At 46.9% G+C, this 69,851-nt stretch overlaps 3 protein-coding genes and 1 pseudogene across 7 annotated transcripts; 2 read left to right on the forward strand and 2 right to left on the reverse strand.

Moving 5' to 3' along the window:
- Positions 1-2,314: 2,314 nt before the first annotated feature.
- ATP6V1G1 (ATPase H+ transporting V1 subunit G1) lies at positions 2,315-9,584 on the forward strand. The gene is made up of 3 exons (XM_028514292.2): positions 2,315-2,549; positions 6,048-6,148; positions 8,780-9,584. Exons 1-3 carry the CDS (start codon positions 2,468-2,470, stop codon positions 8,951-8,953), a joined length of 357 nt encoding a protein of 118 aa, XP_028370093.1. The 5' UTR covers positions 2,315-2,467; the 3' UTR covers positions 8,954-9,584.
- Positions 9,585-16,645: 7,061 nt separating this feature from the next.
- Positions 16,646-44,215, forward strand: TMEM268 (transmembrane protein 268). 5 transcript variants are annotated; one of them, XM_036022122.1, is made up of 10 exons: positions 16,646-16,859; positions 19,952-20,000; positions 21,274-21,454; positions 28,194-28,303; positions 30,073-30,180; positions 31,224-31,373; positions 36,863-36,973; positions 38,975-39,055; positions 39,911-40,099; positions 43,080-44,215. In XM_036022122.1, the coding sequence occupies exons 3-10, from the start codon at positions 21,346-21,348 to the stop codon at positions 43,257-43,259; spliced, it is 1,038 nt and encodes a 345-aa protein (XP_035878015.1). In that variant the 5' UTR covers positions 16,646-16,859; positions 19,952-20,000; positions 21,274-21,345; the 3' UTR covers positions 43,260-44,215. The 5 variants fall into 5 exon arrangements, with proteins under 5 accessions (XP_035878015.1, XP_035878018.1, XP_028370057.1 ...); XM_036022126.1 differs by lacking the exon at positions 16,646-16,859 and adding an exon at positions 16,932-17,041 and having other exon boundaries at positions 19,952-20,135; XM_036022124.1 differs by lacking the exon at positions 16,646-16,859 and adding an exon at positions 16,932-17,041.
- LOC114503617 lies at positions 21,486-27,428 on the reverse strand (annotated as a pseudogene).
- Positions 44,216-58,097: 13,882 nt separating the features above from the next.
- Positions 58,098-62,527, reverse strand: TEX48 (testis expressed 48). The gene is made up of 3 exons (XM_036020129.1): positions 62,370-62,527; positions 60,051-60,277; positions 58,098-58,842 (listed from the first exon to the last, which is right to left on the reverse strand). The coding sequence occupies exons 1-3, from the start codon at positions 62,525-62,527 to the stop codon at positions 58,739-58,741; spliced, it is 489 nt and encodes a 162-aa protein (XP_035876022.1). The 3' UTR covers positions 58,098-58,738.
- Positions 62,528-69,851: the final 7,324 nt, after the last annotated feature.

The following is a 69,851-nucleotide window of genomic DNA, read 5'->3' on the forward strand; positions in this document are numbered from 1 at the left end:
ATTTTTCAATTACTGTTTACTTTCAATATTATTTTATATTAGTTCCAGGGGTATGGCATAGTGATCACGCTTATGACAATATTATTGACTATGTTCTCTATGCTATAATTTAAACCCCTATGACTATTTTGTAACTGCCAATCTGCACTTCTTTTCATCCTTTCACCTCTTTCACCCAATCCTCCCAAATCCCCTCCCCTCTGGCAACCACCAATCTGCTCTCTGTGTCTATAAGTCTGTCCCAATTTTATTTGTTTTTTTTATCCTGTCCTTTAAATTTCACATATAAGTGAAATCATATACCCTATCTCTTTTAATCCTCATCCCACCCATAGAAGTGTATATTACTCCCCATTGACTGATTTTGTAAATTATGTTTTCTTCGAGCACCAAAGATGATAAATCGTCCCAAGAAATCATTGACTGGACTTAAAAATCCCGGAGACCAGTCAAGTGTTGATTCTCATATCAGGAAGAGATAGTGTAACTGAGTAGAAACTTCATTTCTTTAATATGACCTTTTCTCCTTTCTTTTTTCCTTTTTTGATTCAAACTGGCCTCATCCAGCACCCTGACTCATCTCCCTCTTTCTCCCTTGCATGTCCACTCCCTTAACCATGAAGTCCTCAGGACAATGAGGTTCTGATCAGTATCAAATAATCTTAAGAACAAAGCCAGAGTCCATTAACCACAGAGACAGTGCTTCGGTAAAACTGGAGATAATATCTAGGCCTAAGCTGTGTTTCACCAGAAAAGTGGCAATTAAGTGGCGCCATGGCTGACGTCAGGACCAGATGTAATCAATGATCAACTACTTCCTACCCTAGCAGTGACCAATCAGTAGAGACCACAATCCTTAGTTACCATGATTAATGTTTCTTCCCATATATAACCCATCCCATGGAAGCCATCAAGAAGCCAGGTCTTTGAGCATTAGCTCACCTGTGACTCCAAGCAAGGGGCACTTCCTAAAAATAAGCCCTCATCTTCTTTGCTGCAAGCTCCTGTCTCTTTGGGCTTTAATGCCCGCGGACAAATGGACCTCTTTAGTCCCTTAACTATAGGAGTTGTAATTTTAGCCTCCTTTCCAACCCCATCCTCAACCTCAACCAAATGGAAACGTCCTGAGCCGTGAATCCAGCTCCTCCTTAAGGGCAGAGATATTTCCATGAAGAAAAGTTCTGGCATAGCTTATGTTCTCAGCAGTTGGAGGACTCGAAGAGTTCATCTGGTCCTTTCCACAGTCCACAGGATTCTAGCAGGAGAGTAAGATGGGTCAGATGTTTCACTCTCCAACCCTGGGTAGATGCTGATATTCTGGTGGTTAATAAGGATCTACCTTTGGGCAAGTTACTTAGCCTCTCTGAGCTTCAGTTTGGTCACTGCTAAGATTAATAAGACTACTTCAAAGCCGCTGTCCGGAGTAAGTTAAGTGTTTAGGACAGTGCCTGTCATGTTGTAAATCAACCATTGGCTTCCTTTGTTTCTCCTCCTGGTAGGGGATGGCGCTGTGCCAGGTTGCCACCCTCCAATCCACACATGCTGGTCCCTATCTCCCTGATTACCTTAGGTTTCCCCCTCGCACCCCTACTGCCGCCACACTCTATTCTTTCCTGGCTAACTTCTCATTCTTCCGATTCCACTTTAAATTCCACTTCCTTGGGAAGGCCTTCGAAGACAGGACCACATCCCTCTCTCCTTAGTCCTTCTTAAAGCACCCTGCATTTTTTCTTTATTACTCAGCACAATTTGTCATTTTAATTTTTTTTTACCATAAACTGTGTGCCCACTTTGTCTTGCTCCCTGCTGTATCCTCCGCACATAACAGTGTCCTAGGATCATAGCAGGCGTTCACGAAATATTATACTTACGGATATAGTTCTGAACTCGGGTTCAGAAAAAGAAAATGCCCTCCTCCAAATCACACAGGTTAGTGGCTGACTTGAGCCCGTCTCCCTCTCCATTACCAGTCCAACTCCTCCCAAAGCCTGGCAAGAATATTCCCCATCTGTCCCCTAATACAGTTGAGTCCCAGTGGAAATTCCAGAAAGGGGGGAAAACAAAGGAGTGTGCAGAGAAGGGTCAAGTGGCTTGGTTTGCCCTCCTCCTCTCGGACCTTACTGTGAGCATACTGTAAAATGAGGAATTATGGCAACAATGACGTGGCAGGGCGGGGACAATGACAGGACCAGGTGAGGGAGAGAAAGCCTAGCTTAGGCAGGGAGACCAGAAGTGTGGATAAATTCCGCGCAGGCGCAGTCGAGACGCAACCCAATTCCCTCCTCCGCCCCGCCCCTTTCCGCCTAGTCACACGACACAAAGGGCAGTCAGCTGATTTGGCGCTGCGGGGGTCACGTGGAGATCGGCGTAGGGCGCAGGCGCAGATCTTGGGCCGTTGGGCCGTCTGACCTGTGGGGCCATCGAGGAGGTTTAGGCCGCGCTCCTAGGCCTTCGAGCCGCCGACTCCATGGCGAGTCAGTCGCAGGGTATCCAGCAGCTGCTGCAGGCCGAGAAGCGGGCCGCGGAGAAGGTGTCGGAGGCCCGCAAGCGTGAGTGTTGGGGCGCGGCGCCGGGCCCGGGAGCGCGGCCAGGCCGCGGGCAGTGGTAGATGGGTGAGGCCCGCAACACTGCGGGGTGGAGGGGTGGTTGCAGTCGCGTAAGCTGCGGGTCTCGAAGCTCTCTGGATCTGAGACTCTGGAAGGCTTCTAGGCCGACTGGAAGTTGCGGTGTGGGATAATAGGTCGGGCATGGACAGCAATGGGTGGGCGTCTTCCCTGGTGTCTGGGAGGCGAGTAAAATGGGTTATCCAAGTAGAATTCATGGTCTTTCCCTCTCTCACTTGCTTTTTTGGGTCCTCCCTCTCCGTGAAGGGAGCCTCCATCTACGTGGTTGGTCAGTCTAGAAACAGAGTCGTCTTTGCCACGTCGTTCGCCACTTTTAGTCAGCCAGCGAGGCTTATATATCTGTTCATGTCTTAGCATCTTATACCGCCAGCATCTTAACCCAGGTCATCAAGTTCTCTAAGGCTCCTATTGCAGGCTAATTCGTTGAGATCCTAAATGGTTTTTTTTTTTTTTTTTTTAAATGTGGCTAATAGGTGCCAAGCGCGTTGCCTGATGTGTCTGTGGTCTCCATCGTCCTGGTAGCTAGAATCCCAGTGAAGGAAGCAGATATGGCATAGGCTAGTTGCAGATGAGGTGAGCTGGAATTGAGAAATACGAGGTTGCTCAAGAATTTAACAGGTAGATCTAATCTAGATTGGTGAGTGGAAGAAGTTTCCTCTTTTCAAGTCCATTCTTACTGCCTGTAGTCATCCATCTAAAATGTGAAGATGACTTTCCCACCGTCTTTACAGCCAACAAACGTTTAGTGCCTGCGGAATAAAGCCCACATTCCTTAGTAGGGCCGTGGAGGCACGTTTGGATCCGTGTCTTGCTCTCTTCCCTGATGGCACGGGGTGGTCCTCTCCTCCGGGTTGTGGGACCACTCTTTGTTGATTTCCTTGTAAGCCTGTGCATAGCTGTTTGCTCTGATTCCAGAGGTTTTTCCCATTTTCCTCTGTTTGTTCTCTAACCCCTAATCTTCCTTCAAATCTCAAAACTGAGGCAGAAGATCTAAAAATTCTTCCTGGATTTGACCTTCTCCCCTCAGACTAGGCCAGGAGTCCTTCCCAGGTGCTCATTTCTGTCATCACAGTGCAATAACCTGTGTCACTCAACTAAACTTCTGGAGATCAGGGACTGTGTCTAATTTATGTGTTCAGTTTCCCATCTGGTGAGATATTTCTATACCCATTTTACAGATGGGAAACATAAGGCACAGGGAGAAATGATTTGACCATATCCTGGGAAGCAGTGTAGCTAGGTTTTGGAGGCCCCCTTTCTTGTGCAAGGATAAAATACTAAGAAATACTTGTCTGAGTAATTCCTCAGTGTTCCTCTCAGTCTAACTAAGCCTTACACTCTTACACCCAAGTACATGGCTCTTGTACTTTCAATTAGGGGTTGTGTGATACTCTATATTTCATAGGAAAAGCTTTCTTTGAGGGACCTGCGGGTGGGAACAAGCCTTTTAGTCTTGCCATGGCGGGCTGGAAAGTTCTGTGTTGTTCACAGAATATTTCTGATCATGCCCTTGATACAGTATTTCCAGAATGACTTCTGATGCTTAGTCCTGCGGTGGCTCATCAGTAACAAGTTTTATCTGTTGGAAAGCATGTGAGAGTATTTGGGGGAAGTGGAGGAATAATTCTGAGTGCCTTGGAGCAACGGGTCATGTTTTACCCCTTTCTCCCATCAAACCTGGCGCAGGCACTTGTTTATCGCAATAGCTTCATCTTCACTGAATTAATTTATTTTAAAGGAGTTTATGGCTAATATACATCTCAGGATTTGCAATAACTAGGAGTAGAAGTACTATAATAACTTGGAAGAGCTAGTTAATGATAATTGGGAAGAACTACAATTTGAAAACAGGTATTGCCTTTCTTGATCTGTAATTATAATTGACTTGCCCAGTTAGGAATTGGGAAGGGGCAATACATGATGTGGTAAAATGCTTCAGCCCAAATTTTTCATGAAATCATTGCTTTGAGCCATAATTTAAAAAAAAAAAAAAGCTACAGTTTATTTCATTGGAGTGAAACCTAACACTGGTTCCCATATGTAAGGCCCTTGAAAAACAAGATTGGAAAGAAGTATAATTCCTTGTTCAAACATTTTTCAGAGAAGCCTATCAAACTTGAACATTGAAGATGTTTGCTGAGAGGCGAGAATGTATTATCTCTTAAGGGATTAATTCAGGGAGCTGTGGGAGTTGGGAGCGGTCAGGAGAGAGGTATTGTGAAATTGGGTGGAGCTACTGCATAATGTTGAGGCCATAAATGTTATTTGTAGATTGTTGGCTTGGAAAAGATCTTTGGCTTTGAAATAAGGCTTTGAGTATTTCTGATGAGGAGGATAGCACGGGGACCCCTGGGGTGCAGGCTGGTCTGAGTGGGGACAGCAGTAGGCCCTAAGGAGCACTGAACTGAACCCACACTTGGCACAAGTAGCGTCGGGTGCCTAGAGACTGATCTGTTGCTTGGTACAGACTTGCCTCATGGACTGTCGATGTCCTGAGGTCGTTAGGGTCCAAGATTCTTAATCAGGAGGCGGAAGGTTAAATTTAATTTCATTCATCCACATGGGCTGAATGGGATTTGGACAGTTGATACACAATGTTATACAATAAAGCTTAGTTTCAGATGCAGGGTGTTTTTTGCTCTGAATTAAAGAAATGCTCCAATTGATCACCTAGGACCTTCTTTCTTCCTTCTGTTTTGGGTATCTGAAAAGTTTGATTAATAGTGAATTATCTCTGTTGGTTGGTTGTGGGTGGTTTTTATACAGGTTTCAATAGAACCTAGAGAATTTTGCCACCTGTGTATCAAAATAGTCTCTAGAAATCAGCCCACTTGTGTCTCCTTGAGTCTTAGATGCTTGTGTAGCCTTGCTGTCTGTTGCTGTCCATTCAGGACTCCTTCCCAACACCTCTTTCATTGCTTAGATCCTTGTGCACAGGCGTGGCTTTTCGTTTCCAATATTACATCATCTCTCATGAGTTAGGGTTTGGGTTGATGTCCCTTGGGAGCATATTAGTCTCCTTGCTAATCTGCTAAGCTGAGCTCCGGTTGTAATCAACATAATTAGGTGTTTACTTCTTGGGAAGAGGAAGAGTTCCTTAGATGGCTAATGTTACCCAATTGATATTGGTTCTTAGTAGTTGAGATTGCAAGAATATTCTGACACATTCCAAAATTTCCATCATTTTTACAGTCTGTAGTTATGGAAGGCAGTCCTTTTTAACTAGTCACTTTCTAGTTCAATAAAGCTCGTAGGAGGCATGACCCTATAATATTACTCAGCTTTGAATTCCCTCTCTCCTGTGCATGTCTCTTGGGAATGTGTCTTAAAACTTTTAACTTACATTAGAATTTACCATCTTAGTCTCTGCTTCCTCTTCTTGTCTTTTAACCACTTCCTGATGTGGCTTTCTTTTGAAAACAGGAAAGCACCGGAGGCTGAAGCAGGCCAAAGAAGAGGCACAGGCTGAAATTGAGCAGTACCGCCTGCAGAGGGAGAAGGAGTTCAAGGCCAAGGAAGCCGCGGTGGGCCCCATTTTCATTACCGCTTTAGTTTCTTGAGGCTTCCCTCTTCTCTTCTTCCCTCCAGGCCCTCTAAGTACCCAGTGTAGCTTGGTAATTCTCATGCTGGTTGAATTTTTAAGTTTTGGTTATTTTATGGTGGGGTTTTTGTTTTGTTTTGTTTTGTGTTGGATACTCAGGCCAAATCTCTTTGGGTGATCAATTTTTAACTAACATTGGGTCCTAGTCTTCAATTATTCAGTCATTTAACAAATGTCTGTTGAACAGTTAACATGGGCCAGATCCTGGGCCAGATGCTAAGGGGTGAGCTGTAAACAGAAATAGCCGTGGTCCTTGCCCATGTGGGGCTTAGTTTACAGGCTGGTGGTCAAGGAGACTCAGTCACGAAATACAAGTCAGTGTAAACCTGCAGCTGTGAAAAGTATGGTGGCAGAGACACACAAATCACACGGAGCGCCACTTCAGAGTAGATAAAGACATATACCAGTAGCATAGGCTAGTTGACCGTGCATGAGGTATGTACAGTTATAGCATGAAAACACATTGCTGGGAGTACAAAGGAAGCAAGGAAAATTTTGGAAAGGGGCAAGGATGGAGAAGGGCTTCACAGAGAAAAGAACCTCTTATCGGGACTCTTGGGTCTAAGTAACTAAAAAGCAATTCAAACTGGTTCAAACAAAATGGAATTAATTAAAACCCCAGATGAAAGGCTAACTTGATTTTGATCCAGAAGCTTACAGTAATCTGAGGGTGCTGTTTTCACCTTTGCCTTTGGCTTTGTGGGCTTCATTCTCAGCTTCTATGTTGTGGCCTCTGCTAGTTCCAGGGGCACGGCCAAAAGTTTCACTCGTCTTCGCATTGGGCGATGGCAATGTTATTAAAACTTAGAATGTTTCTCTGATTCTTAAACTGGGGCAGGGTGGTGCTGTGAGTTGCAGACTGCCCACAGAATGGTGTAGAAACACTCTGGTTGGGGCAGCCATCTCATCCTGTTTTTACGTCTCTGCTGCAGTTTCTCATCAGGGCAGTATTGATGCCGTGCTATAAGCACGAGCTCTCAGTTTTTCTAGCAGGGTGTCACTGTACCTTCTTCAGTTTTGAGTAGGGAGGCTTAGCATATAGTTCATGCTCACAGAATAGAGCTGGTGGGGTCCCCCCCCCTTTTGAGTAGGGCTTACAGACTTTTAAAAAATGCAGTTTAGCAACTGAGCTGACCATTATGAAATGCCTCAGGGTATTCCTATAAAATGAAAATGATAGTATGGGTAAAGAGTCCTAGGTTTGAATCTTAACATGTTCACCCTGGCCTCTTTGAGCCTTGGTTTCCTCATCTGTGGAAAAGGGAGTGATGGCCTCCCCGTAGGTTATGGGGGATAGGTGGCATGCGAGGGAATGCTTTATAAACTGTGTAACACATATAGGAAGGGGTATACTCGTTAACATAGGTAGTGAGGTGAGAACACGTTAGGCAATATAAACAGACTCAAAAAAGTTAGTCTTCAAGAACCTGATAGATCATGTTCTAATAACGTAGGTACAGCAGTTAATAAAAAGCTGGCCACGCCCAGCTGGTCTTGGTTGGTTGGAGTGTCAACCCATAAATCGAAAGGTGGCTGTTTTCAGTTCCTGGTCAAGGCACAAGCCTAGGTTGTGGGCTCAGTCCCTTCTCTCTAAAATCAATGAGAAAATGTCCTCAGGTGAGGATTAAAAAGGAAAAAAAAAATTAGCCATATTGTGAAGGCAGTAGAAGGTAAGAGAAACTTGAGCAATCAGTGTGTGTTAAATTGTGAATGGAGACTAAGGGGTAAGACAGTAAAACATTTAAGCAGTTAAATGGGGCAGTGATGAGAAGTTGGTCTCTTTCCTACTCGGACATGTAGTTCTCCGAGACAGTCAGCGTGAATGGTATCTTGTGTATTCTAGAGTGTTTATATTTGAAAGAACCGATGTTACGTATTCATAATACAGGTGAATTTACTGCTGAACTTAATAGCTAAAACATTAATCAGTAGTGGTGAAACTATATATTCCTCCTAAATTGCATCCGTCTTATGCCTTTGTTAAACACAAAAATAATAAACTCATTTTTTTAAGAACTTATTTTAAAAAAATACACAAGGAAACTCATATACAGACCACACTAATACCACTCTGTACCTTGTACTTTGCCCCTTAAAATGCATATTTTACAGTTCATTCCGTCTTACCTTATCCCTCTAAATGGCTGACGAGTGTTCTTTAGTATAGCTGCACCGTCAATGTTTAACAAGTCTCCAGTCCTTGGGCTTTCAGGTTTCTTCCAGTCATTGGTTAAAGCTGTGCATTCGACTCTAGAGAGATGTGAGTGTGTCACTCTTTGGGATCATTTCCTAGCTGTGGAAATGCTGTGTCATTTACTTTTTGATGGTGTAAGGTTGGCCACCAAGGGACTGCATCAGTTTTTGCCCTGTTAACTTGGGGAATGCCAACTTCGCAGAGGCTCTTCAGTCACGGGGCTCCATTGCCTACTGCTGCCTGTTTATTCATCGATGAGATTGGGTTTTACCAAAAGTACCAAAGTTGCTTACCAAATGTTCCTGGCTGACCAGAGTGTCATCCTGACATTCCCTGTGTATCATTACTCCCCGACTTCAGGCTCTGGGATCCCACGGCAGTTGCAGCACTGAAGTGGAGAAGGAGACCCAGGAGAAGATGACCATCCTCCAGGCCTACTTCCGGCAGAACAGGGACGAAGTCCTGGATAACCTGTTGACCCTTGTCTGTGACATCCAGCCAGAAATCCATGAAAACTACCGTGTGAATGGATAGAAGAAGAAAGAGCACCCGTTCCATGGGTTGGCACTTCAGATACCGCCATGGAATAAGATGGTTTTGCAAAGCTTGAGTTACACTCTTGTGGAAAGGCATTAAATTATTTCTGTATGTTATATAGTAGTAGGTCCTTTTACTTTTTGAGATCAGCAAATCTCATTTCTTTGTACAAACTTAGAGCTTATCTAAAGATTTCTTCCTCTTTTTACTTCATATTTCTTAGAAATTTAATGGGTATATCTTGTCTTCTGTGCCTTTTAGCTCAAGCAACACTTACATATGTGTGACAATACTAAAATTTTTTTTCTTAGATATAGTGAGAAACATTTTTTTTTTTTTTTAAGAAAGAAAGGGATTAAATTTTTTTTTTCCCTAAAGCTTTCTTGAAGGTCAGGGGCTTTATCTATGAAAAAGTAGTAAGTAGTTGTTTGTTACCTGTGTAAAGCAGCATCCAGCCTTAAAATAGGCCTTTGTGGCTAAGTTAGAGCAATGAATGCTAGTGTAATTGTTGGAGCTGCTTTTAGTGTCTCTTAATCAAAATTACTAGATGATAGAATTTAAGAGCTGTTAACATGTTATTACTTGGTGTACTGATAATCATTTAAAAGTAAAGACTCTTTGTCATGCATTTTTTTCCCCCTGTGGTTCATCCTTTTTGGTAATGCAAGATGTACTTTGACTCAGATGTCGTGCACGGTTTCCCTGAGGAAATTAAATCAGCACTTGTATTGCACACACATTCCCGAACCTACTTAGAAAACATTCGTGGTCTGCATCTTAACAGGAAGGACAGAATCACATGTGATTTCACCCAACAACTGTCTTGAAAAACAGCAAGCAACTAGTAAGTCAGCAGTTTGCCTTTTCTCTCCGACACACTGAACTGAGGCAGCCTTGGGCAGGCAGGGTATCAAGCATATGTCTTTCCTGGTTGGGTAAATGATACGTGTAATACCCTAGCACTTGTGAGCTGAGTGCCCTGTAACCCTCTCTTATCCAAAAATCTTTGGCTGCAAAATAACCTTTGGTAGGTAGGTACTGTTGAAAGAGAACATTGTGCAATTTCCTTGCTTGTTCTGAAACAGCGGAAGAGTGTTAAATGGCCTTTTAAAAATACCATATTTTATATGACTTAGGGTTGGTTGATCTCAGGTCACTTCTGTCTCCAGTTACTGTTCCTTTTTTAGAATTCCTCAAAAGAGTTTTCTGTGGGAGCTTTTCCTTTGTTTTACTATCAAGGCACTCGACTCAGCATGAGCCCTCCGCTGAAACTGCTTGTCAAGGTCAGCAATACCAACCAGATTGGGAGGTCCAAACCTTTTCTACCATATCGTTAGTACTGCTTGATGGGGCCCTCCCCTCATCCCCAAGGATTTGTTCTTGGACTTCACACTAATTTGCTGAGAGACCATCTATGTTTTCTGGCTTTACCATCTATATTAAAGACTCAAATTTGTATCTTCAACTTACCTTTCTTGAACTCTGTAGAGTTCTCAAATCACTTATAATTTGATTTGGATATCTAATAAGCCTCTCCATCTTAATGTGGTTTGTTAGGGTTTACTCTTGGTATCAGTCAGTGTGGCAACTCCAAGCCTTGGCCTGCTGCAACTACACATTTCCCAAACTCAAGGATCACGGAGAGGCAACACCTGGATTCACTGGCTTAGAGCCAATATCTTTAACCTGGTTGCCACCAGTATTTGCATGGTGGATGAATAGAGTTGGACTTTCATAAGTGCTTGACTCTCAGCCAACCTGCCAAGTGTTACTAGTCACAGAATCAACAGAGGGAGTTATTTCAAAAGTGTGATTTAGGGTCAGTTGGGCAGTGAAAGATCTGAAAAGCAAAGAGCTGGGTGACCAGGAAGAGAGGCACCCAGATAATTTAACAAGTGAATTGAACGTGAGTTGGGTGGAGAAACACTTGGTTGTGAAGGAAGAAGGGGGAAAGGTGCAGGGGGGGGTGGTGGAGGAGGTGGCCTGAGAGGTGAGAACGAGTTTAAATGCTGGTGGGGAAGGGAATAATGAGAGGGAGGCTGGCAGAAGGTGTTCTGGGTGGAGTGAGATCCAGGGCATGGGATGGGACTAGTTCTGGAGCTGTCACCTGTGATTGTACCCAGGGGAAAAGGGCGCTTGGGCCCCTCCCAGGCCTGCTGAGTCAATCTCTGGGAATGGGACCAAGACTGACATTCCCAAAGCTCCCTTGAGGAGGGGCTTCCATTGTGGTGTGAGAAGGAATTAGCATCTGTCAGTTTCTTGGACCACTAAGACAGGCAGGCATGTTGGTTCTGATAGGGAGTGAATCCCAAGATACACATGCAGAACTGTGATTTGTTACCATTAGCAAGAAAATAACACACAATTGCCTATACATCTATACAGAATATATCTAGAGGACATGAAGAGGTAGCAGTGACTGTCAGGAGCAAGAGAACCTGGACTGTGATGGGAAGGTTCCTTTTTGTACACAGCCTACAGGGATGGTCAGCAGGGTCCCTGCCCTCCACCCACTAGGTGTCGGAAGTACCCCTTCAGTTGCGACAACCAAAAAATGTCTCTAGATACTGTCAGGTGTGCCCTGAAGCCCCACACCACCTGCAGTTGAGAACCACTGTCCTGCAGCAACAACAGTTGTCAAAAGTACCAACTGTAATTCCTGGAACATTCTAGGTCCTCAGCAAATGTTTCCTGATTTTCTAAAATTTGGTGGTTCTTTTCTCAGTCTGATCATCCTTGATTACAAGTTTCCAAGTCTTCAGTAATCACTGGTCAGGATAGGATATGTGCTGAAATCTCAGTGACTGAACAACAATGATTTATCTCTTACAATGTTTGCTACAAGTTGCGTGACTCAGTGATTCATACTACTTCTGCTTTGTGGCTCTGCCATCATGGCCCATGAATGCCCACAATTGCGGAGGCAGGGGAAGAAAAAGTTAGGAAACATGCACCAGCCCTTACACGCTTCACTCCTGGAGTGACACAAAACTGTTCTCAGCCTACTGATGGGCATGGGTCACATGATCCAACCTAACTGCTTAGGAGGCTGAGAACTCAGAGAGTAAGAACTATCGGCTACAATTGCTAAAAGTAGCTTTCTCCATGCCAGCTGGTGTTCTAAGAACTTTTTGCATTTATACTAACTAATCATCATAGCATCTTTATGTTACGGAATATGAGTCAGAGAAGTTAAATAACAAGATGTGCCATTGTTAGAGTCAAGATTGGGACTGGCAGTCGGACTTAGCAGCACCTTTCATCTCCCTGATGGCTAGACGGATCGCTCCTCCGGCAGTGTCATGTGCTGTGAACCTGTCATCTGGAGAGCAAGGTGCCCACGATGTTGCCCCTTACAAACACAGAGACTGACCATTCCATTTCATGCCATTGCTTAGACCTCAAGTTTTTGAAACAAGCATAAATAAGTCCAACCCTGTGTACAATATCTTACACAAGTTTCCTGAAGATCTACCACTTCCATGTTCTGGGTGGGGGAAAAAACCCTTGAAGTTCTGAAAGATGAAGCAACTTGTCAGAGGCTGTACGGTGAATCTCTGCATGCTTCTAGTGAGGAAGGCCTGTCGTGTGCAGGCATTTTACGTGAAGCTCCAAGAGCCCTGCACTGTGATCCCACTTCCACAGACAGGAAGGCTGAGGCCCAGGCGGCCTGTAGAATGTTCAAGGCCTCAGAGCATGGAAGTGACAGAGCTGGAATTCAGACCATCAGATCTGCATGAGGGCTGCAAGAATAAATCCACCATGCTTCCCACCCCCCACCCTCAACCTTGGTGGATGGGGGGCTGAGTGATGATTCCAGAAGCTGAGGAAAGCTGCTTGGAGGGAAGGACCTGTTCTGATGAGTCTTGCACGCCCCACATTTTTCACCCTTTTAAATTTTTTTCTCTCCTTCAGACACAGTCTGGCAGATCTCAAGAGTGTTCTCCTGTCAGCTGATCTCACATCAGTGCAGTGGCTCTGAAATGATGGAAAAAGCATCTGCACAGGCAGGCAGTGCAAGTCTTGCACCCCACCCCCACCCCTTCCCCTACAAGCAAGCAGGAGAGGCGTATTCCTTATTGAAGGATTTGGCCAGTGGGTGGGGGCAGGAAGCTGCCAGATCATGTCAACATCTATTTTCTCTGGCTTTTAACATATTTGAAATGACACTGACTAGCTCCTGGGTCAGGTGTGGATTCCAGGCCATGGCTCACAGTGTTTGGGTGGATGATTGATGGGGATTGGTGAGTTTGGAGGGTCAGGGAACAGACAACGCCCCTCTCCCCCTTTTCCATTAGACAATAAGTTGCAGCATTCTAGAACAGATGGCAGCAGTTGGAGATAAGAGTAGGAGAGAAGCTAGGCTAGTTGTTGTGAAAGCGTCATGGGGTTGTCTGCTATTGTCTTATGGGGTGTTTAAAGATAAAAAGACTGGAGAGTCTAGCTCTCTAGTTAAAAGCCCAATTACTTTTTAATTGCCCTTCCCTCCTCTCCCAGATGTTAGTGCTTGGTCTTTGGACCTTGCCCCATTTCATTCCCTTTGTACCTGTCTGTGGCTCTTGTCTTTCTGCGCATAGTGTGGAAATAGATCCTTGACATTTCAGGGGGTTTGGGGCCTCCCTGACAGGAATCCAGAGTATTTCTTCTGGTTTTGACCCAGTGTCCTGACAAAGAGCACGTGACTTGTCTTACTCCCTGCACATTTGTAACAAGGACAGCTGTGTGCTTAGTCCCAGGTTCTCACGGGTGTATCTTGTAGTGACTCACCGAGTGATGTGACTTGAAATCAATTTAATGCAGCTGTTAGCCATGGAGCAGTCTGTGGGGGATGCTTTAGGAAAACTTTTAAAGATAGTTCCGTCTGACTTCCCAGCCTGAGTCACTGTAGGATTGAGTTCAGTTGGTTTGGCCATGGCAACACTTCAAGCAACATGTTTGTAAGTTAGAAAGTCAGTGAATCCATCACTGGCAGACCAGTTCCAAAACAGATCTCATTTTTGATTTTTGCTTTTCCCTTACTCATCCAGAGGTTCCGAGGCTCTCCCCTGCCCCATCAGCAGCCACGCTTGAAGTTTCAGCCAGGCTTGGGAGAATTTCATTTCTTCTTATTTCACCCAGTTTGCCAGATATAATTGGGAGGTGGCCCTCCAACATGGGTCCATAACCCTTATATACACAACAGGACAGATGGTGCAACTGCTGAGTAAGGGTGGCTTTGGCTGGGGCTTGTGATTACAGTCATGTGTTGCTTAGTGACCGAGATACATTCTGAGAAATGTGTCATTTGGTGATTTTGTTATGCAAGCATCGTAGTGTGCACTTACACACACCTAGATGATGCAGCTCATCATACACCTAGCCTCTGTTATAATCCTCTGGGACCACCCTTGTATATGGGACGCATGACTACTTGAATTTATCTGTAATTGAGCCCCTGATGATTTCATTTGTAGCTATTTATTCACTAATTCAAATGCATGTAACAAATACTGAGGGCAGGGTGCTGGGTGACAGCTGAGCGCATGGGCAGAAACAAGGCTATGCCCACAGGTTCATCCTCTTTTTGGGAAATGGGACCTTGAACAATGATCATACTATGTGCTGGGTGTGGCCATAGGTTAAGCAAGGGTAACAACGAGAACAGGGGACTGGCATGGGCCCAGGACAGGAGAGGACCCTCCGGAAGTGTCCTTCCAGCTGAGACCTAAGAATGTAAGGCGATGAGGTAGGGATGGAGTTTGGGGTTCTCTTTTAGATGGTGAGGGGTGGCAGCCATTGAGAACTGGAAGTGAAAGAGCATGGAGTGGGGGAAGAACTGAGAGGTGTTCTGTGTTCTTGGAGCTTAGGGCTTTTAGGTGTTGTGGGACAATGGGTAAAGATTCGGACAATGGGTAAAGATTAGTACAGGGTAGGCTGGGGGTGGGTAGGGGCTTGGGCCCGCCACATACAGCCTTGTGAATCCATGGAAGTAGCTTTACTTAAGACTGCTCTCCAGCAGACTTTACTAGGTATTAGCTTTTCCTGGGTTCTATTTACCTTTCTGCATCCACATGGAGCCCACACTCCCTCATGCTACAGTGCCAGGCCTCGCATCGCCATGTTTATAGTTCAGAGGGGCAAAAGGCACAATGCCTGGCAGCCCAGAAGAGCAGCTCACTTTCACTGAGCACTGTCTGCTGAGCACATCATCATGTCATTTCATTCCCATGGTCTCTCAGTGCAGCAGCTATTTTTTCCCTCCTGTTACATATGAAGACATTGAAGCTCAGAGAAGTGAACTGACCTGTGCAAGTTCCTGTGCCAGTAAGTGGCGGAGCCTGGTCAGCCAGTTCCAAAGGCCCACATCTTCTGTGCCTGCCTAGCACAGCAGACTGATGTGCCAACATGTAAGCCCACGCTGGCAGGATAAGCAGTGAGAATGCAGTGATGTTAGCCTGGCAGAAAGAACAGGAGCATATCAGGCTTCATGGAGGAGAGGCAGGGATTGGACAGATGGTGAGGGGGCCGCAGGTATCCATGGGTCCCTTTCAATATCCTCTCAGCACTTAGTAAAGCTCCCACACCTCAAGGGTCTCTTGCTTCCCCCCTCCTCCCCCTCCCAAATTATGTTTTGGGAAAACAGGCAAATTAAATAGGGATCTGCCGTGTCTTGCTCAGTGATGCCCTGTACAATGCCTGGCACTCAGCAGGCACTCAGTGCCAAGCTTCACTTGCCTGGTCAATAAAGGCACCTGGGCAGCATCTGCAGCTTAGCTCCTGTCACTCACTGGCCGCTGCCCCCAAGCACTCTGCCCGTGCCTCTGGTGGAGCATGCCCCCCACTAAGTCCTGTGGTCTCGGAGACCCCAGCAATTCAGCAGTACCTGCTGAACTAAAATGCACCCCCATCCTGATTCTGCTGTGGAAATGCAGGCTGTGGCGTGTCCGGCATGTTCACAGCACTGTGGTTATGACCATCCCAGCAAGGCCTGTGAGCTAGAGTGGCAACGCCCTCCGTGTTCACCGGGGGTAGGGGCAAAGGCAACAGAGAGCCTTCCTACAATACATGGAGGCCTAGGCACCCCTTACGAAAGAAAGGGAGGTGGAGTGGGGTGTTCCAGCGTGGATGAATACCAAAGAACTTTGCTGAATGAAAAAGTTGGGTGTCCAGCAGAAGGGAACAGGCTCCCTTTTGTATGAACACACGTGTGTGTGTCTGTCCATATGTGCTCTGTGGAAAAATACACAACGTTGGTGCTTTCCCTGGGGAGAGGGCACCTCCATATTGACCCCTCCGAAATTCCAGGTGGTGGCTTTGGGGGTGGCAGCCAATCTAGTGAGCAGCTAGCTATCAGTGTCTGGCAGCTGTCGACACACAGGTGATCTCTCATTAAAGCTTTATACAATCCCATGGAGTAGTATAATCTGTTTGTTTTGTTTCATGTTTTACAGAAAACTAAGGCAGAGAGGCGTTATATAGTTTACCGAAGGTGATCTAAAAAGTGGAGACCTGGCTTAGAGCTCAGACGGCCTGGTCCCCAAATCGATGATCTTAATAATACAGTGTGCACTTTTATTTTTCTATAAAAACCAAGTTCCTGAGAAATTTCTGATCCTCAGTATTGCCTCATCCACAGGGTCCCGTGACTGTGTTAGGCGTGGGCTGGACTTCAGAGGTGAGCCGCTGGTCTGACGTGGGCAGACCGAGTCTCAGAGAAGGGCCGGAACTTGTCTCGGAGGGTCCCCCCCTCCCCCCGCCCCCAACCCCGCGAGTCCCTGCAGCGGTGCACGTGGTCGGCAAGCGCGGAGGCGCTTCCTGGCGTCCCGGGAGAGAGCCCGGCTGATGAAAGACCTCTCCCAGCTCGGCTTCACCGTGCGCGGGGAGAAGGCTTCTCTGCTGGCCCCGAGGCAAGCGGCTCCTACCGGTAGGTTGACGTTGCGGGGACGGCCCTGGGGCGGACCCGCGAGAGCGGCGCGCGCGGCCTGCGGGCGGGGGCGTGCGGCCGTGCTGGAGGCGGCTGCCTCGGCGGTGGTGGCGCGGAGGGGCGGTGGCGCCCCCGAGCTCCCGCGTCCCCAGGCGATGGCGAGAGGGCGGCGGCGTGGGCTGGTGAGTGTGTGGGCGCGGGCGCGCTCCTGTGTCTGCGCCCTGGGCCCAGATTTGAGCGGCGCGGGCGGGTGCTGTGAGACCGAGACCTCCTGGGTGCCCCTTCCTGGCCCGGGGTCGGCCCCGAGGGTGCGTCAAGCTTCTTCCGGACGCGTTTGGGCCCCTTTGCTGCTAGTGCGTGGGAGCTGCTCTCTGGCGGCTCCAGGGAGCTGGTGGTCTGAGGGCTGATATTTGGGGTGAGGGGAACCCTGAGATTACAGACCCAGGGCGGGATTGTGGCAAGACATAGCTGCCCAAGGCCAAGGCCAGGCGAAGTGGGTCATCTTGATCTGAATGAAGCGAGTTCCGTTCTGGTCCCGACCGAGATTGGCTCCTTGACCTTGCATAGTTCACTTTCATTTGTGGGTCTTCATTTCCTCCTGTGTAAAATGGAGAGCTTGGACCCGTTGTTTCTCAAGCCTTTTTCACCCCCCCAAACTTATGTGACAGGCTGGCCTTTGGGGCCTCTTGTTGGGACTTTACAGTTAAACAAAAACCAAACCTGACTAGTGAAAACTAGGATCTTTCTTTCTCTCCCAACCCCCCTACTTCCTCCGCTGCCCCCCAACCTCTCTTCCCCAAATCTCAGCGAGTCATCTGGTTCCTGGGGAGGCTGGGCACTCAGTGTTTGAAGAAATGGAGACCTTTGTTCCGCAGGACTTGAAGGACATCTGCCTTTGCAGGGACTTGCCACCTAGCTAGGAAAGATGGATAACTGGAAGTTCTGGTTAAATGCAGAGTCAGCAAAGGCAACTAAGGAAACTTGGAGAAGTTGGGGAGTAGATGACCAGTGAGTTGCAGGAGCCCCCTGGGTTATGCTCACTCCCTGGCTCTGCCTGCCCCTTGATCATTTGTCTCCCGGTCCCATGCCTCCCATAGGACTGGTATAGTCCTGGACCAGGTCCTGAGCTCAGGACACACTGATAGGTAATGGGTTAGTGTCTGTCCCTGGCCAGTCTTGCCAACACCCCTCCTGCCCTCTGTAGCCTCCCAATGTACAAGGGGCTGCAAGGTGAGTGCAGACGCTGCTCTGACAGGTCCATCCTGACCTCTGGCCTGTACCTGTCCCCTCCTTGGCAGTCCTTCTCTCCCCTCCACCTTTGCCAAGCCTGTCCACTGCCCCAAGGTGCTGCCCACTCACCCTGACTGCCTTGTTTGTTTGTTGTCTTGTTTCTTGCTTCTCTTTCTTTGAGTTTATCTTTTCCATCAGATGGTGATCCCCAGCAAGGAGGTCTGAAAAGGGACTTAATATTTAATTTTGGTTTTATGGTGGAGAAAGCACAGTGCCTGGCGCTATAAGTTTCTTAAGGGATGGCTCTGGAGTAAAAATAGCAACAGCTATATCCCTTTAGTGATTTCTATTTGCCCAGCCCTGCTTTGAGTAATTTACCTGGATGAACTCATGAAGCCTCACAACAACTGAGCTACCGTTACTATCTCCATTTCCATGTAAAGAAGGGGCAGAGAGAAGTTAAGCGACTTGCTCCATCCAGGTCACGCAGGTGGGAAGTGCAGGGCTGTGCAGGTTACTTTCAGCCATTGCATGAAATTGCCAGCCTTTAGTGCAAAATGGATCCAAGGACTATATTTTCCTAATGGGCCTAGGAGGTGATCAAATGGGGCAGGAAAAGAGCTTCAGGGTTTGCCAAGTGCAGGGGCAGAGCAGACATCCTTGGGTTGTTGTTGCTTTCATACCTGTTGGGGGTACAAGATAAGAGGAAGGAAGTACCGGTGATACGACTGAATGGCAAATGCGTAACAGTGTTTGGGAGTACCTGCTGTGGGCCAGGTCTTGGGCTAGCTAAGGTGGTCCCTGCCCTCCCAGGGTGCAGCATCTCAGGTGCGGTCTAGAATATGTTGTTGGGTCACACCTGGGAAATGCAGTCTCCCTGGACTGAACTCCTTTTTTTTTTTTTTTAACTGGCATAGGGAACAGGCTAAGAGACACCCAGACCTGGGTGTGGAGGCTCAGGGACATGGGAGTTATGGACTTGGACTTGGGAGCCAGATGGCCTGGGCTCACCTGCTGGCTCCACAGTGTCTGGCCACCCTGTCTTGGGCAGGTCTCTTTACATCTTTGATCCTCAATTTTCTCTCCTGCGAAATGAGAAAAACCTGCAAGGAAAGGGGCTTGATGGGTGAGCAGGGTCCTGGGTGTCACGCTTGTATTTCCTTTTGTTACTTCCCGCAGCAGTTATGCCAGCTGGGCCTCCCAGAACCCATGTTACAGAGGAGGACAGCAAGGCTCAGGAGTTAAGTACCTTGACAGTGAACGTCACGGAGCACGGGAGTGACTGAGTGGGGATTTTGTCCAGGCTCTTTGGCACTGAAGTCCTCACTCTCTCCCTGTCATTTTGCTGCCTTGTCACCTCAGATGCTGATACAGGCCTGTGTGATGCCTGTTAGTGAAAGACTCATTTCTGTATATTTTTGGTTGGTAGGGGTGGGGGGACTCCCGTGTGGTCTTCTGGAGCTTAAAGTCAGGGCCAGCTCAGTGCATGAGGTCTGCTCAGTCACAAAGCGCCCCCCCCCCCCATTTAGTTAGGTCTCCCCACTTGGTTTAAGGCCCTGCTGTCACCATCTTGAACTTTCTCATCATTTTTGAACAAGGAGCCCCATGTTTTCATTTTGCACTGGGTCCCACAAATCATTCAGCCAGTCCTTTTTAAAGAACCGAGAGAAATGGAATGTGGCGAGGGTGTGGGAGTCGCATTCTTCTTTTTAGGGTGCCTGAGCAGTTGTGGTCAGCCCTTGGGCCTGCTTGGAATCGAGCCGATGTGTGCTGACCAGACACTTCCCGTCTTCACCAGTATCAGGAACTATGGCAGCCAAAGATGATTCTGGTGAACTCTTTTTTTTTTTTTTTTTAAACAGGATTCGTGTGTCATCCCAGGGACTTAGGCATGATTTGCCTCAGCGAGGGGTGAGTCTCAGCCCCCAGGGGGAGACATCACAGAGAAGGTGTGCGGCTCCACCCAGAGTGCGTGACACTGGAGACTCCACTTTGGCGTCAAGGAGGTCCCCACTAAGGGCACTTCTGCTTCCGTTGGCCAAGTGGGTAAGGGTCATGTCCGATGGACTGTGTCACTGACCTGGCTCCTGAGGCTTTGGAAACACACCCAAGGTCTCTCAGAGCTGAGTGCCAAGAGGGTGCATTGCTCCCCTCACTCTCGTTTTTCTCTGCCTCCTTGTAGATAGCAGGGACTCTTTAACGGACCGTATATTTTCATTTTTTTCTTTGACCTCCTGGAAGCTCAAAACCAACTCCTAGGATCAGGATGGCAACTGTCAGCAACAAGCAGAGATAGTGTTTATGGCATGTGTGTGGCTTTTGTTCCACGTGCTGTTTTCTGTCCTTTATATCAGCGGTCCCCAACCTTTTTGGCACCGCAGACTGTGGAAGACGGGGGTGAGGGTATTGGGGGGCAGGAGGTGGGGCTTAATGTGGATGTTGGGGAGACGGGGGTGGAGCTCTGGCCAGCTTTGCTTGCGGCCGGGTTCCTAACAGGCCGCAGACCAGTACTGGTCCATGGCCTGGGGGTTGGGGGCCCCTGGTTTGTATGTATTATCCCATCGATTCCTTGCTGTAACCCTGTGGGGAAGGTCCCATTATTTAAATACAGGGAAGCTGAAGCTCTGTGAGGTTAAACCAGTTGCCCAAGTTTACATAATCTGTAGGCTGTAGAACTGATGCTTGGAGTGGTTAGTCTGACCCTGGAGTCCCTGTTCTTCAGCACAAACCTCTACCATCTCTGCCAGGGGCTCTGATTGCTGGAATATCTGGGTATTTTTACTCTTCACGGTTATTACTTAAAAAAAACCAAACTTCCCCACCATCCTAATTTTCTTTGTCATTTGTATTTTGCAATGTCTTCGGGGGAGCCATGTGAGATCCTTTATATAAACAAGTCTCCCCATGATGAGTGTAGCTGTCCGCCCTTAGTCAGGGAATGGAAACCCCACATACCTAGGAGTGGGGCCCCTTCAACTGCTGGGTTCCCTGTGGGTCCCTGGATGTGTCTGAGCTGGAGAAGACCCAAGACCAGAAGGGAGGTTCTCAGTCAAGGTCTTGGGGTGGGGGGTTTAGTTTCTGTCCCTGAGAAGGTTCCTCTGCATGACCAGAAAGACCGAAGTCAGTGGTAAGACTCCAGTTGGCTGTCCCAGGCCTGAAGTTATTTCTTCGCTGTTTTCTGAAGGCAAGTGAAGCTGAGCTGGCTGTTCCAGAATGAACCACAGCCCTGAGAAGGGGAAGTAGCTGGTTCTCTGCTATGGCCTGTGAACCGCAGATGGACCCTGGCAGGGCGGCCGGCCCCTTGCCCACCTCCTCCCCTGGCTGGAGTGCCCTGCCCGTGGGGAGCCCTTCTGGTTGGGGGCAAGGTAAGGTCACAACCTTGACTTCCTTTCCCTGCTACTTCTCCCGGGATCCTGAGCCGGACAGACAGAGTATGGAGGGAGGGGAGTGGGGGGCAGAGAAGTGCCTCTGGATGAGGGCAGGCATTTTGGGATTTGTTTCCAGGCCAGTGTCTATCATTTCTACCTTTCCCCTCTGTCACCACCTCCTTAGATCAAGCCACCATCACCCCGTGCGTGGATTCCTGCTGTGCTTTCCCAGCTGATCTCCTCTCCATCTTGCCTCTTCTAGCACTTCATGACACGGCATCCAGAGAGACCTTATTTATTTTTAAGATTTTTTAAATATGCCATGAGATACTATCTTGATTGTATATTTTCCAAAGTAGTTTTGCAGCCACATCTCCCAACCCTTCCAAAAGATTTCACCAGTCTTTCCAATGTAATAAAAGATGCCGGAATATAGTTCTGTCCACCTCCTCTTTTTGAAAGCAATAGAATCTTCATGATTTTAATGGTCATATATTCTTATCTAGGAAGGAAAAACACTTACAAATATCAGAAACCCAGTTTTGGAACATTTGCACTCATTTTGAACTGAATCGGTCAGTGTGTGTGTTCTGAAAAAGGCAGCAGTTTGAGCTTACGACTTGCTGACAGACACGTTTCTGGGGAGGGGAGGGGAGGGGAGGGGAGGGGAGAGAGGGAGCGTGAGGGCTGCATTGCTCCATTGGCCCCAAAGCGCTAATTTCACAAAGGCATCCATCAGAAGTGAATGTGCAATCGTGGTTTGAAAACTTGTACTGCAGTGTAACAAGGAAGTAAACAGTAATTAGACACCTACCAATACAAAGCCAGAAGAAAAAATGTACACAGCAAAGTAACTCTGCTCATACTTGCAGGGCTCCTCAGATCATGTTAGAAGGGTCTCACGTTCAATGATCAAGAGATGTGAAAAAAGCAGTAATGATTTTCACTTTAAGAAAAATTGCCCCTCTTTTCCTGCCCAGCCCATGCATTTAACATGAAAGAATGGGCTTTCTTGACATTCATGGTATACTTATTTGAAGCAGCAACAATAATCACCAATAATTTGGCATTTCTGTTTATAGATGTTCCAGAATTTTTTTTCAATTTCGTGAAGCCGTTATCCGGTATTGCCACGAAACACAGACTGTAGATTCGAGGTGGCAGAGACTCTTTCTGAAAGCAATGTTCGGTCAAAGAAACATTAATTAGGGCCAGGCAAATACTAAGCAGGGCATTACACTGAATTTCTGGATCTAGTACAATAAAAAGAGTGAAACCTAGGAAGTTACCTATTGTTTGATGCAAGGCATAAAGACCTGTGCCAGCTGGGTTTTTGGCTGTCAGTTTTACGTGCTGTGTGGATCTGCAGCAACTGCTAGCTGAAGCAGACCGGCACTGTGTTCATCGCTGCCCTGCATCCTAGGACCCTCCTCCCCCACCCCCAACCATCTACTACCTTATGCCAAGTGTGTGGACGTGAGCCCCAGGCATCCCAGACAATCCAGTGAGCGGAGTTAGTGCGATGCCCTGGTGGTGTTACCGGACAGGCACCGGCCCGGAGCGGGGCCGCCTCAGGCCGACCTGAAGTGTGTGGGGGTCTTGACTTCGTGTAGGAAAGATTTCACAACACGAGTCCACGTGATTTGGAGAGTTCGTTTATTATGGCTGGGGACAGTGAAACAAAGGAAAGACTTGGGGTGGAAGGAAAAACAGGACAGAGCCCAGGTGCTCTGCTTTGGCTCCCTAGAAAAGTTAGAGGACAGGAATGAGTGAGGCTGGGCTGCTGTTAGCCCACCAGGAAGTCAGAGGAAAGGGGACCCTGGAGACAGGGTCAACGGTAAGCCCCGGTGGAGCTGCCCCCGCCTGCCGCTTCCCCTGGCTGCAGGCCTCCTCGTGACCCTTCGAGTTCAGGAGGAAGTAAAGAGTTCATGCCCTAGAAGGGGCACAGGCGCCACCTACACTGAGTCTTTGTCCTGAGAACTGTTTTTTTTTGTGGGTGAAAATCTTAGGGGAGGGTTTCAGCAGAAATCCTCAGCTTTCCAAGTCCATTTTTAATATGCTGGTGTATTACAATGTGTACTTAGGGGAGTTTGGGGAATATTCTTCAATCTGCTAAACTGTTTTACTTTTTATCTTGAGTCTGTCTGACTTTTAATAGGGTTTTTGTTACTTGTTCCCCTGACTTCATCTGTCCTTGGGTTTAGCTGGCACAAATGACATTTAATTGGGTCTCTGTTCTCCATTTCCCAGACTAGGGAGATATAAGCTGCGTATTCTCTGGTTAGGGAGGAGAGGCATAAACCATTCGCTCTCAAGTGTCCTTGGTCAGGGATGATAACTTCCTGCAGTTCACCAGCTGGCTGTACGTTGCTCAAACTGTTGGACCCTGTTTCATCTTCCTGTCTCAGTTTCCCCATTGCACTTGCCCAGGAATTTTCCCAGCTCCTTACTATCCCGCCTCAGTGTGAAGTGTGAGGTTAAAAAAAAAAAGTCTCTTTCAATCTTTATCCTAGTTTGCTGTAGAAGAAAATTGGCAGCCAAGTTCTCATTCTTCTCTCAAGAAAAATATGCCTGTATCACACGTCCTTCAGGAAATCCTAATGCCTTCACCTAGGTCTTGTCCGGAGTAAAGCTGGGCTGGCTGAGGCAAAGGGTGGATAGGGCGCGATCCAACTACATGCCTCTACCAGACACACACTTTATTTCATTTTTTACTCTCATCTGAGGACATTTTTTCTTCATTGCTTGTCGAGACGGAGGGGGAGAGAAAGAAATGGTGCAAGATAGAGAAACATCGATGGGTTGCTTCTCTGTACACACCTGGGCCAGGGATGAGCACCGGGACCAGGGATCAAAGCCGCAACCTTTTCCTTATAGGACGATGCTCAGCCAACTGAGCCAGACCAGCCAGGCCAGGGCAAGACGCACGCTTTAGATTCAAAGACACAAATACACCTTTCTGTGGCATCTTTTTCCTGAGGTGTTGACTAGTTCATACAACTGTCTCCAACTTCTGCAGCTCCTCCTCTGCCCCCTCCCTCCCTCCGAGACCACCAGCTTCTTGAACTGGTCCTGGTGTTGGCTCATTTGCTGCAGTAACTTTCTTTTTTCTTTTTAAAGATTTTATTTATTTACTTTTAGAGAGAGAGGAAGGGAGGGAGAAGGAGGAGGAGAGAAACAGTGTGTGAGAGATACATCGATTGGCTGCCTCTCTCATGTCCCCAACTGGAGCCCAGGCCCTCAACCAAGGATGTGCCCTGACTGGGAATTGAACCAGCGACCTTTCAATTCACAGGCTGGTGCTCCATCCACTGAGCCATGCCAGCCAGGGCTGCAGTAACTTTCTTGACCTATATGCTGTAGCCATGCTGCAAGCAGGGAAGATTCTGTTGAATGATTTGCCTGATCTGTTGAAATTGAGGCTGATTCCATAAAAATCAGGGGATGTCCTCCAGACCTTGTTCCTGGAGTCGCTGGTGTCGCGGTAGCCGTGCCGCAGCCACTGAAGACTGAGGTGTCCCAGCCTCGCCGCTGGAGGGGGGCCAACCACAGCGTATTGTGCTGTGTCTCCGGAGATTCCATTAAAAGATACCCAACTACTCTGTCAGGGTTGAAACTGGCTCTCAGGGCTGCAATTACTCGCTCCAGTTCAGAGCCCCATGACAAGATCTCAGTTACTGTATTCTCACAAGACGGACCTGCCACAAGCGCACTGGTTGCCTCCTCAGAAAGACGGACAAGAATCTCCTGATGTACAGCGCTGTCAGTTGATGTCGGGCTAGCAACCCCCAGTGTTTCTGCTGGCTTTTCTGCAGGGCTCTCCTGTTCTGTTACACTAGCAGGTGCAGGCTCAGAAGATGCTGCCGTTGATGTTGGAGTGACAGATGCAGGTGTGGGAGTGGGGGCCGGAGCAGGGGTGGGGGTTGGGACCTGAGCCACTGCTACAGTTGGGCCGTGGCAGATGCTTAACAGAAACGTGGCTGGTTTCTTACATAATTTGAGACTTGGCTACCTAAAAACAGGGGTTCTTTTTTTTTTACCACTCTCATTAGGAAAGCAATTTACACACACACATACACAAGCAATAGAAGGAAACAGTGAAATAATTTTCCTTCGGAACTTTGAACATATCACTCTGCTGAGTTTTGGCAAACCAGTTCTTATTCCTTAGTAGGAAATCACTTCCCCTACACACACAGAGGCAGCTTTTCAGATCTTTCCCCCTAATCTAGGTGTAAAAACAAGTATATCCAAGTGGAGAAACTCACTGATCTCACTTCAAGGAACAGATGAAAAAGGTTGTTGCCAAGAACCCAGGAACCCATGGTTCTGGAGGCAAACAAAGGAACCGTGAAGTCTTTGTGTTGCTCAGGCAAACCCTTTGCTCAGCGTGCAGAGAGCTGGCTTGGTGGGGGGGGGGGGGGGCGGGTGACGCCCTCCACGTGTGGAGTCCAAACCTACGTGGGCGTCCCATTCGATGCTGTGAGTTGGGAGAGCAAGTAGGGCCCCATCCAGTGAGCATGCCTGCATTTTGTGCACACCTTTGCTCCTTTTTTTCTAAACAATTTGTTTGTTTATTCATTCATTTATTTTTAGAGAGAGGGAAAAGGAGAGAGAGGAAGAGAAACATCGATGTGAGAGAGAAACATTGATCGGTAGCCTCTCATATGTGCCCCAATCAGAGACTGAACCCACAATCTGGGCATGTGCCCTGACTGGGAATCGAGCTGACAATCTCTCACTTTCGTGGGATGACACCCAGCCCACTGAGCCACACATGGGTCAGGGTGCTTCTCCCCTTTCTTACTTGCATCTCCCCTGGTGACATTGGTCCAGTTCCTTTGTTCGTCTTTTGGAGGCTGTGTTTCCTTTTCCATGGTAATGGTTATTGACCTAATTTTATCTTTTCAAATTTTATTTTTATGAAGCCCCCTTAAATCCTTTCTGGTGTGGGAGGGTGAAAACAAATACAGTTGACCCTTGAACAACACGCGTTTGAACTGTGCGAACCCACTTAGCATGCCGATGTTTCTCAGTAAATACCTGGACATTTTCCGTCGGTGGCTGGGAGACAGCAGATGTGGAGGGCCGACCGCAGGCCCTGGTCTGTGCCTTTTACACGCGGGGCTTGAGCGCCTGCGGATCTCGTTATCTGTGCCGGGTCCTGGAACCAGTCCCCCGTGGGTGCCGAGGGACAACTTACGTTTCGAGGGATTCAGAAGTCATACTTGGATTTTCAACTGTGTGGGGAGGGGCAGGAGAGAGGTCGGTGCTCCTCACCCCGGGTTGTTCAAGGGCCGGTCAGCTGTACAACAGAATCAGCGTTGCTGTGTTGTAACTTTTTCTGATGTGCTTGCTTTTAAGTTATGACAAGAAGAGTGACCAACGGTTCCTCAGCACCCATTTTGGGCCGAGCACTGTATTTTCATTATTTGAAAAGTCTTCTGCAGGGGACTTAGAGGGACCGACCTCTAAGTGAATGGCCCGGGATTTAGTCGCTTCTCCAAGGGTACCCTGTTAGTGAGAGGCGGAGTTACAGATTGAACCCCAGACTGGCCAGCTTATGGTTTTGTCCAGCCCCTCTGCTGAGATCTGAAGGAAGGCTCGGCGTCACTCTGCCACCCTTCCTCCCTGCGCCGGAGTGAGTTCCAGCCCCGAGCTTTCAGTCCAGCTGGCCTCAGCCTCAGTTTGATCTCATCGCAGGCCTGCAGGGTAAGAGGTCTGATGGCTGTTGTGAGCAGCCTGTGCTGATGGGGTGTGTTTTTTGAGCTCGAGATTTATGTTTTTAAAATGTCAAGTGAGTTGCGGATACACTGGGAGGGGTTATCAGTCAGTCAGTGTATGAGTTGCGTGTAGTTGCTGCAACAAATTACCACTGCCGTAGCAGCTTGCAAACATATGCTTATCCACTCACAGTTCTGCGGGTTAGAAGCCGGCCTCTGACCTCACTGAGTGGAAGTCCTCACCGCATCGGTAGGGCTGCATTCCTTCAGGAGGCTCGGGGAACACTCTGTTTTCTTTCCTTTTCCAGCTTCTAAAGGCTGCCCACACTCCTTGGCTCACGAATCCTTCCTCCATCATCAGAGTCAGCAGTGATCCATCTCTCTGTGCCTTTCTACCATCCCTCCTCACTCTTTTGCCCCCTCTTCCACTTCTAAGGATTTTTGTAGTTATGTTGGGCCCACCCAGATGATCCAGGATGATCTGTCTGTTTACGGCCAGCTGATGAGCAGCGTTAAGTCCATCTGCAACTTTAATTCTCCTTTGCCCTGTACGATAACACATGCGCAGGTTCTGGGGAGTGGGGCGCAGTATCTTTGGGGGGTCCATGGTTCTGCCTATCACAGTTGGTTATTTTATTCACACTCTTGTGTCCACTGGGAATGCAAGAGTTACTTGGCAGAGCAGTGCTTGAATGAATGTTTGCTATGTCATCTCTTCAGTGTAGTTAATTATTTGTTTAAATATCCCTTGTGATGGGGAGCTCACTACCTCCCATCTGTGTGCGGACAGTTTTGGGGGAATTCTTCCTTACGTGGTCTTGCATTGCATCCTAATAGCCTCCACCCTCTGGCCTCAGTTCTGCCTCCTGGGGGCTTTCCTGTCAACTCCAGTTCTTCTTCTGTAGGGATTAGCCCTTGTGCCTCCCTGCCACGAGGAGGTGATGCCATCAGGCTCTGGGCTCATCCAAGTAGTAGTTACCGCTCAGCCAGATGAAGCTTCTGTCTGCTTTCAGAGCTCCGCAATGGCCAGGTCCTTACGGTTCTCCGGATCGATAATACCTGCGCACCTATCTCCTTCGATCTGGAAGCCGCAGAAGAGCAGCTGCAGACCTGGGGCATTCAGGTGAGTGCTGATTTTATGAAGTCCTTACCGTTTTCCTCCTGTCCTCCCATCTGCCTATCCATCTTGCCTTTCATCCAGTTAGTCACAAAGTATTTATTAACTACTGTATGCTCGCTATGGTGTGAGAGAGAAGGAAGATGAATTAGAACTGTCCTCCCTTCCCCACTCTGCGCCAGGCACTCAGCCGCGCACTACACACTGCAGAGGTGAGTAGGCCCCAGTGCCTGTGCTCACCGGCTCCCCGAGCCCAGTCGGGGAGATGGGCATACGCCGGATGGATCGGACAGTGTGACAGGAATGCTGCGGTGGAGGGCTGTGTGAGGCATTGGAGACCTTCACTGAGAACATGGTCAACCTGCCAGGGGTGAGGGCCGTGGTTATGGAAGGTCCACTGAGGAGCAGACACTGGTCTGGGATCTTGAGGAAAAACAGGAGTTGGCTGGGTTGGCAGGAGGAAGGGCATTTCAGGAGAGGGAAGAGTATATGGATTCATTGGCTGATAATGACAAGGGCGATATTAATGCCGTTACCTAAGGTTTTTGTAGAGATTAAGTGAGATAATGCCGGAGGAACACTTGCACTGTCTCTGGCACGTAGTAAGTGTTCAATAAATTGTATTGCTGTTGTCATTAAGTGCCCAGAGCTGCGGTTCTCTTCCCCCTGCTCTCCCCAGGGAGGACGAACTGGGCGTGGGGAAGATACACAGCTCATTTCCCCCTGCAGGCTGGAGAGTTTACTTCTTTAAGCTGCATTGCATTACTGTTTAACACAACATTTTATCACCATTAAGGGGAAACCTTCCGAATTGATAGCACCAAGCCCACATCAGCACAACAGCTGGTTTATCGCCCCACGTTTCCTTTCAGTCTTTGTTTAGAAGAACATTTGTTTTTAAACAGTTATCTTTAGCCCGCAAACTGTTTACATACTGTTCTGCTGTTCATCTTTCATGGTTAAATTCTGATTTCTTAAGCAGCCCACTCTCGTTAGGCCTTTTTACACTGTAGCATTTTTGTTTGGGCAGGAAGAGGCGAGTTTTCAGTACTGTGGACTGTGTCAATACTTACCTGATTTTGCAGTGTTGGTAATAGCACTTGTGTATCGAGTGTTCACTGTGGACCCAGCACTGTGCCAGTATACCCATATCCTCAGATACATGTGTGTGTCTAAGTAAGACATAACCGACTGTGGAAAGCAGAACCAGGGCCCCCAAAGATGTCCAGATAATATGTATATACATATACTCACTGTATAATGCATGTATCAGTACTGTATATGTGTTATCTTACTAAAGGCATGCTACCTCTATAAGGTGGATACTCTTAGTATCCTCGTTTTACAGAGGAGAAATCAGAGACGCAGAGAAGGGGAGTTACTTTCTCCAGGTCACACCGCACATGAGTGGCAGGGCCAAGGTTTGCACCCAGAGCTGGCTGACTCCCGGGTCTGTGCCTTCACCATTAAGGCTCTGCTGGGTCTGCTGTGAGGGACTGAACCTTGGGCTGCGGGGGTCCCTCTGTGGGATGTCCTCTTGAGCTGTCCCACCTCCCCCGTGGTGCCTGGCCTTCCCTGAGCTGGGAGCTGCACCCTGTGATTGCCGTCAGCTTTTTGAGCTCCTCATTCAGCCTTCTGGTCCAGCCCACAGAGAGCTGGATCCTCCTTCCGTGCGATCGCCATGTGAATGGGAAATGCCATGCGTGCTGGCAGGAAGGAGGTGGGGAGGGGCTCTCTGCAGCTGAGTGATCCCTTTCTCTTGGGTGGCCAAGCAGGTCCCGGCTGACCAGTACAGGAGCTTGGCTGAGAGTGCCCTCTTGGAGCCCCAAGTGAGAAGATACATCATTTACAACTCCAGGCCCATGCGGCTGGCCTTTGCAGTGGTAAGGAGGGAGGTGGGCCCACGCTGCCCCGCTGCAGCCCCCGTGGCACTGCGGAATTCAGTGTCCTGTGCGGTAGCCTGTGGCTGTGGGGAAGGGGCCCAGGGGCTGGTGGCCCAGCTGCCTGGGAGAGGGCAGCACACATGCACCTGCAGTTCGTATAAGAGGAAATTTATGGCAGAGAGTTGTAGCCAGGCCCCCACGTAAAGGATGGGAGGCAGGGATTCCTGAGGGCAGAGCTTGGGCTTGGAGAGCTGCAGACCTGTCACCGAGGCTTTAGACTCAGTGCCTGGCCTTGGTCAAGACTTTTCTCCTCTCTGGGGCTTGGTTTCCCCGTTTGTTCAACAGATGGGTCCATTTGAGCTCTAGTCGTGTGTATGTGTGTGTGTATACACATATATACATATGCATATAAACATATGCATACACCTACAAATACACTCCAACATACACACACGTGCATATATATGTATGGCAGAGCCAGTACTTGAACCCAGGCAGTCTGATTTAGCCACTCTTAACCACCGTGACTTGCTGCTTCTCTAAATGGTCGGAGCACTCCTAACCCCTATGTCCTGCTTCTCAGGAAGGGCAAAGGATGGCAGCCAGCTTTTGTTAATTTTCTGATAAGTGCTGGGTTGTTAACATGTTATTTTATTAATGCCTATATTAGTGCTGTGAAGTAGGTATCATCCCCATTCTACAGATGAGGAAACTGAGACTCAGAGATTCATTATAACTTGTCTAGGCCACACAGCTGTTGAAGGATCAATGTGGGTTTCTGACTCCTCTTTTTCTACCTCCAAAGCCCGCTGCCCTTTTCTGTTTTATTTAAAACCAGGGCAAGCAGGGATTTGGAGTAGCTCTTCTAACCCTGTTTCTCTACCTTCACTTATGATCTGGGAACAAGGACTCATTCTCACAGGCTCTGTGAGCTCTGTGAATCCAAGGAGTTGTCACCAGTGTCCAGGGGTGTCCCCTTGATTGGAGCTGCTTTGCTCAAGGACTGGCGTTCCTGACCTTGCTCTTGGCTTGGCTTTTCACAGGTTTTCTACGTGGTGGTGTGGGCCAACATCTACTCCACCAGCCAGCTGTTTGCCCCGGGGAACCACTGGGTGGGCGTGCTGCTCGTGACCCTGGCTGCGATGAGCCTGACCCTGACTCTCATGCTCATCTTCGAGAGACACCAGAGGAAGGTGAGAGGTCCCGAGACCCCAGCCATGCCCCCTGCAAAGGGCTCTGTGGGCAGGTGGATCCCAAGTGAGAGTTTTTCTCTTTCACACGCTTCAACAGGTTGCTCCAACCTTGGAGTTCACACTGGCCCATGTGCCCAGTGACTGAAAGGAATTAAATCACATGTGTGATTGAATCCTGTCTTTCCTGTCTAATCCCTGTGGGTTGTTTTTTCTGGAAGCAAGCTGTGTTTTGAGAGCGCCTGGGAGGTGGGAGGAGGGCACATACTGGCTAGTGTGTGTATGGCACTTAGTGATTACTGAGTCCTTCCACACACCTCCACCCCTGGATGCTCAGGACGGCTCTGAGTGAGGAGGGGTTACTGAGTGCAAGGTGCCTGGGGCTGAGGGTCGAGGGAGGTGGGTGGGTGCTGGCTCTGGGCTCTGTTGACAGTCCTGTCTCATTTAACTCCAGCAGCACCTTCTGAGGCAGTGAGTGGGTGGTCAGAGAGTTAGGTTACTCGGCCTCACCCCACTGTGAGCGGCAGAGCAGGGAGTCAGAGCCCTCTGATTCCTGATCTCATTCACAAAGGAGATTGAATCTCCTGGTTCACTGATTGTGTCCTGCTCCTTGAACGTTGGTCTTTTGTTACTTACTGAGTGCTTCGTATGTGGTTGATCATCTGTTAAATGCGTGATGTAATTAACTCATGAAACACCTCCAATAAACCTCTGGGTTAGTCTTTTACACTCATTTTACAGATGAGGAACCCGAGGCTCCAGAAGGTTCAAGGAGTAGTCCAAGGCCATGCTGGTAATAAATGGCAGAGCTGGAATTCAAGGCTCATAGCAGGACACTTAAATTCCAAGCTATGTTCTCAATTGATACCCGGCTCTCTTGGTATTTCCTGGGTGTTGTAGCAGATTGCCATAAACGTGGTAACAAATTAACTACCTTACGGCCTGCTGCATCCTCTCTGGAGCCTCTAGGGGAGACTCTGTCTCCTTGCCTTTTCCTGGAGGCCGCCTGCGTTCCTTGGCTTCTGTTTCCTTCATCACCAAAGCCACCAGTGGCAGATCGAGGGGTGGATCTAGTCCTTCTCACATCTTTGACCCTGAGTCTTCCTGCCTCCTCCTTCCACGTTTAAGGTCCCTTGTGACTACGCTGGTCGGCCTGGAAAATCTGGGGCAAGCTCCCTATGTTAAGGCCAGCTAATTAACAATGTTAATTCCATCTACAGCCTTGATTCCCCTTTGCCACGTAATGTAACCTATTCACAGTTTCTGGGGAGGAGGACTTAGAATCTTGAGTGGGGGGCGCATTATTCTGCCTGCCACACCTCTTTCCAGTGCTTAGAAAGCTCCCCAGCACCTGGCACAGAGCTGGACTCAGAGATCTTGAGCAAACACTCTGCTCTTGCGTGACCCAGGAGCAGAGGGTGGGGTGTTGGCAGATGTGGCCAGAATTCGGGGTGTGAGTTCCATTTAGTGCTCATTCTGGAAAGATGTTTGTTTGGCTTTTGCAACAAAGCTGACAAAGTAATGCTGCCTTGGATTTTGTTGAAGATTTCATGGCCTTACACTTGGCCTATAAAAAAAAATGGAACGGGCTGTTCCCGCAGCAAGAAACTTCTCTTGGGACAGGGGAAAAAGCAAGCTATTTCCTGCTTTAGCAGGAGCAAGCGAAAAATGTGCACCTGGCAGGTGCGTCAAGGATGCAGCTGTAATCAGTGCTGTTCAGGGAACACTTACTGTGGCCGCCTCCTTTCCCCTCTTCCGTCCTTGTTCGGTCGGTATCTATGGAGCCCCTGCGAGTACTAGGGCATGTGCCAGGCACAGGGCAGAGATGAGCAAGACCTTGTGTCTGTACCCAGCAGGTGCAGCTGGAGGCCCCAGGTAGGCAGTGGCACTCCTGTCATCGCTGTTTGCTCATTCAGGGAACTCCTTCAAGGTCCTTTCCTTCGTAGCAAAGCCTACCATTGAATGAGCACCTGCTATGTGCTCTGACTTTGGAATCTGATATCTATCCCCAACAACAGCCTGACAAGGAGGCAGGATACCTGTGTCATATGCTAGCTCTGCAACCCGGGGTGAGTTATTACTGTACCTCCCAGGGCCTTAGTTTCCTCATCTGTGAAATGGGATAATAATTATAGTGTCCACCCCACAGGTTGTTCGGGGAATTAAATGACTTAAAACATGCAAGTGTGTATAATTGTACCTGGTGTAAGGTAAACGCTCACCAAGTGTTACCCTTATGATTATTGACTCTGTTGGCCAGTGAAGGAAAAGGCTCAGACAGGTTAAGTAACCAGTCCCTGGTCATGCAGCCTCCTCAGGTCTTGCCTCAGCTCAAGGACTTCTTCCTCCTTGGACCCCTTATCAGTCAGGACCGTGCATGTTCCCTTTCCTGACCGTTGTCATTCTTACTGCTAGTGTCCTACCTGCCTCAGGTAGCATCCTTCAGAGCCTTAGCACTTTGCATACAGTGCCTTGTCTTCCCCTTGTGTGGGGCAGTAATAGGCTTTCTCGAAATGGGAAGGTTTGTGAAGGCAGGCACACCCCTGTCTTGCGTCCCCTACAGAGTAAGGCACATTGCTAAGGCATGGTGGGAAGTCTCTAAAGATATTTTCGGCCAGTATGGTACAGTGGAAAACAATGAGTTTTCAATTCAGTATCATCATTGTAATGATATCATTGCCTGACATGTATTGAGTATTTATTCTTCAAAGTATTCTGTGTGGATGAACTCATTTCATCCTTATTATAACCCTTATTATCAGGGAATGTTCGTATCTCCAACTTGGAGATGAGGAGATGGGAGGCAGAGATAGTAATTTGCCCCAAATTATGCAGGTAGGGAGAGATGGAGTCAGGATTTGAGCTTTTGGTGATGCAGCCTTCTTTTTTTTTAAATATATTTTATTGATCTTGCTATTGCAGTTGTCCCATTTTTTCTCCCCTTTATTCCCCTCTGCCACGCACCCCCCTTCCCACCAGCATTCCCACACCCTCCTTAGTTCATGTCCATGGGTTGTACATATCAGTTCTTTGGCTTCTCCATTTCTCATACTATTCTTAACCTCCCCCTGTCTACTTTGTACCTACCAATTATGCTCCTTATTCCCTGTACCTTTTCCCCCATTCATCCTTCCTCCTCCCCACTGATAACTCTCCTTATAATCTCCATTTCTGTGATTATGTTCCTGTTCTAGTTGTTTGCTTAGTTTGTTTTTGTTTTTTAGGTTCAGTTGTTGATAGTTGTGAGTTTGTTGTCATTTTACTGTTCATAATTTTGATCTTTTTCTTAGATAAGTCTCTTTAACATTTGATATAACAAGGGCTTGGTGATGATGAACTCCTTTAACTTTACCTTATCTGGGAAGCACTTTATCTGCCCTTCCATTCTAAATGATAGCTTTGCTGGATAGAGTTATCTTGGATATAGGTCCTTGCCTTTCATTACTTTGAATACTTCTTTCTAGCCCCTTCTTGCCTACAAGGTTTCATTGGAGAAATCAGCTGATAATTGTATGGGCACTCCTTTGTAGGTAACTGTCTCCTTTTCTCTTGCTGCTTTTAATATTCTCTCCTTATCTTTAATCTTGGATAATTTAATTATGATGTGCTTTGGTATGTTCCTCCTTGGGTCCAATTTCTTTGGGACTCTCTGAGCCTCCTGGACTTTCTGGAAGTCTGTTTCCTTTGCCAGATTGGGGATGTTTTCCTTCATTATTTTTTCAAGTAAGTTTTCCATTTCTTGCTCTTCTGCTTCTCCTTCTGACGCACCTATGATTCGGGTGTTGGAATGTTGCAAGTTGTCTCAGAGGTTCCTCAGTCTCTCCTCGTTTTTTTCGAATTCCTGTTTCTTCATTCTGTTCCAGTTGAATGTTTATTTCTTCCTTCTGCCCCAAATCATTGATTTGAGTCCTGGTTTCCTTCCCTTCACTGTTGCTTCCCTGTATATTTTTCTGTATTTCACTTTGCATAGCCTTCACTTCTTCCTCTATTTTGTGTTTGTACTCAGTCATTTCACTGAGCATCCTGACACCTGATTACCAGTGTTTGGAACTCAGCATCTGATAGGTTGGCTATCTCCATGTTGCTTAGTTCATTTTCTGAAGTTTTGATCTGTTCTTTCATTTGGGCCATATATCTTTGTCTCGGTGCACCGTTCTGGATGATTGTTTCTTCTTGAACTCTTTGGTTGTTGGACTTCCATACAGTTTGATTTTCTGGCAGTTCTAGTTGTTTTTTGTTTCTAAATTTGTTGTTGTCCTTCTTTTGGTTGTGCAAGGATGCAAAGCCTATCTATCTACATCTCCATCTTGGCCACAAGCCTGGCGATGCATGCTTCTGAAAGGGTGAGCAACCCTTGTCAATATTTTAGGCAAAACAAAATATAATCATCTCTTGATTTTCATAACAGTGGCATTTCTGGAAAATTCACTATATTTTAAACCTGTTTAAAAACAAATGCCCTTTATAGGTTTACATGTTCAATGGAGTTAGGTTGGCCCTTTGGAGAATCATAAGCAGATTTTTCACCTGCATTCTCACTCAGTGTACATTTTAGTCCACGTTGTCTGGGAGACAATTCCGTGTGTGGGATTGTCTCATGGGACATGGCCTTCACTAAAAGGCACACATTGAGCATCCCTGGCTCTTGTCCCTAAGTGCCAGGTTTGCCCTTCCCATCCCTATGACTATCAAAAGGGTCTTCTTACATCTCCAAAAGCTCCCTACAGGGGTCCTGACGTTCAGAAAACCATTGTCCTTGAGTGAACGGCCTTCTAATTGCACCTGAAAGCCCTTGGCGAGGGCTGTCTCTTTCCCACAGCAGCACTTTGAACCCTGACACCTTTCTTCTCCCTTCTCCTCCCTAGCCTATTTAGCATCTATTTTGTCAATTGACTCTACAATGACATTGGTTTGGGTGGGAAAAGAAGGAGACAGAGTTGCAAAGTACACCCCCCACCCCCTACGCTGAGGGGCCAGGCACTGTGCTAGGTACTTTGGAAAGTAGGTGCCTTATAGACAGAGTGGGTGCTTGACTTACACAATAAAGGCTCACCCACCCCGTATCTTCCCCCCATCTCCCCTCTTTCCCCCCTCCTCCTGCAGATGCCTATGACAGCTGACTGTTCCAGGCACTGGCTTGCGTGCTTCACACACACAAACTCAGTAAATCTCCCTGCATCCCTAGGAGGCAGAGATACCCTTTATCTTTACTGTACCATTGAAAACAGCAAGACTGAGGGAAGGAACATAGCCTGCCCAAGCCATACTGCCAGAAAGTAGGAGAGCTGGGCTTCACCCCAGGGCTGTCTGACACTATGGAATGTATTGTCTCAGCAACTCCACAGTCCCATTTCAGAGGGGAATAGGTGTGTCTTGAAGAAGAGGATTGTCCCATGGTGTCTAGTGGTGGGACAGTGTGTGGTTCTTTCTGGGACCCAAGAGCTCCCTGGCAGTGTGGAGATCTGGCCACAAAGCTGACGTTTGTCTTACAGGCCAACACCAACACGGACCTGAGGCTGACGGCTGCCAACGAAGCCCTGCTGCGGCACCGGGTGCTGTTGGGGGTGACGGACACGGTGGAAGGCTGCCAGAGTGTGATTCAGGTACCGTGTCTCGGGGTGACCTCTCCCCAAGGGCCCACTTTAGGGCTGGGCCGGGCTGATGGGGAGTGGGCGGGGCCCACGTTCTCCCAGTCTGCCCAGCGTCTCGCAGAGTCTGCTAATGAGATGGTGTAGGCAGTCCTTCTCTTTCCCTTTGCTCCAGCGTTCCTTCCTGGAGACTCTTCTCTGGGTGGTAACCTGCAGCCTAGCACCTCCGAGGCAGGCCTGGAGGGGAAGCTCAAAGACTGTCCACGCCTCGTTCCACATTCAGCATTGACTCACCAACAGACATGGCCTCCTCTGTGCCAAGCACTGAGGGGCCCATGCAGGGCCCCTACAAGGCTCCAGGAGGGGCAGGTGGGATCCCGAAGGCATTGTCTGCCTGGCTCCATTGATTTCTTTACCCCAAAGACAGTGGGGAAATCTCAGCTGACTAGCATGAGGTCACACAGTGGGTCTGGGCCACAGCTGGGTTAGGTGAGCCCCAGGTCTCCTGGTCCTGGCTGGGCTCCCCACGTGGGGTTGCTAAATCTTCTCAGCATTGCATCTGCCTTCTCACCTGTCATTGCCCCTTGCCTGGTGGGAGCACCGGGGTGGGCTGGTGGCTGGGACCTGGGAAGAATCTCCTTGTGCACGCCTCCTGTTCATCCCACAGATATTTACTGAGAGCCTAGTATGTGCCGGGTTCTAGGTACTGGGGCTGCAGCAGAGGGCAGACACACATAGGTCCCTGTGTTTATGGAGCCTGGCACACCTGAGATGGTGTAGAGTGACAGGGGAGCTTGACTGACAGCAGGGGGTGAACTCGATGGCATCGCAAGATGGCTGGCAGTTCAAGTGTGGCAGAGAGACTGAGAGGTCCTTGGATTGGGGGGTCTTCTCAACCTCGTTTTTCTCCAGATCCTCTTTATGGATTGGCACATGGGGTGACTTGGCAAGTGGGTGACTTGTGAATGAACACATCTTTCAAAATAATTGGGTACTTTTAGCTTCAAAGTAGTGCTTTTGGGGACGGGGTGATACAATTGCTTGGATTTTCTGTAAGACCATTGAGACGGGTGGGGTCGGGGATGGAGAGTGTCTGGGTGAGTGACGGGGTGGGTAGAGAGGAAGCAAGAGCCGTCATGAGGTGGTGGCTGTTGGCCCCAGATGGGGGCAGCTGGAAGTTAATGACATCATTTGCTCTACTTTTGTGTTTGTTTGGAAACTTTCATAATGAAAAGTAAAAAAGAAATTTAAAACATGTTCCCTTGGGGATGAGACAATGGGAGGGGTTCGTTGGCAAGAGGGACGGGGCCTTGGCTCCCATGGGTCAGTCCCTGGGAGGAGGGAGGCCTGGGATCCAGAGGAAGCGATCAGCGACTGGAGGTGTGAGAGATAGGCTCCCAGTTTCCTGCAGAACTTGGGTGACGTGTGGCAGGTGTAGACCTGACAAGGTGATGTTCTGTGTGAACATAGAGGATTTTGGCCCCGGCTAAGTTCAGTCTGGCCTTCTAGGGGCTGTTGGGGTTGTGGAGGAAGGGGAGGTAATGGTGAGGTGTGGACTTCTTCCCCTGCTCCCCTCTCCACAGAGCACCCGGGTTGATGACCTCTGACTTGGCTGGGGCTAGTAAGGGGGACAGCTCTGAAGAGTTCACTCATTTGCCTGTTGGTTTCCAGACAGAAGGGCACCTGGTCTCTGAAGATGAAGGTGGTAGCCCTGGATGGATCCATGATGTCCAGGAGGGCCTGGAGTCTGTCAGATGCTTAGTGATGTGTGGGGGGTGGGGCTGCAGCCATGGCGAACAGGTTTACCCTCAGAGCCGTCTTCCTGTCAGCTGTACAAAGGAGATCTCCTCATGCACAGGGACCCTGGGAGAGAGCAGAATGGTGTGTTTCTGCCAGAGACCAGGATAAACCCAGGGGTCCGCAGAAGGATGGACCTCTGGCAAGGAGGCAGGAGGTAGAAGACCATCTCAGGGACTGGCATTGAACCTCAGGGCTCATAGCTTCTTTTCTCCCCAGCTCTGGTTTGTCTACTTTGACCTGGAGAACTGTGTGCAGTTTTTGTCTGAACATATTCGAGAAATGAAGACTAGCCAAGAGGTAAGATACCTTCAATGAAAAACAAGCAAACAAAAAAACCCAGGAGACCAAATTGTATAGATTGCATCACTACTTAGGAGGAAGACCATCTATGTCAAATCAGTGGTTGTTTCGCCTAGGGAATTAAGCCTTTTTAACTAATTGCATTTTAACCAATCTCCTTTTTAACTATTGGTATTTTCCACATTTCCTATAGTGAGCATACATTTATTTATTACATAATAATAATAGTAATAATAATAAAGATGCCGGTAGAGGGAAGTACCACATGGTTAGATGACTTTCACTTGTTCAAATGCCTGCCTACCATCTGTGAAGAAGATCGTGGGACTTTTGCTGTGACTCCACAGATGAGGAAACTGAGGCTCCGAGTAGTCCTGTCGGCACTGTTGGTCGGTCACAGAGCAGGTTGGTGATGCCCCGTTTGGGGGCAGCCCTCCTGTCTCCGAGCCCTGGCCTCCTCCTCTGGGATCAGCTTTTTCCTGGGCCCTGTAGTCGGTCTTGAAATCAGGACTGTGGTTTAGCCCTGACCTTGGCCCATTAGCTTCTACATGGCTTGGGGCAAAGCCTTTGAGCCTCAGTTTGCTCATCTGCAACGTACAGATAAAAATATCCACATCCCAGGTCACTTTGAGGAGCCAATGAGAGCTTGGAAGGAGAAGTGCTTTAGAAGCTATGAAGGGAATTTCCAATCTCTCCAGTGTGGCTCAACTGCACAGTCTCCCGAGGTCAGCCTCTGAGTCTGTAGAAGGCCCGTCTGTCTTCTGTGGGTCTGCAGCTCAGACAGCGACTTGGCCTCCCGCATGCCACCCAACTTAGGACACCACCCTTGCTCCCTCTCGGTCTCATTTGCAGTCCTTGCTGAAAAGCAGATTGAGCCAGCTCTGTGTTGTCATGGAGACTGGGGTGAGCCCCACACCGCCGCTGGAGGGGCCTGAGAACCTGTTGGAGGACACTCCTCTCCTGCCCAGCAGCCCTCATCCCACAGACAGGCCGCTCATGCAGACCGAGCTTCACCAGCTTGTTCCTGAGGCGGAGCCGGAGGTAACAGCACCTGGACCAGTTGGGGTCACCTTCTCTCATGGGGTATTTACATAGAGTCTGAGTGGGGACCTCAAGGTGTACATTCTGGGGCACATGACTTTTACTGAGTTGGTAAAGACCATGCAGATCTAGCCTACTGGTTTTCAATATTTTTCTTTTTACCCCAGCACTTAAAAAAATAGTTTATAGGAGTCCTTTGGTACTCACTTGGTTCCCCAACACCCCCTTTAAAAAATATCTTGGATATTCTTTTTAGTAGTTCCACTGGATGTGCAGGTGTGTGTTGACGAGTCAAAGATTGCCTACCTAACCATGAACATGTTGATGAATATTTGCATCATTTTGAAATCATTTTATCAATCCATCCATCTACTTGAATTGCAGTTAGATATTTAAATCTTATATGCATCTCTGTGGAATTCTAGTTCCTCCAGCCTCAGAGTTCTGTTGGTCCTGCCGAGCTCTCTGTTAGGTTTGACCAAATGCTGGTAGACCAGGTATCTGATGTGTTTGTAGCCTGTGCTACCTACCCTCTTCTTGCTGTGAGGACAGCCTCACCGTCTGGGAGACCTGTAGCGAGGGTGACCTCAGGCACGGTGTGGTGCAGAGGAGCACTTGCATTTTCTTCAGTGGTGACAGAGCTGGGGATTAAATGCCCAAACCAGCCCAGACTTTCCCTTTTGCACGGGTGGGGGGTGGGGGTCCTGCAAGTAGAGCTACTCCAAGAGAACATGACAGATACATTAATCTCTTTCCCTGAATCCCATTGACTTTTCTTTTTTAAGAACACAAAAGATTGTTAAAGTCATGTACTTTATTGTGGCATGCATGTCTGGGTTTATGCGAAATAGCCTATTAAATATAATGGGTCTTTTAAATTATTTTTTCAAATTCATTCAAATCAATAGTAATACAATTTCCTGCCGTGAATATCAAATCTCAGTGTGTGCCCATGCTTTTTAAGTAGCTGCCCTGATAACTTAGGGAGGAAAAAACATAATCAATGTCCAAGTCTCAGCATGGGCCAGGCTGTCGTATTTCAGTGGGAAACCAGTGCCTGTGGGAAATGGAGAAATAGTTATAATGACCTTTTACATTTTAACAGCTTTAAAAAGAAAGTATTTTATTTATTTATTTTTATAGAGAGGGGAAGGGAGGGAGAAAGAAAGGGAGAGATACCAATGTGTGGTTGCCTCTTGAGCGCCCCCTACTGGGGACCTGGCCCACAACCCAGGCACGTGCCCTGACTGGAACTCAAACTGGTGACTCTCTGGTTTGCAGGCCAGCACTCAGTCCCACTGAGGCACACCAGTCAGGGCTTAATAGCTTTTTGAAATTATGCATAAAATTCTTTAGCATACCTTCTGAGGATGGGATTATTTTTTCTTCTCTGGTGGATGAAATAGCTTCTAAGAAGTCAACTGACTTGCCCAAGTTCACAGAGCAATGGAGAATGTGGCAAAGGCTAGACCAGAAGCCAACCCTACTGATTCTAAGTAGGCCAGTTTTTTTTTTTTTTGTCACAGCTCTTTGTTTCTTAGGTTACTGATTTTAGAGTACATGAGCGAGAAGACCAAGCTGAGTTAGTAAGTAGTAGGCTCATTGAAGTCTTCAGTATTTTCTAGCACAAAAGATAACTATTTTCTAGTACATATGAAACACAGACACCACAGAGCTCAGTGGGAGTTCCTGCCTTTTAAAACTAACGATCGTGGTAATGATATTGATGTCATTTACTGGGCACTCGGTACTAGGCTTTCTATCCCTTAGCTCCTTTAATCCTCACCCTAGCCTAGCCAGGGAGGTGCTATGATTCCCCCTCTTTTATTGGCAAAGAAACAGGCTCAGCGAGATGAAGTGACTTGCTCAGGGTCTGTCATGGGGTGGCTGAGCTGAAATTTCCGCTTGGCCTTTCGATTTGAAAACCTGTTCTTAATCATTGACTCTATGGACATAAACAGCCTGCTGCAAACCACACCCACACTCAGACTGGACACAAGTACATGTTGCGAAAGACGTTCAGTGCCACATGTTGGGAAGCGTTTGCCCGGGATTCCAGCTGCCAGGCCAGCGGGCGGAACTTCAGAGACCACTGCGTTAATAAGAACATATGTAAATCCAACTTCTAAAAATCCTTTCCAAAATTCCTTTTGACTGTTTAATTTTCCTCATTGCAGTAAAATACATAACGCAAAGCTTACCACCTTGACCATTTTTAAGTGCAAAGCTTGACCACCTTTACGATTCATGGCAATAAGTAGTCACCTTGTTGTGCAACGTCACCACCATCCGTCCCCAGAACTTCTCCGTCTTCCCAACCACACCCATTGAGCACCAGCTCCCCTGCCCCCATCGCCCAGAAAACACTGTCCTGTCCTGTCTGTGAATTTACTGCTCTAGGTACCTCATATAGGTGGAATCATACTGTATTTGTCTTTTTGAGATAAATCCAGTTTTTATAAGTGAGCTCTTACTATGGTAGAAGCACTTGCCTAAAGCAATCCAGCAGGTACCTGATATGGATTGAAGAGTCACACCATGGTGGGGGTATTATGTCCCTGCCCACCCCTACTCGCTAGTGATTTTCTTCAGGTGCGTTTTCTTGACCTCACAGATTTTACTGGCTCACAGACATTGGAAACTGGAAACAGCGTGACTGGCTGGGATGAATCAATGCTAAATTCTCCAGCAGTTTGAGGCTCTATAGATTTTTTGTGCATATTGTTACCGCCTATCAGCAGTTAGGTTACCCCCCTTGGAGATGAGGAAACCGAGGCTGCAGAAGCCCCATAGCGTCAGTTGCAGAGCGGGGCTTCCAGACCAGACCAGGCATCTTCCAAGGGCCCCAGATGGAGGCCTGGCCAGGTTCCTCCTCCTCGGTGGGCATCACTGCTGGCCCGGGGGTGTGAGGACAGCTCGGCTTCCCCACGTGCATTAGCTGCTCTGTGTGTTGCTCACTCTGCTTTCCTGCCTCTTCCAGGAAATGGCCCAGCAGTTGCTGGCAGTGTTTGGTGGCTACTACATCCGGCTCCTGGTGACCTCCCAGCTTCCCCAGGCCATGGGGACACGACACACAGACTCTCCAAAGGTCCCATGCCCCTGCCAACTCATAGAAGCCTACATCCTGGGCACTGGGTGCTGCCCGTTCCTGGCCAGGTGACGTAGGGACGAAGGTACTCATCTTCCTCCAAGATGGAAGGTGAGAAGTCAGCGAGGCCTCGGGGGCCCAAGGTGGCCGATGGTGAGCCCGAGGTGAGGAGAGAAGCATCTGGGGCACTCTGTGGGGTGTCAGTCATGCCAGCGAGGGGGTGTCATGCTCACTCCAGGACCCTGCACAAAGTTGGCTGTTGACATCCCGTGATGACCCCAGTCCTTCTCTGAAGCTGTGGTTGCCAAGCTGGGCCAGCTACAAGCTACTCTCCATGCTGCTTGGAACTATGGGCCTGGACGGAAGGGCCACTCTGTCAGCCCCTCAAATGTGAAGATGACCAGACTGGGCCAGACATGTCCACAGTCTGGTCTCAGATGGTGCGCCCACCTCCAGCCCCTCGTGTCGGCTGGGGAAACGGAGGCCCTGGGAGGATGCTGCCTGTGCGGCATGGCCTTGGGCCTCTGCAGTGACGAGCCTGCCTCTTCCCAGTCTGAACAAATGAAGTGAATTCTCAGAATGTTCTCCTTTTTACAGCTTTCTCCTCTGATTCTTAAGGGAAAACAGAGGTACCTGTGCTTGCTGTCCGCTTGTACACAGGCTTCCAGGGGACAGAGGAAGGAAAGCAATGACACGTGACTGTCAGTGGGACTACTCGGAGAAGACGTGTTTTGTCTGACTTGAGGACTTTCGCTCTGGAGCATGCGTGGTTGTCGTTGTGGGTTTATATTGCAGATGCCGAGTGACAGCCCTGTTTTCTGACACTGTCACTGTACTGGAGTGAGTATCATCTTCGTGGAGTTCCATGAAGAGCTCAGAGGCTTCCAGGTTCTCTGCTCTTGAATAAATTTGAAGATCCATGATTCCATGGGCCCAAATCCAAAAGCTCTAGCCTGGCATTGAAAGGCTCCTCAGCCCCCTAAATCTGCCCTTTATCTGCAATTTGGCTCATCTCCCACAAAATAAAACTTTTACATTGAAACCTTTTACTGGACTGACATACCTACTATTCTTTTTTATCTGTTGGGCTCCTATGCATGCTTCAAAGCCCAGCTTTGCTTATCCCAATCTTAGGAAGCTTTCTAGCACAGCCAGTTCTGCTACTGTCTGCCTCCTTTAAATTCTTGATGTAGCTGCTGCCTTTACTGATGTTTTATCTTATTGATTCTGTCTTTCTGTGCACATGCCTATTTTTCTAGCCAGACTATAAACTTCTCACAGAAAAAGACTACATCTTATCTTTGCACACAGCCTGGTCCTGCTGAAGAGGAATTAACTGCTTTGTCATCTCCATAGTAGCTTTTGCAAATTGCTCTCTAAAATCATCTGAGCCTTGGCTGGTTTGGCTCAGTGGATTGAGTGCTGGCCTGTGAACCAAAAGGTCGCTGGTTCCATTCCCAGTCAGGGCACATGCCTGGCTTGCAGGCCAGGTCCCCATCAGTGGATGTACGAGAGGCAACTGCACATTGAAGTTTCTCTCCCTCTCTCCCTCCCTTCCCCCCGTCTCAAAATAAATAAATAAACTCTTAAATAAACTTAGCTGAATGAGGAGGTTGGCACAGACCTGGGCTCTGGTCCCGAACTGTCACTCCTAGCTGTGTAACTTTGGTTGCTCCTCAGTTTAACCATCCATGTAAAGGGTAGATCGGATGACTCTAATGGCCCTTCCAAAGCCAAAGTTACAGGAATTTCCAGTGTTTTCTGCTCCATTATGGCCCTTGGCCTGCCTGTCTCTTATGCCTTTATGTACGCATAGAAAGATTCTATAGCCCCATGTGGCTGAGGTGCCTCAGACCTGATGCACCCTTGGATAGAACCCTGGCCTAGCGGGCCGGAGACCTGGATTCTCAACCCAGATCTGCTGCCTCCTAGCAGCGTGACCTTGGTGAGGTCACTTAACCTTTCTGAGTGTCAGTTCACTGCTTTATGAATGGGTCCAGTAAACGTGAAGTGTTATGATATGGATGACTTAACCGTGTAAAAGGTGAATCCGACCATCGCTTTCTCTGGGCCAGAGAAGAGAAATCATTCGTAGACCAGCCCTTGGGAATGGCTGTGTTAGGCATTTCTCTTTAGCCAACTCTTAGGGCAGGTTTGCTCAATGAGAATTATTCACGAAGGTGATTATGGTCTGTCACCGGCCACAGAGGCAGTGTGGGCCGGGAATGTGATTGGTAGAAGCCCATGGTTACCATCCAACCATGAAGTCCTGGCCAGTGTGGTAACAGCACAGAAGTGTGTGTGTGTTAAAGGACAGAACAGCAGTTTTCCCATTTTAGGGCTTAAAGAGCCCTCATGTGTTTTTACCTTTCTCCTGTTTCTGACGCTCTCCCCTGCTGGGAGGGGCATTCAGCTGTGCCCACCAGGTACACACCTCAGGTTTCTCATTCAGAAAAGTCTGCCATCTCTCTTGCCTACTTCACAGGGTGTCCGTGAAGACCAGATTCAGCAAACGAGCATGCATCCTAAGTTTGAAGGCTGCGTTCACGACAGCCACGGTGACGGTGAAGGTGGGGCAGGGACCTGAAGTGGACGCTTGGACTCCACAGTCAGAGCTTGGGATTCCCACCCAAGCTCTGCCTCTGAGGAGCAGCGTCCCTCCCACCCTGAGGTCTCGCTCGTCCTGAGTGGAACGGAGATTAGAGTGCCTGCCCAGCAGGTGATGGTGGGGTAAACCGGTGTCAAAAATGTGAAGTGCTTGCAGCTTTGCGTTGCAAGCTTGAATAAGAGCTCAATAAATTGTTGCTATTTTTCTTAAATCTCTCACTATGTCTTGTTTACTGCAGGTGCCCGATGTGTGTTTTCGCTGATGTAGTAGGTCATTAACAGTGTATGTTTATTCAGGCTGCATCAGGCCTCAGTTACTCCAGCGCCGTAGGGTGTGTTTATGTGAATTCAGATTCTAGTCAAATCTTGCTTACATTCAGTACTGGGAGACAGTCAGTAGAGCAGGGAGGTTAAGAGTGAGCTGGTGATTCCGGGCCAGATGCTGTAGCATGTACTAGTACTAGCACTTTATGCCATTTCCTCGTCTGTTGAGGGGTGTGTGATAGATAATAGGTGGGTTCGTTGAGGGGATGTGTGTAAAGCACATAGCGAGGGCTCCATCAGTGACTGCTTTTCCCCTGCAGCGACTGCATGCTGTCTCCTGCGTTTACCGGCCTTGTGCAAATCTCTGTCCTTACTGATGGAGGTTCGCTTGTTCTTTCAGCAACAGAGCTAGGGGAATCTCCAACTGTGAGGGCAGGTTTTCTTTCTCCTTTTACTTCTGACAAATTGTTTTTTTAATGACATAGCTAAAACATATGATGTAATTAACATGCCATAAAATTCACCATTTTAAAGTATACAATTCAGTACTTTTTAGTGTGTTCATAAGATTGCACAGCCATGACTACTACTGACTTCTAGAACATTTTTGTTACCTGCCCTTGCCCCCTCTCCCCAGCCCATGACAACCACTGATCTATTTGCTCTCTCTATAGACTCCCTATTGTGGACATTTCATATAAATGGAATCATACAGTATGTGGCTTTCTGTATCTGTTTTTTTTTTTTAAATAAGATTTTATTTACTTATTTTTAGAGAGGGAAGGGAGGGAGATAGAGAGAGAGAGAGAGAGAAACATCAATGTGCGGTTGCTGGGGGTTATGGCCTGCAACCCAGGCATGTACCCTGGCTGGGAATCGAACCTGGGACACTTTGGTTCCCAGCCCGCGCTCAATCCACTGAGCTACGCCAGCCAGGGCTGTATCTGTTTTTTTTTTTTTTCACATAACATATTTCAAGATTTATCCATGCTGTAGCATGTACTAGTACTAGCACTTTATTCCTTTTTAGTGGCCAAATAATATTCCATTGCAGGGTTAGACCAGATTTTGTGTATCCATTCACCAGTTGGGTTGTTTCTACATTTGGCTATTATGAATCATGCTGCTATGAATAACTCGCTTCTGACAAGTTTTGCTCTGTTGTCACATGCATCAAATTTAGAAATCGCATAGGCTGACCCTTTCAGCTTTGTGAAATAGCTCTCTTTATATTAGATTTTTGTCTTAAAATTTACTTTGACACATTAGCTTTCTTTTGAATAGTCTTCACATAGCATATGTTTGTTCATCCTTCTACTTTCAACTTACTGTATCCTTATGTGTAAGGTACCCCTCTTGTGGGTGTATGGGATTTAAAAAAATTCAGTCTCTGTTTTTTTAACTGGAGTATTTACTCTGCTATGTCTAATGTACTACTGATACATTAGATAGATTTGGGCTTACATGTACCATTTTGCTTTTTACACTCTTTTGATCCTCTTTTGCTGTGTTCTCTTTGTCCTTTTTTTTTGGCCTTCTTTTGCATCATTTTTGTAATTTCTATTAGCCTGTGAGGAATGTATTCTTTTCTTTTAGTGGTTACCTTGGATGCAACATGCATCCCTGACTTTCTGTGCTAAGTGAGTTCTTGCACCACTTTCTGAACAATCCAACGACTTCAGAATTCACCTTTCTGCCTGCTGTGCTATTGTTACAGGTTTCCATTCTCTCCATGTTTTACTTTATTTTATTTTTTTCATATTTTTTATTGTTGTTCAAGTACAGTTGTCTCCATTTCCCCCCCACCCCAACCATCTCCAATTCTCTCCATGTTTTAAACCACAACAGATATTGTCTGATGTAGCCAGTATTCATTTAGATTTATTCATGTTTACTTGGTGTTGCTGTGTATTACTTTTTCATTACTCTTTGTTTCTTCTTGCATTTTCACACATTTATCTAGGATCATTCTCCTCCTAGAACTACCTTTGGAGTATAATATTTAGCATATACTATACTAAATATTATACTACACTGTTCTATACTATACTAAATACTATACTTTAGTATTTAGTCTATTTAGAAATATGTTTAGCATTTTCCTTCCCGTGTAGATCTTCTGGTGACAGATTGAGTTTTGTTTGCTGAAAAGTCTCCACTTTGTTTTTATTTTTGAAAGATACTCTTTTGTAAGTCAGGAATTCCAGGGTCCTACTGTTAGTTCCTTTCAACTTCTGGAAGATGTCGTTGGCTTTCATTGTTTCTCTTGTGAAGTCAGCTCCGAGTCTTGTTGCTCATAAAATTTTCTCTTCGTTTCGGGTTTCAGGAATGGTTTTGATGTGCCTAGGTATAGATTTCTTTGTATTTATTCTGCTTGCGGTTCATAGCACATCTTGAATCTGTGATGCAGTATCTTTCATCAAAGCCTCTACCCCTTCACTCTCATCTCCTGGGACTCTAATGAGAGGTGAGTTAAGACCTTTTCACTGTCTCTTTAAGACGCTGTGTTTTCCATTGTTTTGGTTCCTCTGATTTACTCTGAATGTTTTCTACCAACTTACATTCTCGTCCAGTACTGTTGCCCTCACTTGTGTTTAATTGTCTGTTGATCTTTTCACTAGAGTTCTTCATTTCAGCTATCAGTATTTAATACTGTAAAATTTAATTAACTTTAAAAAATAGTTTACAGTTCTCAATGAATCCTCCATCTCCATCTATTTCCTTCGATTTGATATTTTAAAGTTCATGTCTGCTGACTCCAATATTGGGCTTTTCTGTAGATCTGTTTTTTTTGCTTTTGGGTCAGTTGCTTTGATCTCCTGGTATTCCTGGCAATGTTTTGGATTGAATACTAGACATTTTTTTAAAAATGAAGAGATGTACAAGACTCTGGGTATGCCTTCAGAAAGAATTTACTTCTGCTTCTGAGAAAAGTGGAATTGGGGTAGGTTTGACTCTGGGTTTTAGTCCTGTGAGACCTGGTCTATTTCTAGTTAGCCCTGACTTGGAGATTACAGCCCTTCAGGGATTTTAGCTGAAAACCTGGTTAAGACCTTTTTAATGACTCCTTCTTCAAGGTGAGCCCTCAACCTCCAATTTTGGTTACTCTAGGCCGTGCTAAAAGCTCTGCCCAGTTTTCCAGCTGCTTAGACCTGCTTAGGGGCTGGCAGGGGTTTCGAAGGGGCATAAGGCCTCCGTGTGTATTTCATCTCTTTACGCTTCCTTCCTCTCCAGGGTCTTGGCCTCTTGAGTCTGTCCTAACTGCACGGGTAGCTCTCTGATGCCTTTGAGTGGATTTAAGAAAATCCCCCCATACTAGAGCTTTTAAAGACTGCTCTCACAGGAGGGGTTTGTCTGCTACATGGTCTGCCACAGTCAGAGGTAAAATCCAGCTGTGGCTTCTATTATTTTTATGGTAATGATTTGAAAATCCTTCCAAAAAAGATGTCATTCTGAGGCTCAGAGCCCTTTGACAAATGCGTAGGGACGTGAGTCTCTTACCGTCCCATCTGTGAGGAGGCTTCTAAGTGATGAAAGCAGGAAGTGACAGTTCAGGAGCATCTTTTATGTGCAGAGCACCTGCAACGTCTGTGCAGGAAGTAGTTTACAGTTCTCAACGAATCATCCATCTTAGTTCCAAGACGTAAGGAACATGGGGTCTTCTGGGGAAGGGAAGTGGGACCTTGGTATGGGAGGTGGTGAGGACTGCATGGGACAGACAAGAAAAATCGAGGTCAGAGGATGGCCCAGGGAGTACAGTGTGAGAACAGGAAGTAGAAGAGGACCCTGGACAGTGAAGTACCAGGAAAGTGGAAGTCTCTTCACCCAGCTGATGCCGTTGGGGATTCTTTCCCTGTGGGGAGGAGGGGTGTCAGCCTAGGGAACTGGTAATCCACACACAACTAGCAAGCCTGCTTGTTTCCTTCCAGCCATGGTTCTTTTACCCATTCCCACTACATATTTTCAACCTTCTGGATGTGCCACCGGATGTCTCATAGGCTCCTCCAGCTTAAGGTAGCCCAAGGTGAAATGACCTGTGTGTTGTCACCGCGGCCTCACCACTAACCCCTTCTCAGTTTCCTGCACCACAAAAGAATCCTAGAACCTCCTTGCCCTGTGTGGTTCTCAGAATTGGCCAGCCTTACCTGAGAACTACATTGTAACCTGGGGCTCTCCTTCCCTGGGCTGTTGTCCCAGTTTGTACCTGTGTTGCTGTCTCTTTTGATTGCCTAGGCAGCTTCTTGGACGTCTGTATCAGTCGGGGTCCAAACATAAGACTTGAAACCACATAGTAATATGAGTATGGAAAGCTTAATATATGAATTAACTATTCATAGTAATATGAATATGGAAAGTTTGATATAAAGACTGAACTAATGGATTGGTTAGTAAGAAGTAAAGAGAACTCTAAAGACCGTAGAACAGCAGATATAAGGAGCAGCCACCAATCCCAGGGCTGAGATAGAGGCCCCGAAGGAGTAGCACCCCACATGCCATCCCCAGCTGAGAGCTGGCCTTTGTTGGGTAGGACATGGCTGTGGCTCCCTGGAGGCAGAGAAGCCTGAGATGATGTGTTGACAGAATGTTCTAGACATGGGCCCCCTAGAGTGACAGGGGAAGCTATGATGGAGAGATGGAGACGTTCCTTCATTTGCTGTGGGTACTAGGAGAAGCCGCTGGCTGCTAAGTGCTACCAATGATCATCCACTGCAGGATCTGGGTGCAGGAAAGCTGTGCACACTGCAGAAACCTGTTGTCGGAGAAGCTGGCTGCGCTGCAGGACCAGATGCTTGAGAAGCTGCATGTGCTGCAGAAGCTAGATAATGGAGAAGCTGCGTTTTATGCAAGAGCCTGCTAAGAGAAGCATGCCAGCACCAGGAGGAAAAGCCCTTCCTCTTTCATAGTCTCTAGCACCCCCTGCAGACAAAGCATAGCATTGTAAGCAGCTGCCAAAGGAACAAGGTTTAAAGGGCCTAGCTCCATTTTCTAAGAGCAGGCAATGAATGATCCATTTTGAGCCCAGAGAGCTACTGAATGTCACTCTATCATCATCGTGAACTGGTTGGTTAAGAATGTGGACTCTGAAGTCAGGCTTCCTGGGTTCAAGTCTCAGCTCTGTCATTTACTATTAGGGTAACTTTAAGAGACTTATTAAGCTCTCTGTCTCAGTTTCCTCATTTGTGAATATAAGAATGAACTAATATAAGAATTAACCATACAGGGTAGGAATGAACTATAGGATAGTAACTGATACAGGGTAGTAATAGCACTAACCTTGTTGAGTTATTACGTTAAGTGAGTTGATATTTATAAGGCACTTAAAAGAGTAAGCGATATACCAGATTTTATACATTGCTATTATTATCATTATTACTCACACTTCAAATTGCAGTCAGGATGGGCTTTCCTTAGTAGGTATCAACTTCAGTCTATAGAACTATAGCACAAGACATCTTTTTTATTCCTCTTTTCTGAGGTGGGCGCAGGAACAGGGAGTGCTGTTAGGATAAGTCGTCGTCTTAACTCACCATGGGCGTATTGCAACAATCAGAAGCCTGGCAATGCTATGTTGTTGCTCTGAACTCACCTGTAGCTCCCTGGTACCTTCAGGAGAGAGCCCAGCTGCCTTCCCCTGGGTTTTATCTCTCACCTCCCGCCATGCTCTGGCTCAGCTGTTCACTTCAGTCATTCCAAACACCGAAGCTCACTGTTCTCATACCTCACCTGGCTGTGCCTCTATTTCTCAGCTTTACCTATGTTGTGGCCCCCCACACTGAGTATCATTCCCCCTTCTCTTTGCTTGGCCAAATCCTTTTCAGCCTTTAGAAAACTCAAGCATCATCTCTTCCAGAAAGCCTTCCCTGGATCCCCAAGTTGGTCTCAAAATGCTTCTCATCTTTTTGCTCCCAAAGTAGTTGTTCTGTTACAAGGAAGTGGTCTGCTTCTGCGCCTGTCTCCCTGGCTGGAGTTGAAGGCAGTTGGGGTCTCCTGCGCATTACTCACATTTGCACGCTGTGCATTCTAGCCAACAGCTCTGGGTAACAGCATGTGCCTTGTGCACTGATATAATGCATATGGCATCCCTCTAAGGCTACTGGTCGCAGAGTTTTTGCACAACCTGCCCCAGTATTCACTATGGTCCTGAGCACCAAATGGTATCATGCAATAGGTGAGCAGAATTGCCCCCTCAAAGTCTAGGCATTTATTACAGCATGCATTGATAGCCGCCCATTATGCTAACTGGCCTCTCCTAGACACTTGTTAGGTTGGTTAGGAGTAGCTGAAATATTTTAGAATAATAAAACCATATTTGCTTTCAAGATACTAGGTTCTAATTGCTCCTCATCCAAGGGAATCTCAGAAGTAGGGCTGGGGAAGGGGAAAGAGGGACACAGTCCTGTGATGCAACCAAGGACTTTAATTGGAGGCAGCTCCTCCCGAAGTGGCTTTCTCAGGAGCTGAAGTGACTCTTGCTGGTGGTGCAGGGATGGCTCAGACGTCTTCTCCTCCTCGGGGGAGTTTCCGAGTCAGTCTTCATGGCCCCTGTTCACCTCCCTCTTCCTCCTGGAGTCACTCCCACAGCTGTGCGGCCTCGGAGACCTGTGTGGGGGTGCTGACTAGTAGAACCTTCAAGGACTCGCAAGAGTACATGCCTTCAACACCCCATTGACAGAGTAGTGGGGTGGGTGTCTCCTTTGCCTACTATTTTGACGACTTGTGTTTAGATCTGAAAGAGTGAAGGACAAGGCTTTGGATTACACGTGAGTCGACAGCCTTGGTCTTATTCCATTTGAGAATTGCTCATATCATGGCCTAATAAAATTCTATTTACTTCAGGTAAGAATAACCCCAAACTGGGTTAAGCAGTTGAGGTCTTAGAGTTTACTTGTCGTGTCAGCATAGCCTAGCTGGTCCTGACTAGTACACACATATAAGTTTCGATCTGTTGAGTGCCTGCCTCGTGTGGGGCCATATTCTAGGCACTTATATATGTGGCCTCATTTTATCCTCCCGACAATCTGAAGAGTAGGTAGTGCTATTACGCTTATCTTCATTTGCAGAGGAGCATGCTGAAGCTCAGAGAGAGTGGTGCAGCGACATGTTCCAGCTCAGTAAGTGACTGAGGCAGAGATCAAGCAGGTATGTTGCACTAAAGCCAGTCATCTTTAATATCTAATAAATATAGTCTTAGGCGCTATTGTTACAGGTTTGGGTAATTCCTCCCCTTTCACACACCCCCAAAAGCTGAAAGAAATCTGAGGGTGTCCCAGCAGAAGGGACAACCAGCACACAGCCACAGCAGGAACCTACCAAAGGTCCGTGGGCGATGCTCTTGGGACATTCTTGGATTGTAGGTGTTAGTGGTGGTAGAAGGCCCCTCGCCGGCTGGGCAACAGCAACAGAAAATCTTTGACGCCATGTTTTGGTGGACTTTGGGGAGAGGAAAGGACCGTGGGGAGGCTCTGCAGCTCTGATCTCAGAAGCCCATTGTTATTTCAGCGGTGGGTCATGCTGAGCCAGTCTGTCCCCTGGTAGCACCCCTCCCCTCTCCCACACCTCCAGCAGCCCCCTGGGGACAGCAGGCCCAGGCTCACGCGTGTGGGCCTACCTCTGGCCAGTCTTCCTCTTCTGTCCAGAGTTCTCTTACCCAGGAAAGAGCTTGGAGCCTCTACTCTGATGGTCTACCTGCAGAAGCACCTTGTTGAATCAGCAGACCTGGACGTGCAACACAGTTCTCTGGGCAGGGCTACTTCCTAAATGAATGTAAGGCTGACTAGAAAATGAAAATGTCTCTCTGCTGGGACTTGTGGCAGCAGGGCCCAGCACATGTACGCAGTAGTGCCCCTAGATAAGCATTTAGAAGTCAGGTTTATCTACTGCGTTCCAAGTGTCTGCTCATGGGCTGATTCTATAAACCCTCTGAGCCTTGCTATCTTATCTGGGATCTGGTAATAAGTGCCCACCGTGGCGGAACCACTGCGGTTAACTGCACATAAAGTGAGCACTGTGATGGCAGGTGCACATAGCTGCTGGCTCAGCGCTCATTCTCTTTCCATTCCCATTCCTTCATGGAGCTTCTTGGCTCCCGTCTATTCCAGCTGGGCCCATGGGAGCATGATGCTGCAGCTCGGCCTTGCTGGTTCAAACCCTGGCTCTGCACTAAATTGCTGTGTGGCTTTGGGTTAGTCCATTCCTGTCTCTGGGCCTAGGCTCCCACCTGTAACAGGTGGTGTTGGGCTGCGTCATCTCTCCAAGGATCCTTCCATCTCTGATGATCCAAGGTCCAAGGTTGTATGTTCTTATCTTATTCCCAGACTCCTTTCTCTCTTCCAGGCCCCTGGCCACCTCCCACTCTCATGCCCCTTTCCTGTGGCCAAATTCATAATCTAAAACTACCTTCCTGCGGTCTCCCTCTCCTCCACTGCATTCTAGCTGCCTTTGCATAGGCTCTACTTTTGGCTGGGCAATGCTCTTGTCCAGAGGTCTGAGTGACTCATTCCCTCGCCTCCTTCAAGCCTTGCTTAAGGGTCACCTTTAATAGAGAAATCTTCTGGCCTATTCACCTTATTTAATTCATCCAATTTAACCCCCCTTTCTCCCCCTGGAGCTCCCTCTTACCTTCCCTACCTCACCCTTCTCCATAGCCTTGTTCATGTTTGAGAATCAGACAATTTGTTCAGCATGTATTTACTGGGGACCTACTGGTGTGAGGTACCATGTGAGGGACATGACCATGAACATGAGCAAGAGATTCTGGCTCTCAAGGAGGCAGACATGGGTCCAGTTCACCTTTGGACCCCAGCACTGGGCATGGGGCTTTGCAGAGAGTAGCTGCCCTCTCATTATTGAGGAATAAACCCATGAGCCTTCTCTGACTGTTGGACAACAACATGCCCCAAAGTATCCCCATTCTCCTTTCTACTAACAGGTGTTTTACTCCCTGATCATGGACATGGATAGAAACATGCTGATTCTGGGCTTACCTTGTTTTCCCAGTGACTTCAGTCTTGGAAGATAAACAAGGGAAGAGAAAGAGCCAAGGTGTCAAGGACAGTGGCATTCATTGAGCATCTTGGACAGGTCCTTTGACATGATCTATCAGCTCACCTAACTTTCAGCTTCACTCTACAAGGCAGGACTTTGTCCCACTTTCAGATGATGGAACTGAGCTTCAGAAAGGTGACTTTCTCAGGTCTTATAGCCAAGAGAGCAGTGGGGATTTTAACATAGTTTTGTCTGGTGCCGGAGCCTTTGCTGTCTACGGCCTCACCCTACAGGCAATTCCAGAGGAAGAGAGATGTCCAGAACCATCTTATCTTCTGAGAGTTCATGGAAGCTGGTTTTCAAATGGAAAGGCTGCTCCTGAAACTTGGCAGAGCAGCAGAGCAATTCAGAGCACACATTTTTTACTTAGGTGGAGGTGGAATGTAATTCTTGCTGGACCTTGCCGTGTAATTTAGAGCAATTCAACCTCCTCCAACCTCAGTCTTCCTAACTGTAAAACGGGAATGGTAAAACCTATCCCAGAATGTTTTTGTGAGGATTGGCTGGCATAAAGATGTGAAGTGCTTAGCACAGTGTCTGGCACACAGTAAGTGCTCAATAAAGTGACTGATGCTGGCTGAGGCAGGTGGGGTGTGGTGATTCTTGCACTTCCAGTGCCCTCCTCTAGATGGAAGTAGCAGACAAAAAAAAGAAAAAAGGGCCCTGGGGTGTCCCCTGTGGGCTGTGACCTTTGGGTTGCCAGTGACTCCATAGCACTTGGATCAGAACAAGAAAGATCCACAAAGTCAAACAGGAAGGCTTCTTCTGGAGCTGGAGGAGCCCTTAGGGGTCATTTCGCACAGGTGGGGAGACTGAGACCCAGAGAGAAACAGAGTTAGAGGCAATGGCTGCTTCCTGCAGCAAAGCGAAAAGGTGTCCAGGAGTGGTGGAGACGGTGTCTCCCTTCACTACAGAACAAATACCCTCTCCTGCTCTCAGGCCTGACCTTTGAGCCTCACTCACCTGTGGCTGGTGGGGCAGAGAAAGGCCGTCTGTGATGTCACAGAGCCCAGGAACTGGGAACTGAGGCTCAGAATGTTTATTAGGCATCCTGGTCAAGGTGACACTGCTGATGATTTGGCAGAAAGAGGATGATGGATCAGAGGCTGGGGCATTTTAAAGGTTCAGGGTTGTTATTGTTAAATTGTTTTACACATGGATTGTACCACTTTAGGTCCTTCTCTGCTAGGGAGGAAATGCCGTGCTTTACCAGCTGCCACCACTGTCCCTCCTCCTGTCCTGATCTCTGTGCTATGGCGACAGAAATGAGCCCGAGCTGGGCTGCAGAGATTCAAGATTCTCCCTTGTGATTACATGGGCTCACTGTCCCCGCCTCAGTCTGCTGACCGGCACCCTGAACTATACGCGTGTCCTTAATCCCTTTAGTTAGGTAAGGCAACACGCTCACAGCTTCCGAGAAATAGGGCATAGGTGGGGTTTTTTTTGGGGGGGGCATTATTCTGCCTACCACAGTCCTTAAATATTTGAATAAATGAAATAAATTCCCAATTCAAAAAGCTAGGAAAAGAACATCAAGGTAATCAAAGATTATTCAAGAAAAAGAAGTACTGAAGAGTAAAACCTGAAATTACTTACATCCAGGATTAAAAAAAAGTGGATCTAATTGATAAAATATTTTACAAAGAATAAACAAAATAGAGTACTATGTTACTTAACCAGGAAAGAGGGGGACAACATGAATATATAAAATTAGAAAGGTTAAGGGAAAAATAAACATTGAGATAAATTTTTAAAATACCGAGAGCACTTTATGTACCTTTATGCAAACACAGTTGAAAAACTAGAAGTAAATAATTTCCTAGGGAAATACAGTTTATCAAAATAGCTGCATCAGAGACAGGAAACTCCATCAATTTTTAGAGAATAGAAAAACTACCTGACCCCACCCTGCCAAAAAGAAAAGGCAGCTGGTGCAGATGGTTTCACAGGGGAAGTCTACTAAACTTTCAAAGACCAGGCAGTTCCAATGCTACATAAATTGTTCTAGGGCATGTACAACAAAAACAAACTTCCAAGGTCTTTTTATGAATTTTTTTAATTAAGCAAGTATACAATATTGATAGCTGTCTGATAAAGGCAATGCAAAAAAATTAGAGACTGATACCACCTATTGATACAAAACTATTAAATACGATATTAGTGAACTGACTCAAACTTCATTTTATGAAAATAATACATTATGAGTGGGTGGAATTTCTTTGTGGAATGGGAAGTCAGTGAAATAGGACAGATTTTTTCCTCCATAGGTGCTGAAAAAAAAAGAAAAGGAATTTGATGGGTATTTTCTTAATAGGATATATCTCTACCTCAATCTCTTTAATCTTAAAAATGAGCTTCTTTCTTAATGGGCAAACACTAGAGGTATTTCTCTTAAAAAACACAGATATCCAGTATCTCCACTACTTAACATTGTACTGGTGGTATTAGCCATTGTAATTAGATGAGATAAATTAGAGATTTAAGAATTAGAAAAAGAAGGAGCTAAAGTATCTCTACTTGCAGATGGTATAGTAACATTCCTGGTAAGCATAAGGGAATCAATAACAAAACTAGCTCAAACAATGGCATAATTCAGAAGGCGGGCAATACATAAAATAATAGTTACCTCAACAGTGTTAGTATACGCAAGCAGTAACTGGTTACAGCCCTAAGGATAGAGGAAAAACCCCATTGACAATGGCCACAGAAAAGATAAAATACTTAGGAATAAATTTAATAAGAAATGTGTCAAATTTACACAAAGACCATTTAATAATAGCCATGAGAGACGGAAGAGTAGGTTTGAACAAATGAAGAGTCATTTGCGGACAGAAGGAATCAGCACCATAGGGGTGCCAGATTAGAGAGAACACAGACGTGACTACTGCATGCAGCTGATGGTCTTGGATTAGATCCTGAACTGGGCGGAAAAGGAGCTGTAAGACTTTTGTGGGACAACTGATGAAATTTGCATAGTATTGTATCAATGTTGAATTTCCTGCTTTTGATAATTGTACTGCAGTTATGTAAGAGAATGTCCATGTTCTTAGGAAATACTGAAGACTTTTAGGGCACTGGGACATGTTATGCACAACTCACTCTCAAATAGAAAAAAGTTAGAAGGAGAGAAAGAAAAGAAATGGGGATGTAAATGAGAAATGTCAGCAATGGGCAAATCCAGGTAAACAGTGAAATGGGGTTCTTTGTACTATTGTTGCAACTTTCCTTTAAGTTTGAAATAACAGGTATCTCAAAATTAAAGAGATAAAATTAATGAAGCTATCAAAAAGTTTACAAAAGTTGTTCCCAGTTAGTTAGATGTTAGGTTAGCACATTTAAAAATGGCAAGACATTTTGGAAGAGACACTCCCAGGTAAGGGAGAGGGAAACGAGAAGAGACACAGTCCTGTGACGCGACCAAGGACTTTAATTGGAGGCAGCTCCTCCCGAAGTGGTTTTCTCAGGAGCTGAAGTGACTCTTGCTGGTGGCGCAGGGATGGCTCAGACGTCTTCTCCTCCTTGGGGGAGTTTCCGAGTCAGTCTTCATGGCCCCTGTTCACCTCCCTCTTCCTCCTGGAGTCACTCCCGCAGCTGTGTGGCCTGGGACACTCGCACGAGGTCCCCAACTAGAATTTTCAGGGTCTCCCAATGAGGCATGGCTGGAATGGCCAGTGATTCTGCGAGTAGCGGTCTAGGTTTCTCTTGTAAAAACCTCTTTGGGGACATTCTGTATTCATATATGAAAGAGAAGGAAACAATATGGGTGAAGCCTTTGTGTTGGGCCAGGCTGGACTGTGTTGGTGGTCCCCATCCCTGATCCTGGTCTGATTCTGGAATACTGTATGGGCCACATAGACTGCAGCCACGGACTTCAAAGTCATTTGTGATAAGGACAAGGCCCACTTCCCCAGGGATTCCCGGTCAGTGTTAGGACCCTGACCGTCTGTAGTGGGTTGTGCATGGTACTCCGTGGGTGCATTCAGTGACAGTAGGGGGTCTTGCTAAGTGCAGTGTCCTGGAAAGTGGGAGAGTTAGGCCCATCCTGGTTCTGACCATGCTGCCACTCCCTGGTGGACTTTTGGAAAAGTTCCTTCCCCTGTGGACCTCAGCCTTCTCTATACAATGAGACGTGGGTTTTTAAATTGGGTTTCAAGCAGCCCTTTGGGGAGTGGGGAGGGCAGAAGGAAGGGGGGGTCTAGCTAGTGGGGCTCCCTCCGTTCAAGTAAAGCAGAACCCTTTTTATCTCTTACAGCAATTGGATTTTGTGTGAGATTTTGACTGCAAGCAGGGTTTAGCTCTTATGAGAATTCTGGAATGACTGGGCTGGTTGATCCTTAGCTCAACAGCTAGCCTCACAGGGTGGTTGTAAGCTATGTGACGTCATCAGGACCCTGCGTTGGTGCCCAGGAATGTGGCTCTGTTTCTTCTTCCTGGACTGTGCCCACTCTCCAGGACTGGGCTTGTGTCCTTCCATGACCCAGAGACATGTCACCCCCATCGAGCTTTCTGACTGCGCTCAGTCCATGAGCATTTTCTGACACCGTTCACTTGCCATCCACCTGGCTGCATTTGGGGGAACAAAACTGGTGTAGGCCCTGTCCTGGAACTGACTTCTGGTGCCCGAAGCAGACATTAAGCTAATAATCACACAAACCACACAGAGGACAAAGCCACAGGACCTAGAAGGGAAGTGTGAGTGTGTGTTCTTTCCTCCAAGCGCTGCTCCTCATGAAATTCCCAGCTGGGAAGAGCACACAGGCAGGTCCTTACCGCCTTGGCCCTTCTCCAGCGTGTCCTATAATATGACTACACCTTCCTGATGGGAGTGATCCGTCTCTCTTGTCACTGCACTTAATGTAGCTCAAATATCAGTGGGGTTTGGTCATCAAGACAAGGCTCCCTCCCCCAGGGTTCCCGGTCAGTGCTAGATCCCAATTTGGAACTCACCCTCAAAATCGCTGCTGCTGGTGGAGTCTTTTTCTGGATGGGCCAGGGGTTGTCTCAAAGCCAAGCCGGAGGCTTTATTAGCATACTTAGGATTTTGTTGGTCCAGCTGAAGCTTCCTCACACCTGGCAATGACAATTCCATGTGGTCACATGGGCAGGCTCCAAGGAGATGGTGGAGGGGAAGGCATTTCAAGTACCCTGAAGCGGGTGTGCACAGCCCATAGCTGCTTAGTTACGGGATAGGGAGTACCTGGATCTGCCTCTAGTCTTCTGAGTGCTGCTATCATAGGCAGGTGCTGGATTCAAAATACAGAGCTCGGCAGAAATAATGCTCCTTTTTATTACAAAATCTTTTGTTACAAAATCATAAGCATGCAATTCTGCAACATAACAATATCACACTCAAGTACGCCATTTGACATTTTACATAAAGTGTGCAAATTAAATCTGTGAATTGTCACACCCATATTATTACCCTACCAACCACACTCAAGCAGGTCTTTCTTCTGCCAGACACTACATATTCTTTTTAAAACATAAAGTGTACTATTTTCCTGTTTATAAATGTAATGCATATCCATCATAGAAAAGCTAGGAAACATTGAAGACTATGAAGTAGGGAAAAAAATGCCCCAAATACCCCTCCCCTCAGATATGATCACAGTTCCAGGCTTTTCCTATGCATATTTCTTACACAGTCCATCACATCTTATACATTATGAATGCATTTTACTTTATACATTACATCACAAATATTTTCATGCCACTGAATTTCAAGAAGTGATGGTGGTATAATTCTCTATTTTATGGTTAATTCAAGGTTTATTTAACTGCTGTTCTATTGTTGGTTGTTTAGACTTTGCAAATTTCACTACTATAAATACTGTTACGTGAACATTGTTGTGTATAAGGCTTCGCTTTTCTATACTTCTGGATTCCTAAAAGCATGATGTAGAACTTCATCAATGGACTGAGCTGTGTTTTGTGATAGAATAAGTAGTTCTGTCACTTTTTAGCTGCATAACTTGAGCTGATTGCTTCACCTTCCTGTGCCTTTTTTCAAATCTGCAAAATGGTATGTCCATTTTGGATAATCATGTCCACTCCTTAATAGTTATTGCAGGGATTTAATAGTAGCACTTTACTCGCGTGTAAGCTCTGGAAGAGTCGAGGATTCATCTGACCACAGCTGGGACCCTGGTGCCTAGACAGTGCCTTGCATGTAACAGGGGCTTATTAATGATCATTATTATTATTTGGGAAAGTGTGGCTGACATTTTCAAGTTTCTTGGTTTTTATTGTGAAACGACTTCCAGGGAAGTATCTCAGTGACCCCCCAGTATAGATTTCTGGGAAAACATGCCATGAGAATATTTTCCTGCCCTTGAACTGTCCCTTCTCTGAGTAGGACTATGCCAGATGCCTGACCTAGCCTTGCCCTCATCCCTCCCAGCAAGTGCCTGCCAGTGCTAGCTTTGCCTGAGCTTGACAATACAGCTTCATTTTTTTTCTGTCTGAAATTGTTGATTTTGACCTCTAGTCTTCTCCACGATGACCTTTGTCTTGGATCGTCAACAGGGTGGTAATCATAAACTTCCTTCTCTCTCTCTCCCCTTGTACATGGCTAGTATGTGTTCCAGAAGCCCTGGCTAAAGACTTTCCATAAACGAGAAACACACTTTCATTTTGTAAACATTGAGAGTTCAAGACTTGTTTGAACAGCAGAGCCTATCCTATCCTGGCCAGGGCTCATATAGAGTTTCCCTTTGTTGACACTTGTTGAGTGGCTACTTTGTGCAGTCCTTGTGCTAGGTGCTTAATCGTTTAATCCTCCCATTGATCCTGGAAAGTAATGACACATTTTGACTATGCTCATTTGACAGGTAAGGACACTGAAGCTCGGAGTGAAAGGTTAAGTGACTTGCCCGATTCTGCAGCAGAGCTGATTAGAACTAGTCAGAGCCCTCAAGCCAGGGATCTTAACCAATGTGTAATCTTTAAGAAAGTGCTTCCAAAACTACAATATACATTTAGATTGACCTGAAGGTTCTGTTCAAATGCAGGCTCTGATCCAGTAGGTCTGGAGTGGGGTCTGAAAGTGCAGCGCTAACAAGTTCCCAGGTGATGCCAATATTGTTGGTCCATGGATCGCACTTTTTAAGTGCAAGATTTTAAGCTCTATTGTTATTGGCCTGGGTGCATGACCACCCAATTCCTATCTCATTTTGGGTGGGAATTATTCCTCAGAAGCTGAAGGAAATCTAAGGGTGTCTCAGCAGGAGAGGGATGAGCACAATGAGGTCTAGAGAGGCCAGGCACCTTATCTGGTACCTACCAGTCTGCTGCTCCTGGGTTTCACTGGGGATTGTGGAGTCATCCGTGGAATGGGGCTCCTCACAGTCTCTGCAGCATAAACAGAAGATCTTCGAGGCCAGCTTCCGGTGGGCTGCTGTAGGAGGAGAACAAGTGAGGGCCATGGGTTCGGGTCTGCCCTCCAGATGCCCATTGGAAATTTACTGCAATGAGGGTCATATTGGGTCAGCCTCTCCCAAAGTATGATAGCCTTCCCCTCTCCCAAGTCTTCTGGTGTTCCCCATGGCCAGCAGGCCCAGACCTTACTGCCTAGGTTGTCCTCTCTTACGGCATTTCCCCAGTTCTTACATAATTTCCTTACCCATGGAAAGGAGTCAAAGCCTCTACTCTGCCAGCTTTGCCTTCATGGCTGCCTTGTTGAATCAGCCGATCTTGAATTTGAGCCCAGGTCCCTGGGCAGGGCTGTTTCCTAAGTAAACATAAGGCTGTAGCTGAAAAATGCCAACCCTTTACCTGTGCTCACAGTCCAGATAGGACCCCCCCATACAGCACACTCCCAGTTCACGCAGACATGCAAAGAAGCACGTTCAGCTTCCAGGCAGATCTGTGTTCTACCCCATTTCCAAGTGTCTGTTCTTGGGTAAGTGCCTGAACCTTCTTGAGTCTCGTTTTTATCATGGTGCCTGCTTCACTGAATATATATTAAATATATATTGGTGCCTGCTTCGTTAAATATATTAAAAATGACCCCTGGGGAACTAGGCATACAATAAGTGTATCCATTTCCCTTCATGTGGCTCACTGGCTCCAAATGATTCCAGCTGGTGTGGGCCCCGTGAGAACAGGAATAGAAGCACCGTCTTGCAGGTATAGGTCCTGGTTCTACCACTAACTTGCTACATGGTTTCAGGTAAGTCCATGCTCGTCTTTGTCTCAGGCTCCTCATCACCAGTAAAAGGAAGTTAGGCTAGATGCTCTTCTCAAGGATCTTTCTAGTTTTGATGGTCCAGAATGAAAAAACCTTGTTTTTGTCCCAAACTCCTTTGTCTGTGTAGCTGTCTTTGTCTCTGGGCTTCCTGTTCTCACACGCCATTTCTGTGGCAAAGCCCCCTTTTAGGAAATTGTTATCAGGTTTTGGTTAACATCCCTCACAACAGCCAGTTCACCGTGTGAGTTATCTCATTCGTGGGCACTTGTTTCTTGCCTTCTCTCCTCCTGTGTACGACCTGGGCCAAACCACCGTCATCTCTCGCCTACAGTGTGGCAATGGCTTCCTAACTGATTTTACTTTCTTTTACCCTTGACCGCTTAATAATTGATACAAAATCTTTAACTTCCTAAACATAAGCTACTCAATATGGCACAATCTATAGATTGGGTTACACGTATCCAGGCGACTAGACACATACAGATGTTCTCATTGTGAGGTTTTCCACATGATTCAAGCTCTGACACCCTTCACTAAGCTCTCTTTAATGAATTTATTTTATTTTCTTAGACTTTTAAAACAAATGGTAATTTATAGTAATTTATATAAGGCAATTAGATCTTTTGTTTTGGGGATGCACCATGTAGCAAATATGCTTGCCATTAATATGCTTATTTTTCTGCTGGCTTGCTTTAGTTTCAATTTTCTTCACCTACGCTTGTCTCCTGGGGTTTTGCTTTGTGTTAGATCGGCTCATATCTGTTGAATACAGAAGAAGTATTATTTCACAAGGAAGGAATGGAACAAGCTCCCACCACAAGTTGGCCCTGGGAACTAATGGTTGGAGGGCTGTTGGGCAGGTGATCAATTTGTATCAACAAAGTAATTGCTACAAATTTGCCTTGAATCCCTCAAAACCCTCAAGAGCACAGTTCCTGTCTGGTTCAATCAATGAATGAAGCCCACTGCAGTGAGCTCACCTTCTGCAGTCAGTGATTTCCAGGCTGCTGGTCACAGAGCCTCTTTTGGGCTCCCCCCGACCCAGGAGTTCGAGACTCCGCATAAGCACACACTTTTGATCGACCGTAGTGTATTCTTTCCTGTTTCTCATGGTCTTATTTACACGAAAGTTGCTGCCTCTTCCTGGAAAAACTCCTGCTTCATATATACACTCTCACTATATGTACTCTCACGTGTTTATCTTAATAAATGGCAACATTTCACTAGACGACTTAGAACGACAACGGCCAGTATGGCAAACTTCCAATGTCAAAAATAAGAGATTTAAGGGAGTCTGTAGAGAAGAGAGAAAGCAAAAAAGACCAAACATGTAATAGAAGGCTCTTTTTGATTGATAGGCTCTGGCGTCAAAAAGGAAGCAAAGAAAACAAAAAGATCTCACTCTTACTCAAACCTTCTGAAACCTACTTTCTTCGCATCTCTCTCTCTTTCTCCACCTAGCTTTACCTCTACCACCCACTCACATTCCTCTCGTTCCTTTCCCTAACTGCCTAAGTAAACTTTCTTCATCGGCCATTTCTCCAGAAAAGAACAATCAACATTGCACAATATCTCCCTAAAACCCCCCTACACCAGAAAGTGGATCCACAGAGGTTGAATTTAAACTCTGGGTGAGAGTTGAGTTGAGGGCAAATTTAGGATAATCTCAAATTTCAGACAGAAATTTGCTGTGTAACTCAGAACTCTGGTAGTTACTCTGTTACTTATTGTGCTGCACTATCACATTTGTGCCTGATAGTTCACTTAATTGTTGATCTTTAACAATGGGGAAAATATTTAAAAGCAGCAGGATGGAAAAGACCAGAAGATTTAAGTAGTGCACCTATGCATACAATTTAAAAAGTAGACCTGAGAAGGTAAGAAAAACAGGAAACACACCACATAAAACTATTTCAAAAGGCTTTCTCTTAAGGGTAGATTGTGCAAAGATTCAAAATTGCAAACTAAATCAAGATGAATCAAGAGGAGATTTAATAGACTTCAAAACATTTTCAAAGAAAATGTTTCAAAGAACATTCTGGGGCAGAACAACAGCTTAAGGGAGACTTTTCCTCTCTTTTTGCAATGGACTCAGACCTGAAATAGGAGATTTAGGTAAAATTAATTGGAATGGGAGATGCCAATGTAGATCTGATTGTTTTCAAAGAGTCCTAAACAATTAACTGGAAATCAAAATAACCTTAGGGCTTCTTGGGTGAAACAGGACCTGAAGTCCCTGTTCTTAAAGAATATGGAGTGTGTAGGTAAGGACACTTGTATTTACCCTGAGCAGAACAACCGTTGAAAGAACTCCTATTCCATATGGCAGAAGGACAGCTGTCCAAATCTGTCCAGTGATGCAGCGCTGAGGAGACCTTATCACTCAACACTTTCCTGTCCTCCTTCTAAACTCCCAAGGGGAACTGTCAGCTAATACAGATGGACAATGATACTGATTGCTTGTTCACACGGTCTGTTTCTTTCTTTCTTTTTTTTTAAAAGATTTTATTTATTTATTTTTAGGGGGGGAAGGGAGAGAGAGAGAGAGAGAGAGAGAGAGAGAGAGAGAGAGAGAGAGAGAGAGAGAGAGAGAGAGAGAGGCATCAATGATCAATGTGTGGTTGCTGGGGGTTATGGCCTGCAACCCAGGAATGCACCCTTTGGTTCCCAGCCCGTGCTCAATCCACTGAGCTATGCCAGCCAGGGCTACGGTCTGTTTCTTATGTGGAAACCAGACTGACGCTTCACTGACGGTTAGGACTAAGACTGATTTTTCTGTGTGACCAATACTCAGACCACTCCAAGTGTATGACTCCCCAGTATCCTCAGTGGACTCTGTCTTCTTACATAGCATCAGAAGAAGTAAACCCTTCCTGTGGCTATCCATAACCCAAGTGGAGCCAACTTCTAGGGACAGGAGTCTCCACAGGAGCTGGACAATTCAAGGTGTTCATTGTCCCTCTCCTTGGCCAACATAATAGATAATCCAGACCACGTCCTAGGGCACAGCTGACCAATAGACAATTCTTAGCTCAAGAAACTATGGATATTAGAGTACCTTTGAATTTTTATTTTGGCTAATCAGGAGGAGCATGCACTGTTTTGCCAGCACTTCATGTTGTTCCTGGATGAATACCACAGCTGAGGTTAATGCTATCTAGGCCCAAAGAAAAAGCAACCTGGCTGGCTAAAGTAGACCCAGGGAATCATTTGAAACTTGTTTTGGTCATGCCTGGGAAATCATGGGTCATGACTCTGGAGTGCCTTCCAGATGCCTCTTAAAATACTTCACATTGTTATTTTTTGTCTCATCATCACTCAGTGGCCCAGCAGTCACTGGCTCAGCATATGACTCCACAGATGAGTCAAAGACAAAAACAAAAAGATGACAGTCCAGCTGATACTGAAACTGAAAAGTTCTCTGTAAGTGGACAGATGGAACTTCAAGGAAAGTTGATGACAGTGGTGAAGATCTGGACAATCCCTGAGGGTCTCTCCTGCAGCTTTGGACCAAAGGGGGAAGACAGAGACTGAAAAAGAAGCTTCCACATCCCTAAGTGAAGACAATTGCTCTGTAATCTTCCTAATGGGTAGTCACCAGAACCTGTTTTTAAATACGTTTACTCCATTAATGAAACGTTGCCTCAGTGACCATTTTCCTGAAAGGAATAGACACCTGAGAGTAGTTACACTTTCACAGCTGACAGCCTCCTATTCTAAGCACTCCTGCCTCTGAAGTCCTCCGTGTTCACAAGCTCAACACTTCCCCAAGCGCCTACTGTATCCACCATTAGCTCTGTTCGGAGGCCCCTCTGTTCGGAGGCTTTGCCACGGAAGCATAGTTCTCATAGTCTTGTCTCACATATTGAATGGAGGTCTCCCCCTCTAAAGCAGCTTATGGATACGCAATTATTTTGGAGATCATTCCATATTAGCAGTGCAGCTGAAGTTTTAAATGTAGGTTTGTCTGAACCTAGTGCTGACGCTTTCCATATTTTTATTCCATCCAGAAATTTCACCAGAAAAAGAGGGGAGCGGACCACTTTCTCCTCTGAGTGTTTATAGCAAAGACTTTTGAACTTCTGAACCCTCTCCAGAAATGCAAAGGCTCTTAAGGGAGAGCAGTGTAGACATATGAACACATTCTTTGGGGTATAATTGTTATTAAAGATCTACCACACATTAACTATGAGATTTAGAATTTACTTCCTTGAACATCAGTTTTCCTTTTTAAAAAGATTTTTAAAATTTATTTATCTTTAGACAGAGGGGAAGGGAGGGAGAAAGAGAGGGAGAGAAACATCAATGTATGGTTGCCTCTCACGTGCCCCCTACTGCGGACCCGGCCCACAACCCAGGCATATGGGGTGACCCTTTGGTCTGTGGGCCAGCACTCAATCCACTCATCCACACCAGCCAGGGCTGAACCTGTTTTCTAATTTGTGGAATGGGAATGGTAATAACAGTATCTACTCCAGAAAGTGGTTGTGAGGATCAAATAATGATGGAAAGTGCTTAGCACAGCTTTCTGGCACATTGGGAAGGCTCAATAAATATAAGTGCCCATGTTAATGAAAATGTAAAGTTAATGCTGGCTAGGGAGGGCGGGGTGGGCTTCTTGCACTGCCAGTCCCCTCCTCTAGATGGAAGCAGGAGCCAAGAAAAAGGGCGCTGGGGTATCCCCTGTGGGATCTGAACTTCAGGTCTCCAGTGACTCCACTGGACTTGGACCAGAACAAGAAAGATCCGCAAGGTCAAAGAGGAAGCTTTCTTCGGGAGCTGGAGGAACCCTTAGGGGTCACTTAGCACAGGTGGGAATATGGGGGCCCAGAGAGAAAAACAGTAGCGTCAAGGTAAGTTAGTGCATACTTACCTTGGAGCAAAGCAAAAAGGTGTCTGGGAGTGATGGAGGCGGTGGTGTCCCTTCAGGTATAGGACAAATACTCCTCCACCCGCTCTCAGGTCCAACCTTTGAGCCTCACTCATGCAGCTCCTCAAAGCATGGAGGAGGCTGGCTGTGATGTCACAGAGTAGGGGAACCAGGGAATGTTGGGGGCAGGGGAGTGTGACTGGGCTGCAAAGCCAGGGAGAAAGGAGGAGGTCTGATGACTCCCTCTCCAGCGGTCCTTCCCTCTGTCCCCTCAGCCATACCCTCTGTCATGGGGACACTGGAATAGGGAGTCCTTTGGTGCCTCTTCTGGAAACATCTCGAGGATGGCTGGGCTGGAAGGAGGCAGAACAGCACTGGACGCAGAAGACCTAGGTCTGAATTCTGCCTCCTACATCCGCTGTGGGGTAACCTTAGGCAAATGGACTCTGTAGCTGGGTTTCTTTAAAATGGGAATAATTATAACAATTACATGTCCTCCATATATCTTTAGGATTAAGGGAGACCAGGTAAACATGTACCATGGTGCCTAGCTGTAGTAAACATAAAAAAAAAATGGTCGTTAATAATGTGTGAAAAAATAAAGTGGCATTCTGTTCCCAATCTATTTTTAAGAAAAAGGGGAATCGCTTTTTATTTGAATCCTCACAAAATCTCTCACCATCTGAGACACTCTTTCAATTCCTTTATTTAGGACAACCAAAAACTATCTGGGGAAGCCAAATTAGGTTAAAATGTTTTCAATCAGTGCTATCTTTGGATGCTCATAGACACGAAAGAAACAGAAGCAAGCACAGTTCAGCAGTTTTGGAAGTCATGGGGGGGTGGGGTGGGAGGTAGGGGTTGAGGAGCTAGATGGACATGACCCAACCATTATATTACATGTAGTTGATGATTGGTGAGTCAATCTTTGAAACCTCCTTGGAAAGCAATATTAATATTCCTAGGTGGTAAAATGAAAGGCTCTCGACTCTGGCTGCATGTAAGACTCATCAGAGGTATTTTATAAAGAAGGCCCTGGGGCCTAACGTCCAACACATTAGAACCCAGGGAAGGGCCCGGTGGAGCTTGGGCGCCGGCGTTTTTACGAAGCTGTCCAGGTTCTTACACAGCAGCCCCTCCTGCTGCGCAGTTCGGCTTTCCGAGGTTTCAGTTATCCACCGTCAACCGTGCTCTGAAAACACTACATGGAAAATTCCAGGAAAAACAAAACAAAGCAAAGCAAAACAAAGCAAAACAAAGCAAAGCAAAACAAAACAAAACAAAACAAAACAAAAAAATTTGTAAGCTTAAATCCTGTGCTGCACTGGGCAGGGTGACGAAATCTCGCGTGACCTGGCTCGCGAGTCGTTGTCCCCGGGTCCTGCGTCTGCACGCTCCCTGCGCTGGCACGCCGCCGTCCTGTTCGTCACGTAGCAGCCGCCCCGGGTTGGTTTCCCAGGCGCAGTAGCCGCCATGCCGGTGCGTGACTCACCCTGACCTGACCTCGCGACGGCCCCCAAGTGCCAGAGCAGCCACGCCGGCGATCTGGACGTGCCAAAGCGAAGCCGAGGCCGTGAGCGTGCTTCCTTTACGTGCAAAGGTGACAGGTCTTGACTTGAATAAGAAAAAAAAAAATGCGGACGTCGCTATGGTCTATGGGAAGGACGAATCTTCTGCTCATGAAATTGCG

This window comes from Phyllostomus discolor, chromosome 3, assembly GCF_004126475.2.
Source record: "Phyllostomus discolor isolate MPI-MPIP mPhyDis1 chromosome 3, mPhyDis1.pri.v3, whole genome shotgun sequence".
NCBI lineage: Eukaryota > Metazoa > Chordata > Mammalia > Chiroptera > Phyllostomidae > Phyllostomus > Phyllostomus discolor.

Coding starts and splice junctions, on each gene's coding strand:
- ATP6V1G1 (XM_028514292.2), top strand. CDS start 2,468: ATGGCGAGTCAGTCGCAGGGTATCCAGCAGCTGCTGCAGGCCGAGAAG. Junction 2,550..6,047: donor GGTGTCGGAGGCCCGCAAGC/GTGAGTGTTGGG, acceptor TTTTGAAAACAG/GAAAGCACCGGAGGCTGAAG. Junction 6,149..8,779: donor TCAAGGCCAAGGAAGCCGCG/GTGGGCCCCATT, acceptor CCCCGACTTCAG/GCTCTGGGATCCCACGGCAG.
- TMEM268 (XM_036022122.1), top strand. CDS start 21,346: ATGGCCTGTGAACCGCAGATGGACCCTGGCAGGGCGGCCGGCCCCTTG. Junction 39,056..39,910: donor AAATGAAGACTAGCCAAGAG/GTAAGATACCTT, acceptor TCTCATTTGCAG/TCCTTGCTGAAAAGCAGATT. Junction 40,100..43,079: donor TTCCTGAGGCGGAGCCGGAG/GTAACAGCACCT, acceptor TGCCTCTTCCAG/GAAATGGCCCAGCAGTTGCT.
- TEX48 (XM_036020129.1), bottom strand. CDS start 62,527: ATGGCCCTCACTTGTTCTCCTCCTACAGCAGCCCACCGGAAGCTGGCC. Junction 60,278..62,369: donor ACTGGTAGGTACCAGATAAG/GTGCCTGGCCTC, acceptor CCCGTAACTAAG/CAGCTATGGGCTGTGCACAC. Junction 58,843..60,050: donor CAGCAGCAGCGATTTTGAGG/GTGAGTTCCAAA, acceptor CTTCTCTTTCAT/ATATGAATACAGAATGTCCC.